The sequence below is a fragment of the Spinacia oleracea genome, chromosome 6 (assembly GCF_020520425.1).
Source record: "Spinacia oleracea cultivar Varoflay chromosome 6, BTI_SOV_V1, whole genome shotgun sequence".
Classification (NCBI taxonomy): domain Eukaryota; kingdom Viridiplantae; phylum Streptophyta; class Magnoliopsida; order Caryophyllales; family Amaranthaceae; genus Spinacia; species Spinacia oleracea.
Window position 1 is genome coordinate 68,848,555 of NC_079492.1, and position 72,089 is coordinate 68,920,643.

At 34.9% G+C, this 72,089-nt stretch overlaps 2 protein-coding genes across 3 annotated transcripts; both read right to left on the reverse strand.

The window, feature by feature from the left end:
• Positions 1-3,820: 3,820 nt before the first annotated feature.
• LOC130464227 (uncharacterized) lies at positions 3,821-6,450 on the reverse strand. 2 transcript variants are annotated; one of them, XM_056833695.1, is made up of 4 exons: positions 5,889-6,450; positions 5,558-5,641; positions 4,785-5,480; positions 3,821-4,695 (listed from the first exon to the last, which is right to left on the reverse strand). In XM_056833695.1, the coding sequence occupies exons 3-4, from the start codon at positions 5,460-5,462 to the stop codon at positions 3,895-3,897; spliced, it is 1,479 nt and encodes a 492-aa protein (XP_056689673.1). In that variant the 5' UTR covers positions 5,463-5,480; positions 5,558-5,641; positions 5,889-6,450; the 3' UTR covers positions 3,821-3,894. The 2 variants fall into 2 exon arrangements, with proteins under 2 accessions (XP_056689673.1, XP_056689672.1); XM_056833694.1 differs by lacking the exon at positions 5,889-6,450 and having other exon boundaries at positions 5,558-5,782.
• Positions 6,451-21,497: 15,047 nt separating this feature from the next.
• LOC130463244 (protein FAR1-RELATED SEQUENCE 5-like) lies at positions 21,498-25,477 on the reverse strand. The gene is made up of 3 exons (XM_056832317.1): positions 24,345-25,477; positions 22,167-23,604; positions 21,498-21,797 (listed from the first exon to the last, which is right to left on the reverse strand). The coding sequence occupies exons 1-3, from the start codon at positions 25,475-25,477 to the stop codon at positions 21,498-21,500; spliced, it is 2,871 nt and encodes a 956-aa protein (XP_056688295.1).
• Between the last annotated feature and the right edge of the window lie 46,612 nt (positions 25,478-72,089).

Below are 72,089 nucleotides of genomic sequence, written 5' to 3' on the forward strand. Positions count from 1 at the left end.
ACCAGCGGCCATGCACTGCTCAGCTTCATGGATGCCTTTTCAGGCTACCACCAAGTATTCATGCACCCCGATGACAGGGCAAAGACAGCGTTCATCACAAGCGCAGGAGTGTTCAACTACAAAATGATGCCTTTCGGCTTGAAAAATGCCGGAGCCACCTACCAGAGACTAGTTGATCACGTCTTCGCCGACCAGAAAGGGAGGAATGTGGAGGTCTATGTGGATGACTCCATCGTAAAAAGCATCAAGGAGGAAGACCACGTCAAAGACTTGGCAGAGACCTTCGGAAACCTGAGGAAGCACAGCATGAAGCTGAACCCAAAAAAATGCGTCTTCGGGGTGAAGTCAGGTAAATTCCTCGGATTCATGGTGAGCGAAAGAGGAATTGATGCGAACCCGGACAAAGTCCAAGCGGCATTGGATTTACCCGAGCCGAAGACCAAGAGAGATGTGCAGAGGCTAACCGGCAGGTTAGCCGCACTAACAAGGTTCATATCAAAGGCCTCGGATAAGGGAGCCCCCTTCTTCAAAGCACTGAAACCAAAGAACCTCCCCGGAGGAGAAGCAGAACCAGTCAAGAAAAAAGGGGTCCCGAGGAAAGTGGATCCCGAACTGATATGGGAACAGGAGCAAAAAGAAGCTTTTCAGCAACTCAGAGCCCACCTAGCTCAACTGCCGACACTGGCCAGACCAAAGGAGGGGGAAACCCTGTACCTATATGTCGCAGTTAGCCCTGGAACCGTCAGCGCAGTGCTTCTTCGGGAAGAGGAAAAGAAGCAACAGCCAATCTACTTCACCAGCCGAACACTCACAGGGGCCGAAACCCGGTACCCACTCATCGAGAAAGTCGCATATGCAGTAGTGGTAGCTGCACGAAAACTGAGGCCATACTTCGACTCCCACCAGATCACAGTGCTAACTGACCAACCGCTCGAAAAAGTACTCGACAAAATAGAGAGGTCAGGAAGATTGGCTGCCTGGGCCTTCGAACTATCAGAGTTCGGCATCAAATATCAGCCGAGGACAGCAATCAAAGCACAAGCATTGGCAGACTTCTTGGCCGAGTGCTCATACCAGGAAATGTTGGATGATACGAAAAGCACTTGGGAGGTCTTCACTGACGGATCTTCCACAATAAACGGCTCAGGGGCAGGAGTTGTACTGATCCCCCCGACGGGGAAAAGCATAGAGTATGCATTGAAGTTCGGCTTCAAAGCAACCAACAACGAGGCCGAATACGAGGCCGCAATCGCAGGGATAGAGCTTTGTTTATCCCTGGAGGCCGAACATGTTCGCCTCAAAACTGATTCCCAGCTTGTAGCCAACCAGATCCGAGGGGAGTATGAGGCCAAATGGCCCAGCATGACAGCCTATTTAGCAAAAATTAAATCCTTAACGTCAAAGTTAAGATCCTTTGAAGTCATCCTCATTCCCCGAGGACAGAACACGCAAGCAGACGCACTGTCAAAACTCGCAAGCTCAACACTCATCGACCTAAACAGGTCGGTCCACGTGGAAGTTCACCAAGAGAGAAGCATCGACTTGCTACCCACCACAGTATGCAGCTTACGTACCGAACCTAGCTGGATGGACGCAGTAGTTGCATACAAAGAAAGGGGAGAACTTCCCGAAGATAAGCTGCAAGCGAGAAAACTGAAAAGATTCAACAGATGGTTCATCATCAGCGCCGAAGGAGAGCTCATGAGGAAATCATTCTCTGCTCCGCTGCTAAAATGTGTGGGTCCAACAGACGCTGACTACATCCTAAGGGAAATCCACCTCGGGATATGCGGAAACCACATTGGAGGTAGGACATTAGCACATAAAGCCCTTCGGGCTGGGTACTGGTGGCCCACTATGGTTTCCGAGGCAAAGCAGATGGCAAGGAAATGCGAGAAATGCCAAAAGTTCGCACCAGCCATCCATCAACCAGCTCAAACCCTACAATCAACACTGTATCCCTTACCATTCGCACAGTGGGGGTTAGACATCATTGGTCCCTTCCCCTCAGCGACGAACCAGAAGAAGTGGTTGATTGTAGGAGTCGACTATTTTAGCAAATGGATCGAAGCCGAAGCTGTCTCCTCCATCACCGAACCTCAGGTCCGCAAGTTCATATGGCAGAACATCATCACAAGGTTCGGCATACCAAGACTGATGGTCTTCGACCACGGGAAACAGTTCGACAACACCCCGTTGCAAAAGTGGTGCAAACAGTTCGGCATACACCTAGCGTACTCGGCAGTCTGTCACCCACAAAGCAACGGGCAAGCCGAAGCTGCTAACAAACTCATCCTCAACGCACTCAAGAAAAGAGTCGAGGATGACAAAAACAAATGGTTAGAAGAGCTACCCGGAACGCTATGGTCCCTTCGGACCACTGAAAAAGAAGCTACCGGACAAACACCGTTCCACCTTGTATACGGATCCGAAGCTGTAATTCCTGTGGAAATCGGAACAGAAAGCCTGAGGATCCAGGCATACAACAGGTATGATGGGCTCCAAGGAGAAAGCAACAATCAACTTCTATCCGAAGCTCTCGATCTACTGGACGAAGCTCGGAACGATGCAAGGACACTCAACGCAGCCTATTTGCAGAGGGTCAACAAGCATTACAACCGAAGAGTCAACGCCAGACCCCTAAAAGTCGGTGATCTAGTACTCAGAAACGCCGCCTCGGTTCAGAAAGGACGGATCCATGGCAAACTCTCAGCCACTTGGGAAGGACCATACATCATCCATTCCGAAAAAAGGCCAGGCACGTATATGCTGAAACAGTTAGATGGAACAATTCTGAAGAACCATTGGAATACCGATGTTCTCAAGAAATATTTTGTATGATCTCTGTCTGTAAACCAAGTAAGTTGTTTAATGAGAAGAGGAAAGCCATTGGCACCATGTGTTTCATTAAACTTATCTCTATAATTATTGTCCCTTTATATATATATGCAGCCTCGGATCTGATCAATCCGAGACTAAAAACAGGTTGACTTTGCCCATTCCTTGATAAAATGCAAGAAATGACCAAATCATACACTTCAGGGAATCGTCCAGAATCCTCGGATTCGCGGTACCCTAATAAAATTTGTTCGCAACAAACAGTCGCTCGAATCAAGTTATAAAACTCCGGCTCAGATCCACGGATCGCCGAAGGCATAACTAAAGAGGCAGACTAGCGATCTCTTGCCCAGGTTTCCGAACCACAAGAGATCGGAAGAACAATCCAAACCTCTGAGCAGATCGACGGATTTGAAGAGTCTGGAAACTAAAGAGTCTCTTAGCAGATCTACGGATTTGAAGAACTCGCAAAACTAAAGAGTCTCTTAGCAGATCTACGGATTTGAAGAACTCGCAAAACTAAAGAGTCTCTTAGCAGATCTACGGATTTGAAGAACTCGCAAAACTAAAGAGTCTCTTAGCAGATCTACGGATTTGAAGAACTCACAAAGTCAAAGAGTCTCTTAGCAGATCTACGGATTTGAAGAACTCGCAAAAGTTAAAAAGTCTCTTAACCGATCTACGGATTTAAAGAGCTCGCAAGATCAAAAGGTTTTTAGCAAGTCTACAGAAAGAGGAGCTCGAGAAATGTACGGATTTAAAGACCTAAAATTGCGAAAGAACAAGTTGAAAAGAAGCAGCCAAGTAACAAACATTCATTTTTTATTCAATTTTTGGGGGAAGTACAAATACATTGAAAACCTCAAAAATTGAAAACAAAATGAAACAGTTAAAATCGGCAGCCATCAACAGACAATACCGGCCCACCGAAGTACTAAGAAAGCAAAAAGAAATGAGTACAACGCAGCGCCGAGGAAAAAGGGGGAAAGGCAAGCACATGTTCGGAAGTCCTCAACTGGAACCGACCGACTCTGAAGAAGACGACTGCCCGAATCCCTAACTCTTGGGAGTCTCAGGAGCATCCCCCAGGGGAGCATCCTTCGAAGAACCCCCAGCAGTAGTATCACCTTCGGAAGTCGCCTTCTGGGCCCGAGCCTCTGCAAGAGCAGCTTGGCGCTCAGCTTCAGCTTCGTCTCGATCGGCCTGGCACTCCACCAAGTGATCCTGGGCCCTCATCCAGAGCGGAACCTTCTCATTCCAAGGGAAATGAGGCATATGCTTCGCGAACATCCGCCGAGCGCCCAGGATGCCATTCCAGTATTGCTCCCTACACTGATCAGCAGTGTAGAGGTCAACTCTCTCTTGCTCCAGTTTCCGAATGGCAGCATCCTTCTCTCGGATCTTCAGCTGGAGAACGGGCACCTTGTCAGCTTGGTTCTGAACAATCTCCCGATGCTTGACAAACTGCTGAAGCCTCGCCTCCGCTTCCTGGCTCTGCTTAATGGCCGCCTCAAATTTAGAAGTCATCTCCTTGAGAAGACTGTCTTTTTCTTCAAGTTCGCTCGCAAACTTGGCAGCCATTTCTTTCCTCTCCTTGTCGAAGGAAGCTATCTTTTCAGCATCCTCCTCGACTCGGAAAGTAAGCTTCCCAACTTCGGCCCCGATCTGCTCAGCCGATTCCCTAGCCTCACGACTGTACTGAAGGTACAGTAGCTTGAGGTCCACCATCTCGGCCATGAGCTGCCCGGCCTTCTGGTCCAAGACAGGGATATCACGAGCATAAGCCTCCTGATACCTCCTCAATTGCCTCTCCTCAACCGAGCTACACTCGGAAGCGAACGAGGACCAGAAAACAGCCTGGGAAAGAAGAAAAGACAAGAAAAGATGAGGAAAGAAGAAAACAACAAACCAAAAACGGAACTCAAAACAAAATTTCCAACACTTACCTCATTCAGATAATACTGAGCCATCATAGCTGGGTTCCTCTCCTCAGCTCCAGGAACCCTCCACTGCGGGTTGGCCCGAAGAAGATTCTCCCGTGCAGCTTCGGGACCCACCAAAGATCCCACGTGAGCCATGGGGTTCTCCCCCAAAACCGGAGCCCTAGCATAGCGAGCCATCGCCTCCCTTACCTCCTCGGGGATCCGTTTCAGCGGAACATCCGAGCAAGGGTCAGCGTGGATCAGTCTATCCAGGGCCGAGGTCGAAGTAGAGCCCAAGGTCGAGTGGCGCCTCTTCCTCGTCAGACCCTGCTCGGGTTGCTCCTCCTCAGCAGAAGGGACCTCCTTCTCAGCTTCGGGAACCTCCATGTGAGCCTCGGTGAGATCCACCATCTCCTTATCTGGACTTCTCTCCCTTTCGAGAGAAACGTCAGCAGATTCTTCCTTCCGCTCGGCCACAGTAGGGACATCCGAGCCAGGAACAAGGTCGGCTTCAATTGCCTCCATCACCTTGGTTATATCCTGGATCTCGATCCCCAAAGCAGCAGACGGCTTCAGCGGAGAGGGGATGGTATCTTCCTCGGCCAACGGTTGGTCCACGGGCGGCGGTTCCGCAACCACCACACTCTTCAACTTCTGCCCTGGCAAGGGCATGAAGTGAAGGAGATTTTTGGGAGGAGGCATGACTTCCGAAACTTCTTCCTACAGGGCAAACGCTCAAAGGTCAGTTTCAGAAAAAGAGAGAACGGACCACAAAGGCTCCAAGTCAGAACAAATACCTTCTCCGAAGACTGAGAAGCTTTCGCTTTCTTCGGATGCGCAGAAGGCCTCAAAAGAGTGCTGCCCTTCCTTTTGCGCTGATCCTAAACAGAGGAGACCAAGGGTCAATAAATGTAAAAGAAGACAAAGGAAGGAATAAAGAAAAAACGCGAAGTACCCGGTTCCTAGATAAAGAGATATCTATCCGAGCCGGAGATGAAACCGAAGGAACGGCACGCGGCACAGCGTCAGTTCCAGGACCCTAAAAAGATGGTCCAGGACCAAGACGTTAGCCGACGGCCAACCAAAAAGAAAGACAAACAAAAGACTTCGAGAAATAGAAACACTCACCGGATCCGAGGTCGTCCTCAAATCAGGGAGCACGACTTTCACTGGAACAGCTTCGGGAGAAGAGGCAGAATCCCACGGATCAGCTCGAACTTCAGATATCCGAGCGACACCCGACGGAGACAGCACGTAATCCTTCAAGCGAGGATTACGAGGATTCTCCTTCCCGAACTTGTAATCAGGGGCCGAGTCGTGAATGGTCTTCAGATCCAAAGAAATGCCCAAGACCACAGGATCAACGCAGCTAAAGCCGTACTCTGCAGAAACAAAGCACAAAGCAAAGTCAATAAAACGAGACAAAAAGGAGGAGGACAAACTTACTAAAGCACGGTCCCAGCCGAAAGACACCTACCCCTGTCAAAAATCCTACTGAGACCGGCAACAGCAAGAATGTCCTCCCGCAAGATATAGTTGAGGTTCGGGAGCCAGTTGGACGGCAGTTTGTAGTTGTCCTCCCGAGCCAAAAACCACTGGAGGAGATCCACGTAGTGGTGATGGTTCCGATCCGGAGCAGCCACGCTTCGCATATCAGGATCAGGAGTCACAAACCACTTCGGAGGGCGGTAAAAATGTGGATGCCTCGGATCTGTCGGCACACGAACAAACAACCACTCCGTCTTCCAATTATGATCAGAGCTGAGGTAAGGGTAGGCCGTAATATAGTTCGGCTCCCCCTTCCTTCGGGATCTTTTGTTGATGATGGTCCACCAACCATACCCATCTCCCTTGGAAGCATGGTTGAAAGACAGATCGTGCAGATCCCGAAACACGGCAACAGAGCATGGAAAGTTAATAAAATCGCACACCCATCTAAATCCGATGATGTGCCTCATAGATTTGGGGGTAAGCTGGGCCAAACTGATGTTGTACGATGCCAGGAGCTCGGAAACGAAGGGATCCAAAGGAAAGCGGAGACCGTTCTCCAAATGATGAGTATACACAGAGATGAACCCCCTCGGCGGATGAGTCACCCGAGGACGCTCCTGGTCGGGAAGCTCACACCAGTACCCCAAGGCGTGCTGGATTCCGTATAACTCTTCGGCTCTCCGATGGTAGTTCCCCAGCTTCGCCTCAACCAACCAGTCACCACTGACCGATTTTTCCAAGGGACCATCGATCTTAGTGGTCTCATGCAGAATCGGGGCATACTTGCCCTGCGGATCAGCTTCAGTCCAATGAACTGGAAACTCAGGGTAAGAGCGGCGCACACCCGAAGAACCAGCTTTCTTACCAGAAGTTGCGCGTTCAGACACGCTAGACCCGCCAACAACATCATCTTTTGAAGCATCCCAACCAGTCGAACGCCTCTCCACCGGCCTCTCCGAAGGCCGACCCCTCGAAGTTTTCGGTAACCTTCCCGAAGGCACGTTCTCCCTCTCACTAGAGGAACCAACGACGAACTTGCTCTTGCCCCTATTCTTTGCCATAGCCGCGAATTCTCGGTCTAGGGTTGAGATTGAGGGGTAGAAGGGAAAACGAAGAAAAAAAGGAGAATTCAGAAACAAATTACCTTTTTCCGAAGCGGAATTCGCCGATAAAACGAACAACACAAGTTCCCGAAGTCTAAAGTTGGCCGAATTTCGTAGATCTGAAGAAGCAAATTGCACTGCGATCGCCGGAATTTAGAGAGATAATGGGTTTGAAAGAAGGAATAAAAAGTTCAAAAAGAGCAAAGCACCCAGTATTTATAGAAAAGAAAAGGGCGCATCAACTTCCTCAACCCACGATCTCCACGACACGGTACAACTCCCAACACTTGTCATCAATGCAAATCATCTCTTTTCAAAAAAGAGAGGGAACTTTCGGACTTCTGACAGCTGGAAACCCACCCATTTAATTCTAAATGGACCGGGTCTGGGGGGCATGTTGTTTGGGCTCCCAATTGATTCTCAATTGGGCCACTAAGTCCAAAGCCCAATGGCTCTAAACAAACAGCATCAAACCCACCAATGGCTAGTCAGCCATCCATCAAGGCCCAAGGCCCAAGAGCAATAAATGACCTATGGGCATTTATTATGCAAACACTATAAATAGGCCGCCAAGGCTCACACCTCAAGGTACGTCCAATTTACCGCCTTAAGACTACTCTTCTAGAGAACTTCTCTCTAGAATCCGAGCATCATTCTTACTTAGGCATCGGAGGGGCTTTCCTCGGAAACACCCCCGAGGCTAGTAACTTTGCTCTTGTGCAGGTGAATTCGGACTCCACTCATTCAAACAAGCAAGATCTTCAACACATACAAAAGGGCCTTCATTCGAAGCCCATTGTTTCCATCTTTACAACACCGGAACAACTATGATTATGGTAAACTTGTTAGTGTGACATTTCAGGTACCAAGTATGTGTTCCATTATTTGTTTAGATAAATGTAATATCTCGTAATTATTAGTTTATCTTGCCAAGACACGAATACGTTTACATATTCTTAGTATATTATTATTTTTTGATAATGTTAGGTGTTCGAGGACCCGAATAGGAGACCAAGGAGGTTGGCTGCACCATCATCATTAACGATTGATGATGAACCGAACAACTACTTAGATTTCTACCGCCGACCTGGAGTGCAAGATGATGACATACATCACTACAACATGCATCACTACAACATGAGACGTCGCCATGAAGAGTATGAATACTTTGACAATTCAGGATTCGACAGTGACTCGACAATTGAGTAACGTATTAATGCCGCGGGGGGGGGGGGGGGGGGGGGGGGAGTGTTCAGTGTTTTTAAGCTGCTTTTGTTTGGTAATGGGGTGGCTTATCGGCTTAGCTATTAGTAGTTACATGTCAACCCCTAGCTAAAGGCCAACGTGTCTTAGTCGGTGTATTTGAACTGATTGGATTATAATATTTGTAATCGGACGGCTTTGCTTGCTTGTTAATTACTTAGTATTAGTTTTTATATGAAGTATATATTGTCTACGCAAACTAAAGCACATTTTCTATATGAAGTGGGCTATTAGTACTACGTATGTATATATATATATATATTACATATCGATAGCTTATATATTGCTTACAAAACTGCACAAAAAAATTTGTTAATCTGTTGTGTCTAGTTTTAACATTTTATTTACATATCTTTTAATAGATATGTCATGAAGCTAAGTTGAGCGTGAGATTCCTTATCAATAATTTTGGTAAAGCTAAGCTACACCAGTCAGTTCTATATACAAAGAGTAAGTTAGAAAACCACATAACTGCTTAGAAGATTCTCTTACATGGTTCTATATGGGAAAACTGATATTTCATACACAAATCGGAATTGAGGGAATATATTGTGAAAAGTTAAGGTCTAATGAATTGTTAAGTGTAATAAATTGTTGTAATTTGATAAATAGTATTATTAGGAATATTTAAATTCGATAAATAATTAATATTTAACAGTAATTGGCATTTAGAACTATTTTCACATTGAATGATAGAAATATTTATGTTTAAGTTAACGAGAAAATTATTTGTGTGGAAAACGTCGCGTTACATGAAACCATATTTGTTATGCTTTAGTTCTTTTTCCAAGGAATTTGGTGTCACGAATGCACACTTACTTATTCTTATTTTTCTTACTAATAATATTGTATATTTAATTTCATATATATCATAGAATATTAAACATGTTTAATGGAATATAAGTTTATTCAAAACGTTGGGGTCAAAGGAGTGAAGTTACTCTTCTGAAGAGTTTATGATATGACATTTGATTTTCTTCAAAAATTTTGTCGAACAAAATTATAACTTGCTGGTAAGACAAAGAAACTATTACAATTTGTTCTCAAGGGTTGGTTGTATTATTATTAAATCACTATAACATTTTATAAAATGTTTCGGTTTTAAGGAGGATAAACGGTAATATTATAACCTGGTGGGTTGTTGGTGACATGTATTTATGGATAGGTGTGCCTTCTAATTATGTTTCTATTTTTTATTTTATTTTGACATAGGATATGTTTCGAAATTGATGGATAGAGAGTGTCACTTCGGTCATTTAATACAACAACTCATTACAAAAGTAAATTGAAATAGGTATACTATAATAGGTCTATCACAATTACCCATAAATAATAAGCCATCACAAACATTCATTTAAGGAGGATGAGCTTTAATTATTGTAATTTTATGTAAATATAAAACATGTGTTGCAGAGTCAAAAGGTACAAATCAATGCCCTTAGGTATACAACAACCTACTTGTATTAATAATATGTTGGTATTTTGTAAAACTAAAGATTTTACGTTATTATAGTTGGCCAAATTAATATTGTAAGAGGCACTAATTTCTCATAGAGTGATGTCTGCCATTAAATAATTTATTCCTTCCAAAATCCGCAACAAAACTACCAAATAAAGAGGTCTTCATGTGTAAAATACCTAATATCGGAAAATACAATTGGGTGGGAAGAGTATTATATCTTGTTAAATAATGAATATTTTCTTGTAAACAATGCACTCCAATTCAGAGTAAGAAAAGTTTTCCATTAGTACTAAAAAGTACTTATGTATTAAATGGGTTGACAACCAATTAATGTGTTAAAAGGATTATTGTTGAACATAAAGGACGACAGCTAGATTTAATGTTTAAAATATTGACTAACCAGAAAATACTCTTATAAGATTCTTTATGGGAAAACTAGTACTTCATACACAAATCAGAAGTGTGGGAATAACTTGTGAAAAGTTAAGGTCGAATGAATTGTTAAGTGTAGTACCTTATTGTAATTTGACCAATAGTATTATTAGGAATATTTAATTTTCTAAACTTATTTGTGTAGGAAATTTCACATTACACGAAACCATATTTGTTCTCCTTTAATTCTTTATCCTATAAAGAATTTGCTGTCAGGAATGCACACTTACTTATTCTTATTATGCTTACTAAAAATCTTGTATATTTGGTATCTTACACTACAAAAAAGTGTACCATTAACGACGGGAAATCCCATCGTTAAAGGCCAATAATCTTTGATTAATGACGGGATTTTTCGTCGCGACCCCGTCATAAAAAAGGTCGTCGTTAATAAAAAATCTCGTCGTTAATCCGTCGTAAAAGACATTTTCGACGGTTGTTCCCGTCTTTGTTTGGTTGTTAGCCCGTCGCAAAAGGGCTTCTACGACGGGATTTTTGACCCTTCGTAATTAGGTTGTCGTCAAAGATAAACATTCTTGTAGTGTTAGAATATTTTAACATGTTTAATAGATTATAAGCTTATTCAAAACGTTGGGGGAAAACAAAGGAGTGAAGGTATTATTCTGAAGAGTTTATGATATGACATTTGATTCTCTTAAAACACTTTGTCGGAAGAAATTCTTGCTGGTTGTATAAAGTAACTATTACTGTTTGTTCTCAAGGGTTGGTTATATATATATTATTACATCACTATAACATTTTATAAAATGTTTCGGTTTCTAAGGAGGATAAACGGTAATAATATAACCAGGTGGGTTGTCGGGGACATGTATTTATGGATAGGTGTGGCTTCTAATTAAGTTTCTAATTTTGTTTTTTTGACATAGGATATGGTTCTAAATTGATGAGAGTGTCACTTCGGTCATTTAATACAACAACTAATTATATATTTTTTTTAAAGATTGTCATTATTAAGAGGTTTACTAATATAGGTTGATCACAATTACCCATAAATCATAACCTATGACAAACATTTACTTAAGGAGGATGGAGTTTAATTATTGTACTTTTATGTACTCCGTAAATTACAAACATGCATTATAGAGTTAATAGATACAAATCAATGGTCTTAAGTGTACAATTTATAATTTCAATAATTGTTTGTAATTCTGTAACTAGTTAGTTTGAGAAGTTAATTTGATTGTGAGATTTATTTTAGTATAGCTAAGCTACACACGGTAAGAATCTTGGTAAGTGTAGGTTCCTGCAATAAGTTATTTCACCAAGTAGTGATTTATATTCTCGACCAAACTGAATATATTGGGATAAAGCTGTAAGTCAAACGAATAAGAATATCTTTTGAAAAGTAAAGGGAAACATAAGGAAAAACATAATAATAATTATGATGAAATTGTTACAAGGCGTTAATGGATTGCTTAAGATAATTAATATCAGATAAAACGGTTTAAGGCGTTCATGGATTGTTTCTCTAATTTTTTTTGTTAAATTGTTACAAATCTTACATAATTATAGATTGGTCACATATTGATTAGTAAAATAAAATAAGTATGTATGGTTCAACACAGTGATTATAAAAAGGTGACGTGTTTTACTATGTTGATATGCAAAGTTCTGCTCATTCAACCGGGAGAGATAACATAAAATAATTGTTATCATATGGGGAGAGATAATAAGTACGTATGGTTTAGAACAGTGATGATAAAATATAATATCCTTAATAAAATTGAATTATTTTTTTTGGTGGGGATAAAATTAGATCCCAGGATCACCTGGAACCGGGATGAAAGCTCTAACAACCGGAGATATCCATCACTCTCATAAAATCGAATTATTTAACTTGAAACGTCCAAATCTCTCTCTCCCATATTAAAAAGCCGAAGGATTGAAAATTATTTGTGTAATTTTTATTCCCATTTTACCCCAATTTACGCAAAAAAAACTTTACATAATAACATTTGACTTTATACATTAGCAAAATATCCAATTCATTATCAAATCTATACTAATATATTAAAAGGCGTTGTGGAAAATGTATATGTGTCACGTAGTACTCTCCTCATGCCACATCATCCACTCACCATGTAGTATGTAATGGCAACCAAAAATCAATACAATGAGGTTCAAACACTAGACCTCCCAGTTTGGATGATAATTCTCATTACCATCTTAACCAACCACCAATTATGGTTTATCTCTTCACATTAATTTATAAATAAATGTTCACATGAAATCCGAAACAAATAAATTTTTATGTGACTTTTTAATTTCTATATATGAACTATTTTGAAAAGGAAAAAAAATTAAACATTATGACAACCATGAAGAAACCTGATGTCATAAGTCTCATAAGAATCAACTATAGGATTGTCTTACATAGCTGCATATATATCTAATTTAGTGTTTATTAATTTGACGTACTTAGTTCCACGAGAAAATAAATCATACAAATTATAAGATGATATGATTGAAAACTTACTTGCCATGATAAATGACTTAGCGTGCATGTGTAGTTGACAAACTTAACGGATATTTTCCATTCTATATAATACAAGTATTTTGGTCAAATATTGAGCTCAAGAAAAATCTAAAACATTAGTTATTCAATGTAGCAATCGGGGCATCGCCCGGGTCACACACTAGTTTGTACATAAATACTGTGAAAGGTATAGTGATACATTTAAAAAGAAACGGAAAGAATCTCTATACAATAATTACTTTGTAAATGTAAACATCTTCATGCGGCTTTTTGTATAGATAGAGATATACACTTCTTTTGACGGGATATATACACTTCTGAACTTGCAATTAAGAATAATAATTTTTTTTGATGTAAACAAGTAAGAAACTGTCCTTTATTATAGAAAATATCTTAATTAATTAATACGAGTAATAAAAGAAAGTTATGAGTCGTTATTATCTGTCTAACCTTAATGTTGACAATCTTTACTTGGTAACTGTAGGTGCCTGCAATAAGATATTTCACCAAAGAGTATGTTATATTCTCGTCTACAATGAATATATTTTGATGAAACCGGTTAAGTGTTGGTTATTCAACCACTGTAATTTATATAGAACCTTATATTTTGTAAGAAAATAAGTTAATGTTCTGTAATTCTGTTAAAGCTGTGGAAATCAGACTTATAAGAATATCTTCTGAAAAGTTCTAATATTCTGAATTGAATGAACTTTGACTACATTTAGTTTTAGAAATAACTACATAGTATAACTATAACAAATGAACAATAGGGTTTGGAAATGTTTCTCTAATTTATTTTCTTAAGCGTTCATGGATCGTTAGTGTACAGGTTGGGTTTCAGGTTACCTATTTAACCAAAATTTCGGGTCATTGTCGGTTACGGTTCGGTCGGTTCATGTCGAGTTTTCGGGTCGGTTCAGTTTTTTACAGCTCTAACCTTAAGTTTACAACACCTGCTTTTAATAATTTATTTTGGTATAGCTAAGCTACACACGGTAAGAATCTTGGTAACTATAGGTTACTAGAAATAAGGTATTTTACCTGGCAGTAGTGTAGATTCCTTTAATTTGATATATTCTTATACAACCCTAAACCCTAACACCTATTAATTCTTGGCATACCTGTGTACTTGTATTTCTGTAATTATATAAGTTGGAAAGTTAAGTTGAGTGTGACATTTATTTTGGTATGGCTATGCTACACACGGTAAAAATCTCAGTAACTCTGGCAGTGGTTAAGATTCCCATAATTGTTTCTAATTATTTATTTGCAGCTAGGTAAATTTTAAGCGTAAGAATATCTTTTGACTAGTAAGGGAAACATAATAATTTTTCGAATAATAATTATGATGAAATTGTTACAAGGCGTTCATACATTGTTTAAGCTAATTAATATCAGGTTAAACGGTTTAAGGTGTTCATTGATTGTTTTTCTAATTTATTTTGTTAAATTCACTATAAGAATGTATATCTTTAACGACAACCTAATTACGACGCAAAAGACTTTTACGACGGGGCTAACAACCAAACAAAGACGGGAACAACCGTCGCAAATTTCTTTTACGACGGATTAACGACGGTATTTTCTATTAACGACGACCCTCTTTTATGACGGATTCGCGATAAGAAACCCCGTCATTAATCAACTATTATTGACCTTTCGCGACGGGATTTTCCATCGTTAATGGTGCAATTTCTTGTAGTGTATATTGTTACGAATCTTACATAATTATAGATTGGTCTCATACTCACATATTGGTTAGCTTAAAATAAAATACATAAAATAATTGTAATCATATGTGGAGAGATAGTACGAATCTTACCCAACTGTAACGACTCAATCTCGAGAAGCTTATGAGATCGGCTAAACTTGACGCAATTGGAATCAACTAATATTCCTAATTCTTTTCATTGATTTGTCTTAACATTAATATATTATTGCTAATGAAAATTAAAATTTATTATCTAAATTGTTGTTTGATTAGTCGCAATGCCTATTTTCACCATAACCTTTTTTATAATTTTTAGAAATAGAAAATTAAAGATAATTAAAAGAAAGAGAAAGAGTATTATATATGCAGGGCATTAAAATCTATACATAGTTGTGAGTGCATGTTTCAATGACATATGTGCGTATTATAAGTATGACGTTTATGGATTTTTCACTCAATGCATAGTAGAATATTTCTAAATACTGGTTGATTGCACGTGCGTTGCACGTGATTGTTTTCAAACAAAACAATAAATATTTTTTGAGTAACTAGTTACCAGGTACGTGCGTTGCACGTGTAAAACATAAGTATAATTTAATAACGATTATATATACTTATAACACTACAGTATAATCGTATGACAAATTTTTATGTTCACATTAATAAAGGACGCAATCCCGAAAGTATAACAAAATGCACATTTACATAGTCATACGTAGCCAATTATATTGGAGTTTCTATGAAAATAATAAGGGCGGGACAAAAATACACATTTACATAGTCATACATAGTCATATTAAAATTTTCCTTTGTTTTTTAAAACATTTAAAATATAATATATAAGTTAAATATTTTAGTTTCCAATTGAAATCATGACATATAAACATGACAATATGACATGTTATCTTTGTGACATGGCTTAAAGGTCGCAATTAAAGGTCGCATATTACGACCTTTATCATTTTCGAAACGGCCTATAAAACATCCCAACAACGAATCTCAATAAAATAGACACGTGGAAGGGAATTGGCAGTTGTCAAGGATCATGGAAAACTAGATATGTCTTTTATTTTGTGATGAGAGATATGTCTTGATTGTAATAACAAGCCAACATTGGGGGTATAAATGGAATAAAAAGTTACGCAAAATGATGGGTAAAATTACGCAAAATGATGGGTAAAATTACGCAAAATGATGGGTTGAAGGGGCTTTTTATATAAGAGAAGGGATATTGATTTTATTTTCACAAAAATGATGTACTTAAATATTTTAGGGAAAAAGAAAATGAATATCCCTCATATGAATTATTTAAGAGATTAATCAAAACTTGACGATTACGTACTCGATCCATGTAAATATGATCTTTACGTATAATAAAACTGTGAACCTTCTCGTAAGCTTGAACTACATTCTACATTGTGTTGCTCAATGCTAAAGCACCAAGTGAACCCGAAATAGGCCTTTTCAAACTTAATCGGATTCATTTTAATTTTATTAACCGGCGACTCCATCAGTTTTGACAATTTGTACACGATGAATCCACTCCTTATCTAAATACCCCTTAACTATACAGAGTGTTCAAAAATTATATTCATTTAAATATTTAAAATTATGCATATATATCTGTATATGATGTAATTCTATGCCAAGCAAGCAAAAACAATGCAAAAGAATTATTAATCTGAAAATGCTTTTGACGTATGGGAATAAGATAAATCGATCATACACTCTTGAATCGTGAAGTCTTGATAATCAATCATACCCTTACATCATAACTAATTTTTTTAAATATGGTTAAAAGTAATATAATATGGTTAAAAGTAATATGGATAAATTATTATTTTTTGAATGTAAAATCAATTCATTAATTAAAAGTCATACGACATCTACAACATAAATTGAATTTAACAAATACATAAGAGATAAAATCAAAAAGAGGTATTTCTTCATCAAAACTACCATCGCTGGGAAGATCTTGCATTGTGGGACATCTCTCGCACATATCGCTGGAACATACAGCCTTTTCGAAGAGACGGTCAAACGATTTGTTGTAGCCGCGAGTACGGTTTCCATCCGATTCATCTGAATCAATTTTGGTAACTGGGTCAATCTCGTATAATTCTTTATCAACGAACTGAATTCACGACGATACTCCACCAAAACTATACTAATACTAAAACCCTAATACTCAACTAATCCCACCATAGGGGAACTTACTACACTCACTAATCCCACCATAGGGGAACTTACTACACTCAAAGGATGCAGTTTTATTGAATCTGAACACAAACACATAAATAATTTAAACCAAAAGGGCCGGAAATAGTCAAATTTCCGAAGAAAATTGACTATTTTCGGCCTAAAAACCTTTTGAAATTTGTAAACCCTAGAGAGAAAAAAAGGGAGGAGGACAGCTAGGGTTTTTTTTTTATTCCACCCAAAAAAAAGGCAAATTTCGTAAGGAGGGTGACCTTTAATCACAAACATTTACTTAAGGAGGGTGACCTTTAATCATTGTAATGTTATGTAAATATCAAACATGTATTATAGAGTCAATACAAATTAATGGCTGTAAGTATACAATAAATATCATTCAATAATAATATGTTATTATTTTATAAAACTAAAGATTTTACATTGTTAGTGCCTCTTACAATATAAATTTTCTTATAGAATTTACAAATGCTTTCCAATTTAGAGTAAGAAAACTTTTCCATTAGTACTAAAAAGTAAGTATGTGTTAAAAGGAATATTGTTGAACACTTGTACGTGGTACAACCCATTTCTACCTCTCGTGGTGATTAAATTTTTCTTTATATACCTGGAAAATGTCTATTCTTTAGACCTATCCAAATATGAAAACCTACTATTTCAAATGAAGACCTGATTTCAACGTGAATTTATTATTTAGAAGTTCACTAGTAAAACTTCTTTCCATTATCTCAATATGGGAGACGGTGTAGTTCCTAACCCCATTGAAATCCCAGCTACTATTCTACGACCACACAAAATAAAGCCCATAAACATTCCACCCAATCACTCATTAGTCACAACCGATATCGTCGATGTTATAGTATCTGAAGATGGTTAAGGAGCTTCTGAAAAAAAGTGATGTGTTTTACTATGTTGATATGCAAAGTTCTGCTCATTCAACTGGGATGCTTACAATGCATTTCATACCGTTCGCAGAATTATTTCAGTTCATCCTTCGTCCAAATGAAGTGTCGGATGAAAAGAGGAACATAGTAGTTCTCCGACGTGGAAGATTCAAACCAGGGCATCTGCCGGACTTAACCGACATCAATAGGTTAACCCGGTAGGCTTGGCTGGAGGGATAGCCATTATGTCAATGTCAAACAATGCCTACTTTGTAACCCACAATGTCATAAACGGGTATGTTGACAGAGTTGTGCACTTGGAATAGTATAATCAATGATGTAGTACTGCATAGTATGTATGTAGTACTATAGTATGTATGAACATCAAACAGAATCTTAAGCGTTAAGCAGTATGCATGTAGTACTACATAGTCAACGATGTATGTTGAAGGCTATGCTTAATTTCTTTGTATCGCGAAATTAATTTTTCGTATCTTAATATCTTGGAATTCCTAATTCACTAAGTTTAGGGTGAAAAAGTATCTCTCCAAATGGAATTATTAGTCAAGAGCTCTTATTATTTACTTGGTGCCCTAGATCATCCCGACATTCCGTTGTTATTGAAAAATACTCCTTGATACAAGAAAAATGAGTTTTCGTGGCGATTATTTGGTAGGAATTGCACATTCGCTGCAATAACTGTATTTTTTTAGTAAAATCTATTGATAACCGTATCGGTTGGAAAAGGCTAGGGATACACATGGTGTGCAAAGGTATCTTGCACACCACCTATTAAATTTTGCCACCTCACAAATCCCACTAAAAAAAGAGAGGGAAAAGCTTTGTGAAAATAGTATTTTGGGCGGCAATTTTTTTCACCGATTTGCGCCATTCTGTTCTCTTGAGCGGGATGTAATTGCGCCAACATACACATTTTCGTTTTTGCGCCAAAATAATTTTCCACCTCAACTTTCATCTTTCACCTCAACTTTCATTTTTCACCTCTGGTTTTCCATTGAAGAGGAATTTTCATCTTTCATTTGAAGAGGAACTTTCATCTTTCATTTGAAGAGGAACTGCAAAGCAAAAATAATATTTCTGGTTTTTATTTCTAAAGTGAATGCAAATTATGTGATTATTTTTCCCACTATGAATTTCTATTTATCTTTATATTTTTCGCCATTTTCGAAGCTTGTAACTATCTCAATGAGGTGAAACTTCCATGTGTTTAATAATGCATATAACATGTTTGATGAAATTACCAAGAGAGTTTCATTTTGTTTTATTAAGATTTAATTAGTTTCAATTGTGATATACTGGGTGTAAGAAGGTGTAGAAGAGAACTAGATATGTAATGTGTTATTATTCGACTTTTCGAAACTGGAAATGATGAATTGTTAGTGACAATGGCTGCTTTGTTTAGTTAAGTGACAATGGGATGTTGAAGCTACATGAAATCGTATGAGTTATGTTTATGATTCTATAAATTGAATAAAAGATCGATACTCACAAATGTATTTTGATTTTAGAGTTTGAATAAAATATACTCTCTCACATAAAACCAGAAGTAAAAAAACCAGATAGAAAAAAAGAGGAATTTTTTTTTTAACCATTCAGTAGGATCGAACACGGGTTTACCGTAGTGAAGAGATGATTAAGTAACCAATTTAGCAGGGGGTATCAGCACAACATAGTAAGCTATGAAAATTTTTATATGACGGATTAACAAATGAAGTTAATAAGAAGTTTGTGTATAAACTTGTAATGCTCCCACAAATTCAAACATGAACTCCTCAAATATAAATTTTATTATTAACAAAATAAATCAAAATAAAAATAAAACTATTTTCTCCCAGTTCCCCTTTTTGTGCATTACGAATCGAACTTGGGTTCATAATTCAACATATCTATAACATGTGGTAAATACTCAAGTGGCGAAGTTAATTCATTTGCCAAGCCTTCATGACTTATTTTATTATTGTATTGTATTATAGGAAAAGGTGTGGTCATAATAATCCTATTGTATAAAAACGCTTATAAAATTTGCTAAAGTACTAATGCCATCGTAACAGATGATTTTGCAATGATACTTCCATAAAATACGATAACAACTTAAACCATCTACTTTAACATGAATTATGATGTCGTGGAATCACCTCCAATTTTAAGTACATCAAAAAACAAATAAAATCATAATTTTAAATAGATGAAAAGAATTTATGTTTAAACTATAGACGTGTTGATACCCATGCATGCAACATGAGCAATTTTTTATTTTTAAAATCAGTACACTAGTTTATGGGATCATCCTTTTTAAAAGAATCCGTATTTGAATGGTCAAATTAATTTGTATTGCAAACTAGACGTGCTGATACCCCTTTGTCATATTGGTTACTTGAACACTTCCTAAACTTCATAGAACACCAAGGTTCGAATCCTAACAAGACCTTAGGATTTTGTTTTTTTTAATATCACATGTTTTATGGGATCAATATTTACATAAAGAAATCAAATACATTTTTTACGTTTTTTCCCTATCTAAATATTGTTTGATCCTTTTAAAACAAAATAGATTTTACGTAGAATATACCCCTCCAAAAAATTAGTGCAACTTTGATCAAAATTAAAATAGTTTCAAACGTGCATATAATTTATTCTCACTGCCCCCCACTTATAAATAAAATTCATAATAAAATTTCAAATTAGGAATTTTTTTCATATAATTTTTTTTTTATATCACATATTTATGGGATCAATATTTACATGACGAAATCAAAATCGATAAAACCACAATCATTATGGCTTTTATTTATCCTATGTACTACAAACCCTTTCAAAGAAACTAAAATCATGTTGTATTTTGTTAACCGATTTTTTAAAAAAGTTATAAGATAAAAACTTTTAAACATCTTTGTTAAATAAAATATTTTGACTAATTCGCACTTAACCCTTTTTTTAAAAAAAAAAGTTCATGAAGATTGAACGCTTGGAATGATACCACCTTCACGAACTATATTCTCCAACTTAATGAAATACATCGAACATGAAACCCTTCGTGTTTAATATGATATTCAATAAACTTAAAGCTACTATTCGCGTCAAGAATAAAAAAAAACGCAGGTTTAATATGATATTCAATAAACTTAAAGCTACTATTCGCCTCAAGAATAAATAAAAAAACGTATAGCTTTACTGTTCTTGTGCTTGTTATGTGGAACATATATATTTTTACACTATTCTGTGTGATTGGTAGTTTATTGTATGATACCATATTAACAAATATGATCTTATAACATCATATAATACCTTCAACAAAAAAAAGCTACCTTAGGGAAGCTTGGAACACATGGAAATAAACTGAAAAATTAGGTAGCATTGTGGTGCCCATTGTGACAAGACTACAAGACGTATTAGTTGCAACATTTGATCACTTCTTAATAAAAGTGATCCTATTAAAACAACAATCATGATAATATAGCTAGATGATGGTGATTCCAAAACACAGTAGTCAACAAAAATATTCAGTACATCAAAACATGATAATGTAAATTATAAAAACTAACACAACAACACTTGTAAAATCAAAAGAAGGAAAATGGTATAGCTAGATAATGGTGATTCCAAAACGCAGTTGTCAACTAAAATATCCAGTACATCAAAACATGATAATGTAAATATTGTCAAAAGCCTGGACGCATAGCTGAATATTGGTTTGATCCTTGCGACATGTATGACTGTGAAAGCTGTTGCGGATTCCTCACGCTGAAGTTGGGATAACTTCTTCCAAGTGGTTGCTGGTTCAGATATATATTCGGACGATAATTACTGCTGCTGGGTGCGAAAAAGTTAGGATTGTATCCCGGATTGATAAAATTTCCGCCGTAATATTGATATCCACCGTAGTAAGAATCAGTTACACCAGCACTTCTACCAGCATCAACATGACCTTGTTCTCCATTTGGCAATGCCTCATCATTCTCCTTTGCAAAATCGAACACAAAAGAGAAAATTCAATCAAAAAAACAGAATAATATGTTATGCAATATTATGATTTCTATACTTTGTATTAGTATTTGTACCACAATATTCTCGTCGTACTTGTATAAAATATAAAATAAACCCTATATATACATATAATAACAGAAAAAGATTCTATATATACAATAATTAATCTTTAAAAACAAGAATGAAGAACATAAACCCTTTTCTATGAAAAAATTAGCTAGCATAAATAGATTATGTATATAATATTGTAACATCGCAAAAACTAGAATGATTTATTTTGATGGACTACAATTTATTTTCTTTATTTGAGGTGTAGTCTAACGAATGGAATTAAAAGATCATACCTCGTCCATATCCTCGTCTGTGTCGTGCACAACATTTTTTCGCCTTTTCCTTGTTTTTTTCTCAGCTGGGTGCTTTTTCCTTTTCTCTTGAGCCCTACCTTTGCGTCCTTGGTCTATCGGATCTTTACTGGCCCCTTCAACTGGCACTGCGGAGCGTTCGAGGTGTTGTTTATTGTTTTCCTTTGGCCTTATCCTACGGCGGCCAAACACCCTCTTACTCGAAGGGTCCCACCAGTCCATAAAATCATCACCATCAGTCCTCTTAATACCAATTGTATCTTCGAGACTCTCACGCATTTTTTCAGTGGCTTCCATAAAAATCGAGAGTGTCTCACTGTTGTGCAGTGCCAACGTAGAAATGTAGTTGTTCCGTTTTGCTACCTCCCTACTGTTTTTCACTTGGGTTGAGTCATTTGGGTCATAATACTCAACCTTGATACTCTCGTAATCCCTAACTACGTTTTTCCTCCATCTAGTCAAAATGTACTTATCAGGTATAGAGTTGACATCCTCACAATGAATCGCACGAATGATGTGCCTGCACAAAATTCCCCGAAACTCAAAAAGCATACATGAGCAAGTAAACTCACCCATTTCTTTGTCAATGGTAACCTGAAAAGTCTTCTGCTTTGCTTTATGTACGGGGATTGGGATCTTCTCCACCGCATCATATAAGATTTTTGTGCCGTCACGGCCAGTACTCACAATATTTGTGTGCGTCAGACCCATCACCTCACCCCTCACCTCTTTAAAATTTGTATTGGTGTATGCCTTGCAGAACACTACCTCCGCAATTAGGGTGTTGTTATAAGTATATGGTTTATTTTGTGAGTCGAGATGTAACTTCTTTTCCTCTTCCACTTTTCCTCTAAGAGCTGCCTCAAATTGCTTCATGAATTGTATCAAACACGTGTTTAAGCCTACATATGTTTTGAAAAAGCGGTTCATTCCTTCACTCCTTTGTGATGATGACATTCCAGCCCAAAATGAGCTCCGCCAATAACCAGGGGCCCAACTGGCCCGAATACGATAAGTTTCATTTATCCATTTGTCGTTCTGTAACCCAAATTTCGTAACCATGGATTTCCATGCATCATCAAATTCTTCGATGGTCAGTATGTCGTGCACGACTACTTGAAAATCTTTATCTATTTCTTTCCAGCTCGAATATTTGCCCAAGTTTCTGCTTGCATTCTGCATAATATGCCAAACACATAACCTATGCGGCACACCAGGAAATGCAGTCTGGACTGCCTTTCCAATAGCCTTACACTGATCGGTGATGATGCCCATTGGGGGTTTTCCCATACACTGCAGCCATTGTTCGAATACCCAAACAAATGATTCTGCATCCTCGTAGGTTATTAGGGCAACACCAAGGACGATTGATGAGCCGTGATGATTGCAACCAATAAAAGGAGCAAAAGGCATTTTGTACCTGATAAATAAAGTTAAAAGATATATTATTCGCATCATTGTTGTTACTTATCCAATCAACAACGTCAATGTTTAGTAAATATAAAATGATCCTTTAAATTAACATATGATGTGTTTTAAATGACAAATAAGTTTATGAAACATAAATGATACTAACACGATTCTATAAATTGTAACTTAATCCATTTTCATTAATAAACATATCCTATAAATGATAATCTAATGTATTTTAAATACAGATGCTACGTTCAATATTTATTAAATACAAATGATCCTCTAACATAAAATATGATGTGTTTTAAATGAAAAAGAAGTTTATGAAACATAAATGATACTAATACGATCCTATAAATTATAACTTAATCCATTTTCAATAATAAACATAAATCATCCTATAAATGATAATCATTCGTATTTTAAATACAGAAGCTATGTTCAATATTTAATAAATACAAATGATCCTCTACAATAAAATATGATGTGTTTTAAATGAAAAAGAAGTTTATGAAACATAAATGATACTAATACGATCCTATAAATTGAAACTTAATCCATTTTAATTAAAAAACATAAATCATCCTATAAATGATAATCTAATGTATTTTTAAATACAGATGCTATGTTCAACTTTTTTTCAAAAAAATAAAAATTATAACTGTTTATAAAACATTAATGATCCCGTAAATGTTAAAATGGTGTTTTTTCAAAAAATATATATCCTGTAGGATACATGTATCATACCTGTTGCATAGGAAAGTTGTATCAAACGTGATAATATCTCCAAAATCTTTGTATTGTGCCCTGCACCTTGCATCAGCCCAGAAAACGTTCAAGAGCTTCCCTTCTTCATCCGTTTGGATTGCACTGTAGAAGTCTTTATTGAATTCATGCATTTTCTTAAAGTGTGCTTCAACAGCAGCTGCATCACCTCCAAAAATGGTACGCCTACGTTCCAAGTTCACTGCATTTCTCAGGTCGCGGTGATTGTATGATACATTTTCATGTCCTCCACTCCCAATCACAAGCGAGTTAAAGCTCTTATTCAAAGATATCCCAGCTGCATCATTCAGAACCATCTTTTGAAAAGATTGTTCATTAATACATCGATAGTTCGCCATTAGCCGGGTGTGATCCGGATAAAGATCATGATTGTGAGACAAATCACAATGCTTGATTACCATCATGTCATTCTCTAGCCGCGCATCTACAAACACCTTACACCCCGTAACTTTAGTTCTTTCCCCCCTTTTCGGGGCTCCTTTGTTACAAATAAATCGAATCCTTCTCATCATATGATACATGGGCTCTTTATCCCCTACCCCCTTTTTGTTAACTCCTTCTTCACGGTACTCATGTATTAATGAACTTGATCTCACAGAGAACTCAAAACCTTTATTATACGCATACTTATGGCAGTAATCAGCAAATTCATTGCCCGAAGTAAAGGACATCCCCACAGTTGGGATTTTATCAACATGGTTTACGGATGGCTCCTCATCCTCCTGAGCCTCCTCATCCTCATGAGCCACCTCATCCTCCTGAGCCTCCTCGCCCTGTTCCACCACATCATTTGAAGACAACTCAATGGCCTCCTCGTCCACCTCAGCCTCCTCCACAACATCATATGTACGAAGCTCCTCGCCCTTTTCCACCACATCACTTGAAGACAACTCAATGGTCTCCTCCACACATTCATTTAGGTCTATATTGAAATTTGTAGTTACATTGTCATCATTAAACTGATTCTCCAGTGCGTTATCATGCACGGCTTGGTTTGATGTCTCTCCACGCAAACGAAGCTCTGCCATATCATCTAACACTTCATTTAGGTCTATATTCACATCTTTCCGTGAAATGTGGGAATCAGTCTTCATTTCACGGTGGTGATTGTAAGATAAGGTGTAAGATAGACATGAATTGACAATATAATCTTATGGCTTACAAAAAAGTACATAAAATAATAGGCACCATAATATTACTTTTACGAAAATATCGATTCATCACCTTAATGAACAATTTTCACATCATTCAAATTACGTCTATTAAATCAAAATCGCAATATAAAAAATGATAATAATATCTAATTAACATTAATAAGTTATTAAAATATTACAGTTCTCACCCGGCAATGGAAGCCGGAAGTATACGCCAGAAAAAGTTGTCGTCGGTTCTATCGTTGTGGGCCTTGTGGCAGCTAGTACTTCACGGCAAGGAGAGAAAATTTTACAGTACTCTAAAACCCCAAGATGAAGTTTGAAATTTTATCATGAATTATATTTATATAGGGACAATGTGACGTTTAAACTACTTCTTGGGAAATAGTGTTAATAAATTATATATACGTTTGAACTATTTGAATTTTGATCGTTCATGTACGAATTTTTTGGAGGGGTATATTTTAACTAAAATCTATTATGTTTTAAAGGGATCAAAAAATATTTAGTTATGAAAATATATTGATCCCATAACATGTGATAACATGACAAAAAAATTTCTAAGGTCAAATTTTAACATTTTGATCCCATAATTATGAATTTTATTTATAAGTGGGGGGCAGTGTTTAATGTGACGTTTAAACTTCATATGGGAAATAGTGGTAATAAATAAATTATATGCACGTTTGAAACTATTTTAATTTTGATCAAAGTTGCACGAATTTTACGTAAAATTTGTAAAATCTTTTTTGTTTTAAAAGGATCAAACAATAATTAGATAGGAAAAAAACATTAAAAAAACAAAATCCTAAGGTCTTATAGGGTGGATTAGGGTCATTAGGAACGAAATTGGGTAGTTGTATCAATCTAGAATATGTGGTACTGGAATCCCTTGAACAAACCCAAAGGGGTTGCATTGTGTTTGGAATATTTACTTGTTTATATTTACGATTGCAGAATTCGAATGATGTCGATGTAAATGTACCCAACTCGGAATCATTGGTCAATACGCATGACATGGGGACGAAAACCGATCAAGCATCGACAGTTCTTATGTCGAGTCAATTATCTCCCAAGGATGCTAGTGTTCATTCCGAAGAGAATATGGTAAACACTTAAACTATATTTTCAAAATTCAAGTTTGCACTTTGAATTTAAAACTGAGCTTAATTAGGAATGTTTAGATAATGGTGTGTGATTTATGGAAAGTTAATAGGTGGATTAGGGTCATTAGGAACGAACTTGGGTGGTTGTATCAATCTAGAATATGTCGTACTGGAATCCCTTAAAGGGGTTACTTAAAAAAAAGAAGTAATATCGTTAATGGTACTTTTAGGGTTGCATTGTATTTGGAATATTTACTTGTTTATATTTACGATTGTAGATTTCGAATGATGTCAACGTAATTGTACCCAACTCGGAATCATTGGTCAGTACTCATGACACGGGGACGAAAACCGATCAAGCATCGACAGTTCTTATGTCGAGTCAATTATCTCCCAAGGATGCTAGTGTTCATTCCGAAGAGAATAAGGTAAACACTTAAACTATACCATTCAAAATTCAAGTTTGCACTTTGAATTTAAAACCGAGCTTAAGTATGAATTTGTAGATAATGGTGTGTGAATGTTTGCCCAAACAGGAAGTGAATCCTAATGAAACAGAGCCTTGTAAAAAGAACAAGACAGTTAGTAGTGATGCAGGAAGGTCGGCTGATGAAATGGAAGTGACTAATGACACAGAGGTGAGGCGGGCTGATGTGGAGATTTCAAATAAGGATGCTAATGTTAACACAACAAGTGTAGATAATGTGGCAGATGGGTCGGTTGATCAACCAGTAACAATTCAGCTAGATAAAAATCAGTCTCGTGATGAGACTGCAGCAGAGGATATTAATAATCCGGTGAGTAAATACGATACAAATCCATACTTTATAAAAAGAATTACTACACCATGCATTTAACATATTGTGCTTTTATATTTTCATAATTGTGTACAATCTTATAAAGATGTTAGGGTAATGTTGATGTTGTTTTGGAATCCCTTGACAGGAAGACGGTGCTGCCACACAGGGATGTGGGTCTGAGGAGCCACAGGGTAGCCATGGGAAAAAGAAGAGAAAAAGGAACCCCAATGTGAAGCTTGGAAGGCCAACACTCGAAGAGTGGAAGAAAAAACTAACTGTAAGCATATATCAACTTCTGCCCTCTTATTTTCCTTACGTGCATTACATAGGCTTTATGATGATGAGAATTGGGGTGTGTTAGTATAGTAGTCATCAATCCCAATTTTCGTATATGCTATTATGGGGATTTGGTCATATTCTAAACGGAATTCTGGCAAAATTTCTGCAGACATGCTTTGCATCGAGATATTTATATTTTAAAACGTCATGCATACAAAATTTGTTCAAACTTTTCACATGACTCTTTATTTTTCTTCAATGATGCAGTACCCAACCATGAGGATTTATCCAGATAGGGTGGTAGAAGTTATCAATAACTTAGATAAACAGAAACAATGGGTGAGGGAAGCGGGGTTCAAAGCACTATTGGATTTGAAGTTTGTTAGAGTGGATAGGTTTTTCCTATCATGGTTGTGTGGCAGGTGGGATCCTGATACACAATTACTTCGCATCCGAGATGACTATGAGATCAAGATTGACGAAGAAATGGTTGGGTGGATATTAGGTTTGGGATTCCACAGGGATTTATTCACGATTGAAGATCCTGTTGCACAGGACAGTGAGTTTAAGAAGTTAAAGTCCAAGTACAAGAACCAAGGGGGGATAGGACATGCAATTGCTTTGCAGAAACTAGAGAAGCACATGTCTAATAGAGAGAAGTTTATGAGGTCTTTCATACTATACGTGTTTGGGAACTTGTTTTGCGCAATATTGAACAACTATATCAGCGCATCATTGTGTTGGGTTTTGAAGAATCGATATCTGCAGGGGAATAATCCATTGACATATAAATGGGCAAAGTATGTACTTGAGTGGATGATAGGTGATTTTAAGAGAGCAGGCAATAAGGAACACGTTAGTGGTGTTAGAGGTGGTGCTTTGATACTCATGGTAAGTTGGTTCTCACTTGAATATGGTTTACCTTATTAATTATATAAGATCTATATTTATTAACTAGTATCATAATATGTTAAAATATGGTTCTCACTTGAATATGGTTTACCTTATTAATTATATAGGATCTATATTTATTAACTAGTATCATAATATGTTAAAATACGATAAATATGATTTACTGTAATACGAATTCTTATTTGGGTCATTGTTATATTTATAGTATCATTATGATTTATGTTAATAGTATCATTATTATATTAATAGTCATTATGGTTTACCTTATTAATTACATTATTACAGATATCATATCTAGATAGAATACACCTAGGTGACCATGGCCCAAGATGGAACGTATGTGCTCCAAGGTTGGGAATGTGGCAGCAGAATGAACTAGACAACGCAATCTCTCTGGATACTGGAGCAAATGGGTATGGCGTAGCAGAGGTAAGAATAATGCTAAACCTTTACCAGTTATATTGGTGCTACAAGGATTTCATACTGATTTTGTTTATTCATTTCTTACTTTTAGGTTGTTCGAGGTGTGGTATACGGCCAGCCATACCCAAATTCCGTCGAAAGTGTTCCATCATGGGTGAGGCTGCCTTCTCAAGAACAAGATGCGGAAATTGATGTTAATACCGGCTTGAAGCAAAAATACACGAGGAAGAAAATAGGAACCAAAGTGAGGAAGCTTAAAAATTTCATCGGGAGAGATGTTGTCCCATGTAGCAGCAGCGATGAAGACTGTGAACAGGTTTTTTAGATATTTGGTTTAAAAAGGATATTAGTTATTAGTGTCCTCCTTTTAACAGAAGTGAATTGTTTTAGGAAATCACGGAGTAGAAAATTCAAAATTCCTTGCTGATTATTGCAAATTGATCGAACTATTTTCTTTCCATATTGTTAGGTTAACCTTGAAGGCAGGGGGGGAACCTCAAATTCAGTATCCAGAAGGATTACGAGGTCGAAAGCTGTGGATGCTGGAATAGAGAAGGCTGGTGGTGACAAAGGCGTGGATGCTGGAACAGAGAAGGCTGGTGGTGACAAAGGCGTGGATGATGGACCGGAGAAGGCTGGTGGTGACAAAGGTGTGGATGATGGAATTGAGGCACAGGAGGATCAAGAGACTGATAATCTAAGTGATTATAATGATGATTCATTTGACAATACTTGGGAATTATCTGATACTGAAGAAGAAAATATAGTACTCCCCAAGATACCTGACAATATCAACAAAAGGCTGGATTCCCTTCTTCATAGGAGATCGTTGACCATGTAAGTTAATTTGTTACGTGTCCTCCGTTCTTGTGTCAATTGAAAACCCTATTGATATGTATTTGTGTAATGGTGCAGGTTGAAGGAACAAGTATTGTACAAGTATAGTGATTTCACTATCAACCGACAAGTGTTTTCTTGGGCAATAAAGAAAAGGGGTCTAATCCATATGAAGGTATTTTGTTACACAATGTCATTTCATACCCTTCTCTAAATGATATGAGTTGTAAAAAATCTAAAATATCACGGTGGTGGGTAACAGGTCATGTCTGCTATGGCTATTTACATCAACGATGTGGAAGAAAGTTTAACGAAAGGTCCGGGTGGAGTATTCGTGTTTCGACCAGAGTTTGTAGTAAGTCCTAACAAAAGTTACTTTACAACCTGTAGTAAGTCTGCAAGATTTTGACAAATATATTAATTAAAATGGACAGTGGGAAGTAATTAAAGCAGGCTCAAAAGAGGATTGCATTTCTGATATAGTGAGCAGTGAAGTGGATTACATTGACAGGTTCTGCGTTCATTATGGTGTGAAACTACGAGAGAAACGCAAGGTTTTTTTCTTATCATTATTTTATATAATATATGAGGTTTTATAGTGTCTTTGTGAACTAATGGCTAATTCTAAACTATATCTTCTGCCTATTCCATTAGTTAATATTGCCGGTCTTCTACGACAAAAGATGGTTCATTTACATTCTCCATATTCGAGAAGATAGAGTGCTCATTTTGGATTTTGAAAAGAAGCAGGAGAACAAATACGAGATGCATGAAAAATTTACCAAAACTTTGGTATATTTTATGCTTTCTTTATCTCTAAATTGATCCTATTAATGAGAATTGTACATTTTATAAAAATGGTTAAATGTAAATGATTGTACATTTTTTTTTGAAGGTTAAATGTGTTAAGGATATTCTCAGTGATGTTGTTGATGGCGATTCTAGTACGACTCCAAAATGGAACAATGTCATTCGGGTGGTGGGTCTACCGATAGCAACATCATTGCCCGATACAGGCATGCTTTGTATGCTTTACCTGAATAGCCAGATTCGTGGCGAGAAAGATCATTCATTTGGTTGGATGAAGGTATGAAACATTTTATTGACTATAATATGGTAATAAGTTGAAATGGATAGCTAACAATGACTTAACATGTAATATGCAGGAGTTTATAGAGAATGATGAATTGCTGAGAAGGCATCTTATCTACAAAATATTGTCCGATTCGACCAACGAAGAAATGGGGAAATTTAGCAAGAACCTGCGAATCATATCTGAGTAGTCTGATTCGAATTTTGTAAGCTATAAAGATACTATAAGCATGGCTATAAGCTACTATATAGCCTTTTGGATATTTTGTGGGACATCAAACAGTAGTTAAACTTGCGTGAATGTTTATTTTTATCAGTGTGTATTTTGTGGGACATCAAACAGTAGTTAAAATCGCCTTATGGATATTTTGTGAGAAGCTCAACTTGCGTGAATGTTTATTCCCTTATCGGTTTTTTATTCCTGTAAAACTAAATTCATTTTCCGTATCTATTTCCTTAAACTAAAAAAAATCGCCTAATTATTTTCTTAAATTGAAATAAATGAAAAACAATTGACCTTATTCTATTTGTTTTTAATAAGTTACTGAAGTTAGGCAATTTTTTATCTGGAATCATTTATATTTTTATAGGATCTCTTATGTTTGTGTTTTTATAGACATAAATAAACATATATGTTTAGGGTCTAGGGTCTAGGGTTTTTTTTTATATGTTTAAGATTCTCTAGATGGTTCATTTTTTCTTTATATAATTATAAATGATTCCCTGAAATGAACCATCTAGAGATATAAACATAAATGAACATATATGTTTAAGATTCTGTTGGTTCGTAAAAATGATTATGTTTATGTTTGGGGTTTAGGTTTTTCTTTGATTATCTAATTAGAAAATGATAATGGACATGCATGTAGGAAGGAAAATATACTTGTTTTAATCTATTCAGTGTAGAAGTGAAAATTGATAAGCATCTCGGGTCGGCCGGGTCTTCTCCGTGTCGAATACTTACCAAATGTGTGTGTGGCTTACGGAATCTAAATGGGTACTTGGCCTTACAGTGATTTTAACAAGTTACTTCAGTTCCCCTTTTGATTTTCTCGTAGATCTATATCTATTTCCTTAAACTAAAAAAAACCGCCTTATGATTTTCTTAAAATTTAAATGATCCCGTAAAATTAAAGTCATAATATTGAAAAAAAAAATTGGACTTACTGGGATTCGAACGCAGGTACTCATAATCGAAACTAGGGAACTTTATTCATTGTAGTGACCATTATAGCAAGGGGTATCAGCACATCAATAACACATCATATTAGGACTTAATGTCTTTTTTAACAAGTTACTTCAGTTACCCTTTTCATTTTCTCGTATATACTATGATCCCATATAAATGTTTTTTGATCCCATGTAAATGTTTTTTGATCCCATAAACACTGAATTTCATACTCCGTATCTAATTCCTTAAACTAAAAATAAATAAAAAAGATGATTCTCTTAAAATTTAAATGATCCCGTAAAATTAAAGTCATAATATTGAAAAAAAACTGGACTTACTGGGATTCGAACGCAGGTACTCATAATCGAAACTAGGGAACTCTAAGCGTTCAAGTAACCATTATAGCAAGGGGTATCAGCACATCAACAATTACATCATATTTGTACTTAATCTATGTCTTTTTAATTAGTAATTTCAGTTACCCTTTTGATTATATCGTAGATACAATGATCCCATATAAAGGTTTTTTATATCTGTAAAACTGAATTTCATACTCCGTATCTATTTCCTTAAACATAAAAAAATCGCCTTAAAATTGCCTAGATCCTACATATATTAAAATCATAGAAATAATACATATATTAAAATCATAGAAATCATACATATATTAAAATCATAGAAATAATACATATTAAGCATATTGCGATCACAAACCTTAAATTACCTACTACCAATTGTAACCCCGCGTGATGAACTAAAAAGGGGTGATTAATTTTACCGGGAAAACACCCAAAATAGACACAACGCAATAAATAAAAAGCAACATAAAATCAGCTTCATAGTTGATTCTTCGTTCTTGGACAGCTTGTGTAGTAATATGTCATTACTTGTCTTCATCTCGACAACCTTTTCATTTAGCAACCTATTTTTAACCTTTAGTTTCTCAGCCTCGAAGTTCAAAACCAAGCATTGTTCCCTTAGTTGTGCGACTTCATCCTTTAACATATGAGCTTCGAGTTGGTTAACATCATCTGCCCAACAGAAAAATCCACAATTTTCGTCCTAATCCAAGAATATTTTAGTATATGACTATAGTTAAGTAAGTTAAATAAAACTCTATAACTTATTTTGTTTAGGAGTTACCTTCCAATTTGAACAACAATAGAATTTGCGTCCGGCATTGTTTGTTTTTTTGCACACTTGAAGCTTGGCTAGCAGGTTGTGATCGCATAGGATGAACCCAGCAATTCGTTTGGCACTGAGGTTAGAGGTATTTGTTGAAGATGAATCTTCCATTTGTGACAACTCTTTGATTACATTCATGTGGACAGTGGATCTGAAAAAAGGGAAGTGATACTTTTGAAGTCGAAAGTGTCCTGTGAAAGATTTGTATTTAAAGGATTACAAAGTTTACCGTTGGAGTGAGCTTTCAAATGGGAATTAATAAAGGATTAGTTTACCGTTGGAGATTTTATGAATGTTAAAGAAATGATCCTGTGAAATCTTACATGACATTTTTAATTACTAAACAACTGTTTTCTTTTTATAAAAATGATTTTGTTAAATTCCACAGGACCTTTTATAGGACCAAACAAATGTTTTCATTTGATAAAATGATACTTTGAAATCGTAAATAATTCTTTCACTTATATAATGAGTCTATTATTAAACAAAATTCAGATTTAATCTTATAACAACATTCAATCAAAGAAACAAAAATATTTTATAATAACATAAGTTATAGTAATTTATAAACGTACTACAACATCATTTTTATAGCTACAACTACAATTTAACACATCCAATACACGTAGCACACTTTGAAACTATTAACTCTACTACATATCCAATACACATAACACACTTGAAATTTTTTACAATTTATTCTACTACATATTACATAAACAAGTGTATTCACTACTACTATCTTCTCATGGAGCTGGGTAAGGGCTCCCATAAACTACACCTTCAACAGCCTGTACAAGGAAATGAGTAAGATGAAGGTTAACACATGGGAAATATTTCATGTTTTTATACAAATTCTGAGTATATAAGAATATACCTTTGCTTTTCCATAATGACCCTTAGATTGAAGGTCTGACTTTATTGCCATATCAACATCATCCTGTTTCCAGCAGCAAATTCTGCATCCATTCGGGTTCCATTCTACTTTCCTAGCATGTGTGATCCTGTCTAAGTATATGAGCTGTAAACATAAAGATGTACATTATCTACTGTTCTAACATGTAACATACAATAATGAGTTGTATAGATACTCACCGCCAATAACAATGTGCAAAACATCCGCCCCTCTATCTTTTTGTGAATTTTAGATAAGTCTTTGATAAACCACTCTATTACGTACTTACCCCAATTGTAGTCGTAAGCTTTTCTAGCTTTGTCCAGTACGTAAATATGCACTGAACTTATTAGACCGCTCTTCCGTATTGGACATAACAACACACCCAGTGTGTAGAGTAGAGCTGGCAAAAGCTGACCCAACCCACCAACCCGACCCGAACCCAACCCGTTAATAAAGGGTTGGGTCAAGATTTTTCAACCCGTTTAGTTAAACAGGTTGACCCAACCCAACCCGTTTATTAAATGGGTTGGGTCAGGTTGAAAATTGCAACCCGAAAGCAACCTGCCTAACCCGTTTAATTATTGGGTCATAGGTCAACCCGTTCAACCTAACCCATTAACCCGTTTAAAAGTTAAAAAACAAATTAATGAAAATCTGAAATCAGTATTGGGCTTTATTTGTTTGGGCTTAAGGTCCTTTTTCTTTAATCATTTATATATGAAAGATTGAAAACCCTAGCATTCATTATTCACCCTCATTCTCTGATTTCTCTCGGTCTATCTCCTCTCTCACATTAGAACTGAAACCCTAGTCTGAGACTCTCACGCCGCGCAGCCGCTCCGCTTGTCGCCTCGCCGGTCTACTACTCTCCTCTCACAGTCTCACCGGTTCACCGTGTTACTCGGTGGTCTCCTCTCACAGCGCCGCTCACTCACTCTAATTCAAGTATGTTTTTTTGAAATTTTAAGTTGAAATTTAGAGTAATATTTTGAAACTTCAATTCGAAATCTGGAGTAATTTTTTGGGTTATTGAGTTTGTGATATGATTCCTGACTTCCTGGTTTAATTTTGAAATTAATGATGGTGTATTTGTGCTAATCAAATCCTAACAGTTTCTTTTTATTTGGCTCATATCTATTGAAATTAATGATGGTGCATTTGTGCCTTTCTAGAATATGCTCATGTATTTTAATTATTTGTGCACTTTTTCCTTTTAATTTGTAAGTTTTTTGTTTATTTGTTAACGAGATCCAATGACTAGTAATGTGTTTGGGTTGTTCGAAGGTTCATTTCAGGATTTCAGTCATTTGTACAGATAGTTCTATAGTTCTATGTTCTAAATTATTTGTTAATTTGCAAAGAAAAAGCTAGAGAACCTAATCTAAATGAGTGAAAGTAATTGCCAATATGAATTACTGATCTGATGCAATTTTGAATTAAACTACATTTAATAAGAGTTTCTTTTATTGGTTTATTTTACAGTAATGGAAGGCTTTCAAAAGTAAGAATGCTCGTGAATGTGGATGATACGACACCCTCACCCATAGCTGATTCACCAAGAACTCAAAATTCCAACAAAGTTTGATGTTTAAATAGGGATAGCCCCTATTAAAACGAGCTTTGAACAACTATTAACGCATTGTAACATATTTAAATTTTACCTTTATGTCAGAATTTGGTTATGTATTCTTAAACTTTAATTTCAGATTTGGTGGTGTATTAAGCTTTATGACTTGTGATAGCGCATTGATTAATGGAAAAAATTGTAAGTTTGAGACTTTTTAATTAGCAGATTGGAAAGAACAGGTTATTAGCAGGTTGTCTACAAAAAAATTTTAAGTAAATGGGTCAGCAGGTTGAAATCAGGTTGACCCGTTTAATTTCAGGTTGGGTTGGGTCGAAAATTGCAACCCGTTTAACTAAACAGGTTGGGTTCGGGTTGGGGAAATCTCAACCCGTTTATAAACAGGTTGACCTGATTTCGACCCAACCCGACCCATTGCCAGCTCTAGTGTAGAGTAGAAAGTGTTGCTTAAACATGGTCTTGTTAGATTTCTCCGAACATACTTTATCGAAAAGTCTTGATTCGTCGATGGAACCATTTACTGTTTCCTCCATATAGTGCAATTTCCAATCCTTGTAGTCTTGACGGGAGGCCTTCGACACGTCAAAGAAATAATTGCCACCCGGAACGCCTAATACCCATCCAACCATTTCACCATCTATACAAACTGACAGGTTCTCCCTTATTTTAAGCATAGAGGTCACAGGATCAAACCTCGATGCAATCCAATTTGCAAAGCTCGGATCAATATTAGTAATAGACAAGTTGAGCAAATTGTTAAACCCCATTTCTTCAACCCATGTTCGCTGTGTTGGAATCAAATTTCCAATGAGTTCAACAAACCGACGTATACCATTTTCTTTAATAGCACACTGTTGCAATTATCAATTCAATTTTACAAAAAAGTCAAAACATGTATTCCATATTAAATGTAAGGGACACATATGCTAATCATAAATATCAGTACTTTATTTTGTACCTTAGGTTATTAATAAAAACCAATATTTATTGTATCATATGATATTAATAAATATCAAAATCTTATTTTGAAGAATCAATATTAAGATATAGAGCGATAAACCGTACCTGGTTTGAGACCTGCACACCAGGTGGTCGTTGTGGTTTCGTCTCTTGTTCATCACACACTAAGGGTTGCGTTACAGCCGCGTTCATAACATTCTTGACCACGATTATGTTAATATAACCTATTGAGAATGCCACTTCCTTCAATTTCTTGAAATCGTCCATATCCACTACATCAACTAATTCGGTGGGCAAACAACCCATTGAAGGGACATATCTGATTTTGAAATCATCATAACCCATCCCACGAATCATGGCTACCACACTGTCAACTGCGAACTGAGTTTCATACATTTTCACATTTATGGATTCCCCATCTTTGTATTGTAATTTTGGCCAAAATATAACCTTACCACCATGCCAAAATGTAAAATTTGCTACATTCACCTTAGCCATTTTGCAATTGCGAATCTGCGATGCATTTGGGGTTACATGAATCAACGAACACTAACCCCATAAAATTGAAAAAACTATCAAAAATAATTTAAATTACTTAGATTTACCTGATTGAGAATAGTAGTATCCGGTTGATGCTTGATTGAATTTGCAATTCTTGGGTAATATCGCCTCACTATTGTTCTGTTTGTGGAAGTGGATGTCTTGCTTTAAAAAGATTATGTTGATTTATGGAAATTACTATTATAACCTTCGAAAATATTATTAGTTTAATTTTATACCTGGAATCATTTATATTTTTATAGGATCTCTTATGTTTGTGTTTTTATAGACATAAATAAACATATATGTTTAGGGTCTAGGGTTTTTCTTTATATGTTTAAGATTCTCTAGATGGTTCATTTTTTCTTTATATAGATATAAATGATTCCCTGAAATGAACCATCTAGAGATATAAACATAAATGAACATATATGTTTAAGATTCTGTTGGTTCGTAAAAATGATTATTTTTATGTTTGGGGTTTAGGTTTTTCTTTGATTATCTAATTAGAAAATGATAATGGACATGCATGTAGGAAGGAAAATATACTTGTTTTAATCTATTCAGTGTAGAAGTGAAAATTGATAAGCATCTCGGGTCGGCCGGGTCTTCTTCGTGTCGAATACTTACCAAATGTGTGCGTGGCTTGACAGATTTTTATTAAAAAAACGATGAAATTGTTATTTGCTCTTTCAAGATTTTGAACACGGGAGACAACACATCTTGTTGTAACCTAATACAGCAAGGGGTATCAGCACATCTAAATGGGTACTTGGCCTTACAGTGATTTTAACAAGTTACTTCAGTTCCCCTTTTGATTTTCTCGTAGATCCGTATCTATTTCCTTAAACTAAAAAAAATTGCCTTATGATTTTCTTAAAATTTAAATGATCTTGTAAAATTAAAGTCATAATATTGAAAAAAAATTGGACTTACTGGGATTCGAACGCAGGTTCTCATAATTGCGAAGAAATGTAACTATTGCATTAACCATTATAGCAAGGGGGTATCAGCACATCAACTTTTTCATCATAAATATACTTAAAATTAATTTAACATTTTCCCATATGTAAAATAAATTTCTTCGGTCCCATCTACATTTTCTCATATGTAAAATGATCCCATATAAAGGTTTTTGATTTTGTGAATACTGAATTTCATACTCCGTATCTATTTCCTTAAACTAAAAATAAATCGCCTTATGATTCTCTTAAAATTGAAATGATCTCGTAAAATTAGAGTCATAATATTGAAAAAAAATTGGACTTACTGGGATTCGAACGCAGGTACTCATAATCGAAACTAGGGAACTTTATTCATTGTAGTGACCATTATAGCAAGGGGTATCAGCACATCAATAAGTACATCATATTAGTACTTAACCTATGTCTTTTTGAACAATTGTCTTTTTGAACAAGTTTTTGAACAATTGATCCCATATAAAGGTATTTTAATCCCATAAACACTGAATTCATACTCCGTATTTAATTCCTTAAACTAAAAATAAATAAAAAAGATGATTCACTTAAAATTTAAATAATCCCGTAAAATTATAGTCATAATAATGAAAAAAATTGGCTTTACAGGGATTCGAACACAGGTACGCGTAATCAGACTAGGGAACTTTATTCTTTGTAGTGACCATTTTAGCAAGGGGTATCAGCACATCAACAATTACATCATATTTGTACTTAATCTATGTGTTTTTAATAAGTAATATCAGTTACCCTTTTGATTATATCTTAGATACAATGATCCCATATAAAGGTTTTTTATTGTGTAAAAATGAATTCGTAAAATTAAAGTCAATATATTGAAAAAAAAGTTGGCCTTACTGGGAATCGAACCCAGCTACACTCATAATTACTAAGAAACTTATTCATTGCAATGACCAATATAGCAAGGGGTATCAGCACATCAACAATTACATCATAAATATTTTTAACAAGTAACTTCAGTTCCTCTTTTCCTTTTCTCATAGAGAAAATGATCCTATATAAAGGTTTTTGATTTCCATAACCCTGAATTCATACTTCGTATCTATTTCTTTATGATTTTCTGAAAATTTGAAATGATCCCGTAAAAATTATAGTCATCCCCTTGAATTTTTTTTGGCTTTACAGGTATTCGATAACCCTAGAAGTCGCCATCGCTAAAAGCCATCGTTTCCGCCGCCGACAGAGGCCACCATTCATCCGGCCAAATTAATGAACAAGAACAGCAAGAGGAACAACAAGAACAGCCTAAAGTCGGAAAAACTCCTAAATCCCAATTTAACTAGAATCCCACAGTAAGTGAAATCCCAAAATAACTAAAATCAGAATAACATATTAAATTATTTCAATGAATCAAATTGAAAAGACAGAAAACCCTAAAATCCCAAATTAACTACGAAGAACACGAACAACCACAAGGAAAAGCAAGATAAACCACCACCGCCGCCGCTTTTCCGCCGCCGGTAAAAGTCATCCGCCAATTAATTGAAACCAAGAACATGCATAACAACAAGAACAATTAATCTACGGTGGTGCTGCCCCTCTTCACGAGCCCGGGAAAAAACCCATTGTAAAAAATACCGTATAACATCCATAAGAACAAGACCAAATGTAAAAAATAATAAACCAGAAAAAATCTTGAATCCATTGAAAAAAAAAACGAAGAACAAAAAGAAGGAAGAACAAGAGATATTCCAGAGAAACGTGAAAGGGAGATTGAAAAAATGTTTTCTCTCTCCTCTTTTTTTTTTTTTGGGAATTAATTATTGTTTGTTGGAAATGTAAAAGATATTTGAATTTCAAAATTAGAATTTTAAAACTGAGTTTGAAATTCAAATTGAAAATTTTATTTGAAGGGAATCTTAGAAAAATGAGTTGGCATGATTTTATTGGTGGTGTGTAAGATGCTAGTGTACACCATGTGTATCCCTAGCATCATCCGTATCGGTTTGCAATTGCCACACTATCCCCTTAATTAATCGGATGATGATAGAAGTACACAAGGTGTGCAAGAGCATCTTGCACACCACCACTCATAATATGTCATCTCAACTTTAAAAGATTCTATCTCTTTTGAAAATTTCAAACTGAAATTTGAAATGTGTTTTGAAATTTAATTTTGAATTTCAAATTTGTTTTAAGTTCCCAACACAATCAGCAATTAATTATCTTTAATTCCCCATAAAAGTAATGAGTGCATTCCCCATAAAGGAAACGAGTAACCAAAAAATTAAATTATCTAATATTTTGATCTTTTCATGACTAAAATGATCCCGTAAAATGGTTTTGATCCGCAATTAAAAATTTGGTTACTTATCCTCTTGAGAAGAATCGAACACAGGTTTGCGCAGTTAGAGTAGATGTTGTAACAACTTAGTAGTGACCATTGTAGCAAGGGGTATCAGCACGTAAGTCATTGCAAACATAAATCTTTTAATCTAATTTTACCGAGTTTGAGAATTCTAAATATGATTTATGTAAAGGTGAAATGATCCTTTATAATCGTAGATAATATTATAACACATTCATGTGTTCTAGCTATTTTTTCTAATCTTGGTGGTGGGTCATAATTTTGTATTATAACAAGAACTAAACAACTTACTCAGTAGATGTTTATGAAAATGTTAGGAGTTACACATCTATTTTACTTGAGTTTATTTTTATTTAAATTTAATTTCTTCAAAAGTTATATAATCTTGTGTAATCTTAGCCAAACTTAGTAATTAAAGGCTAACTTTTCGAAGTTTGATCTAAACAGTTCATTTACAACGTACGGAGTTATATTTTTGGATAACGTTACTATTTTACAGGTTTAGACATACGGTAATAAAAATTTCATTTGGAGATTGGTAAACATTTTCTGGTATCATTAAGTTTTAGTGTAAGCCTTTGTGTAATCAAAAAAATATGTAGTATATAATTTTTAAAAAATAAATTATATTTTTAACAACCAACTCTTTTTTGATAGTGAGGTAAAAAAATATGTAGTATATAATTTTTAAAAAATAAATTATATTTTTAACATTAAGGGACCTAGCATGATAATCCGATTTCCCAAAAATATTATATTTGTTAGGCGTGATAGAACATTCAAATTAGGTTAGTTTAACAGTTCATAAAAAGGGCGAGGAAAGCGGTTAAATCATCGAAAAGGGACACATTACGACGCACCCTTGAGAGGTGTGTCACGGTTCTCAGAAAACTAACCACTTTGACTTTGCTATTTCTCCTTTTTATTTAACGAATCTCGATTATGGGACAGGATACGTTCTGTTCGATTTATGGATCGATTGCGACAGAACGCGTGAACAGTTTCGCAGCGAGAGGCTTAGGCTAAGGGGTTTAGAGTCAATACTCAGAATATATTATATGTTGTTGTGTGTTCCTTCACATCGAAACTAGGGGCCTATTTATAGGGAAGAGTTCGTGGAAAGATAGAATTGCAGAGTTCTAATCCGCAAAGAATTAGGAAAAGAAACATACCCAGGTATTTTCAGCGCCCAGGCCTGGGCGCCGAAGATTTCGGCGTCCAGAGCCAGGCGTTGAAAATAGGGTCTGGGCAGTTTTTGTTTAGTCAGATTCGGATTCTAAAATCCGTAGAGTTTGAGATTAATTTGAGTCTTTTAGCGCGTATCAATTTGTGAGTCTGGGCCCGTTACGAACTCTAGGCTCGTTAGGATTTTAATTAATACGTAACTCTTATTTCCGAATCCTATTAGGAATAGGATTCTCGCAGTTTTTCTATCTCATTTAGGATTTATGTTGGAATGCAACACCTAATTCTGACAGGTTTCTATCTTTTATGATTTGCCACTTTTAGAAGCTACCTTTTACGACAGTTACTATTTTTAGCAGGTTTCCATAAATAGCAGGTTTCGGGTGAAATGAAATGGGGAATCGAGATTCGTTTATTTTATAGGAGATGCGTTGTCAAGTGGAGTTTTTATGCTTTCATCATCGAACCTTTTCCTTGCGGGAATGGGGACAAAAGTAGGTGTCTACAACATTCGCTGCTTATAAAACCTTATCTATATTCTCAAAATCTCAAATATATTATATATTTTCTAGCACAAATGGATGTGCTGATACCCCTTGCCAAACTGGTTACAACGAAGTTTATATGATCATCTTTACACTGCTCCTAGACCTACGTTCGATCCTTTATATGTGGATCTGTTGTTTTATGTTGATATTGTTTTTATGGTTTCTTTTTAGTATTTACGGAATCATAATAAACAATACTTCCTTTCTTTATGTATTGAATCTTTTTATGGGATCATTTGTGAGTTTATTCATAAATTTTATCCAATTTTGTTTATCTTTTCATCCAGTTATATGGCCGTAACGATATGCTATTTCGACAATATATGATGTGGACTGTAATGACAGATGCGTGAAATGAACAATCTTTTGCATATCAGAAACTCTTAGATGTAGTTTAAGCTTCAGATATTATGAATAATATAATGATTTTTCAAAAAATATATTTGTTGTAAACAATGAAGTTTAGACTTTGAGTTTAATTATCACGTGTAGCTTCATCAGAAAACTTTTTGTTATATCTTGAAAAAAAAATGCATGTACTCATATGATTCGTCTATGGATAATGAAAGAAAATGCATGTACTGATACTCATATCTTTAAACTTAAAAAATCATAGTTAAAGGTGAAGAAAAACATCAACAATTTGATCTTTTCATGACCAAAATGATCCCATAAAAATGGTTTGTCACAATTAAAAATTTGTTTTATTTGCTCTTGACAAGAATCGAACACTGGCACACACAGTTAGAGTATATGTTATATCAGAGTAGTGACCATTGTAGCAAGGGGTATCAGCACGTAAGTCATTGCAAACAAACATATTTTTGTCTAATTTTACCGAGGTTGAGAATTCTGAATGTGATTTTTTTAAAGGTGAAATGATCCTTTTCATCATAGATAAAGTTATAACACATTGTGTTTTTCAATTTTGGTGGTGGGTCGTCATTTTGCGTTTTAACAAGAAACAAACAACTTAGATGTTTATGAAAATGTTAGAAATTACGTATCTGTTTTACTTGAGTTTGGTTTTATTTAAATTTAATTTCTTCAAAAGTTAAATGATCTCGTGTAAATATATTCAAACTTAGTTAGTTATTTAAATCTAGCTGACTAGTACGGAAAATGCTTCTAGTGACGCTTTATAAATGTCTATTACGACGCATAAAATCGCCATAAGTGCTTTTACCGACGCTTTCAAAAACGCTCTCTTTGCCTGTGCCGCTAGCCCCTATTACGACGCTATTCTTTTGCGTAGGTAAAACTTATGATTAGCGTCGCTACAGATTTACTACGCTTTTAAGCGCCGCCAGAGATCTAATTCACGTTTTCCACTACCGTACCTTTTGGAGTACACTAAAAGCGTCGCAAGAGTTCACTAATAGTGTCGTAGAAACTTAATTTTCATGGTAAATAATTTTAGCCAAACTTAGTAATTAAAGGCTAATTGTTCGAAGTTTGATCTAAATAGTTCATTTACAACGTACGGAGTTATTATTTTTGGATACCGTACTATTTTACATGTTTAGATATACGATAATAAAATTTTCATTTGGAGATTGGTAAACATTTGTTGGGATCGTTAAGTTTTATTGAAAGCCTTTGTGTAATCATAAAAATATGTAGTATATATATAATTAAGGAAAAATAAATTATATTTTTAACAACAAACTCTTTTTTGATAATGAGGTAAATTAATTATCAAATAGTCCCCATAAAGATAACCATTTACCAAAAAATCATAGTTAAAGGTGAAAAAAACATTCAATATTAAGTTTGATGTTTTATTGACTAAAATGATCCCATATATTGGTTTTTGACAATTAAAAATTTGGTTATTTTTTGCTCTAGTCAAGAATCAAGCACGGGTTCTCGCAGTTAGATTGAGTAGATGTAATAGCAGTGTAGTAGTGAACCTTTTACCAAGAGGGTATCAACAAATATGTCTTTCCAAAGGAAACTTTTTAATATAATTTTACGGAGTTTGAGAATTCCGAATAAGATTTCTTTAAAGGTTAAATCATCATTTTTAATCGTAGATAATAATACAGTATTCGGTCTGTAGACACCTAATTTGTGTCTCCCCTTTGAGATGATGACGATACCATTATCCTTGTTAGGCGATTGGAGTAACTCCAGGCAGAAATCCCAATTGCTAAGAACACCTCCAAAATCCAAAGCCCAAAATCCAATCCCCGAGGCCGTTCCCCTCCCGGAACTCGGTACAAAATACAACTTCCAAAATCCAATTTCAAAATCCAAGTTCAATCTCAACTAGTGGACTATCCCATTGGTCTTACTAGGCCTTTTCCACTCAAAATCATATAAAGCAAGTCAAATTCGGGCGCCGACCCACAAAACCGAGCATGCCGGGCCCCGCCTCGTAAAACCGGAATTCAAAAACCCGAGAAAGGTTTGTTTTTAGACTAAAATTCAAGCCTTAACCTCCAAGAAAACACTACGTGTCAAACATCGTACTATTCGTACGAAGGTACACCCATACAACAAATCAAGGACGGCATCTTTCCGTCCTTTTTGGCGGCATTCAGCCCACGTCAGCAGCGCCCAGCGCTGGCGGCAGGCGCTGGCGTGTGCTGGAGTTTTGCACCATTTCCCTCCTATAAATACCCCTCATTTCCATCGAAAAAAGGGGGAGGCACAACACATACAACGTCGTAATTTCGACATTACTCCTCACAATACAAACCTCAAAACTCTATAAATACATATACAAAAATTCCAAAATTCAAGAGCAATTGGGAGCTCGTGCCTAAGCCTAACTAGGTAAATCCGAATCTCATTTCAATCAATTATGCTATTTTGATTTCAAATGATTCTCAAGTTGGTGTTTTTTGCCATAAAAAACACCACTTGCAACAATCATACATGCTTTTTCAAAAATACAAACTTTTTCAAATACAAAATACAAACTTTCAAGATTCAAGGATGTTCAAAGTTGTTTACATTCATCTCTTTGAACTAGAATCACCTTCAAATGTGGAGTAATCAAAGGTGACACCTTTTAGCATTTAAAGGTTTAGTCTTTTGAGATTCAAGACTCCATTTTTCAATATACAAGTTCAAGTTTTCAAATTTCAAAGATCCCACCATGTTTAGGGTTGTTCATGACCACCTCTCTAAACTAGGATCATTTCAAGTTCAAATTTCAATCATTTCAAGTTCAAATTTCAATCTTTTCAAGTTCAAACCTTTCAATATTCAAGCTTTCAATTTCAAGTTCAATTTGCAAAATCTATGACATTTGGGTTGAGCAACCTCTCCCAAGTTGAGATTTTTGGCTTTGAATTCGTGTCGGGTGCGCTTATTTTTAAGGAGCCGCTTGGCGTTCGAATCTCATGTGCCCAAGTACAAATTTCAATTATGCACCTTTCAATATCGCAACTTCAATATCGCACCTTTCAATATCGCACTTTCAATATTGCACTTTCAACACCGCAATTTCAATACCGCAATTTCAATTTCGCACTTTCAATTCCGCACTTTCAATTCCGCATCTTTACTTGCCTAGTCCATTTCTAGGCAATGTGGACCTACTCCCTAGTCCTTTTCTAGGGGGGTCTTGTATTTACTAATTCCGCACTTTATTTAGTATTGTGATGTTGCTTTATGTGCTTTATCGCTTTCATCACCAACATGCTAAATGCAACAAAATACAAAGGTTACATCACGCTTAACGAAGATATTTTTGGACAAACCGGCCTTAGGTTCCTTAAATCAGTATTTAAAGCAAAGTGACCACCGTATAATTAGGAATTCTATTTTGCTCTAAATTTCAAACCCACATAGTCTAATCTTAGGGTTTATTTTCGAAACAATGTTGTGCCAACGTACTCGAATATTTCTAAAGCTCGCCGAATAAGCATTTTCGTTCCCGAGCCCGGATCTCACCCATCTGTTTCAAGGATTCAAGGCCTTATCCAAAAATAGAGTCATTTTGCGGTCTTCCCAAACGGGACCTAAAATAAGTTTGGTGGCGACTCCTTCGAGGTGCAAAAACAATTCAACGGTCCTCTAAACGAACCGCCACGTGCCAACCCCCCATTGTAGGAAACGGGAAGATCAAAAAAACCCCCTACACGGTCCTAATTCAATAAAGGGTTATTGGCAGAAAAAGCTTTTTTTATTATATTTTTACTAGGAAGTACTCAGTATGTTTTTTTTAATGAAAAATAAATTTTATAAGTATGTATTTTAATATTGTGGGATCATTTCATTATTATGAAATTTAAACATTCGCTGCATATAAAACCTTATCTATATTCTCAAAATCTCAAAAATATTATATATTTTCTAGCACAAATGGATGTGCTGATACCCCTTGCCAAACTGGTTACAACGAAGTTTATATAATCATCTTTACACTGCCTCTAGACCTGCGTTCGATCCTTTATACGTGGATATTTTTTTTTCTTTGGGCAACTGTTGTTTTATGTTATTATTGTTTATGGTTTCTTTTTAGTATTTACGGAATCATAATAAACAATACATAATCAGATTGCATATTGCAATAAACGACCATTGTCAGTTCTGAAAAGCCATTGTCATCTTCATCAACCTTCGCTAAAGGGTCCAACTTTGGCTTCCGTTCAAGCACAAAACATCAATATAGCTAGTTTTCTTCTACACCTTCTTCCAACCATCAATATAACTAACTTTTGCAACTGAAACTAATTTAGAAAAGGTAGATTAAATTTATTAATTCAATTACGCATTTTATCAAACACCTTATATGCATCACAAAGGGAGGTTTATGTAAATAAAATATGAATGCTCAATAGTTGAAATGATCCCGAACTGAACAACATGTAACCAATATCACGAACTAATAAATATGAATGCTCAACCAGAAAGGAAAGAACAAAAAAATGTCAAGTACAACATGTAACCAGTATCACGAACTGAAAAATATGAATGCTCAATTACTTTAGAAATGGAAACCAGAAAAAAGAAAGAATGAAAATAAGAGGTGAAGAAATGAAATTTTTTGGCGGTGAAGAATGAATGAAAATAAGAGGTGAAGAATGGAAAAAAGATCAGTAAATGTTTGGCGGGAAAATAAAAGTGGATAGTATGGCGCAATTTCATCCCGCCTAACAGATGCGAATGGCGCAAATGGCTGAAATATTTTGCCGCCCATTATCTTCCTTTCTGAAATTTTTTCCCTCTCTTTTTTTAGTGAAATTTGTGACTTGACATCATTTAATTGGTGGTGTGCAAGATACCTTTGGACTTACTGGGATTCGAACGCAGGTACTCATAATCGAAACTAGGGAACTTTATTCATTGTAGTGACCATTATAGCAAGGGGTATCAGCACATCAATAACACATCATATTAGTACTTAATGTCTTTTTTAACAAGTTACTTCAGTTACCCTTTTCATTTTCTCGTATATACTATGATCCCATATAAATGTTTTTTGATCCCATGTAAATGTTTTTTGATCCCATAAACACTGAATTTCATACTCCGTATCTAATTCCTTAAACTAAAAATAAATAAAAAAGATGATTCTCTTAAAATTTAAATGATCCCGTAAAATTAAAGTCATAATATTGAAAAAAAACTGGACTTACTGGGATTCGAACGCAGGTACTCATAATCGAAACTAGGGAACTCTAAGCGTTCAAGTAACCATTATAGCAAGGGGTATCAGCACATCAACAATTACATCATATTTGTACTTAATCTATGTCTTTTTAATTAGTAATTTCAGTTACCCTTTTGATTATATCGTAGATACAATGATCCCATATAAAGGTTTTTTATATCTGTAAAACTGAATTTCATACTCCGTATCTATTTCCTTAAACATAAAAAAATCGCCTTAAAATTGCCTAGATCCTACATATATTAAAATCATAGAAATAATACATATATTAAAATCATAGAAATCATACATATATTAAAATCATAGAAATAATACATATTAAGCATATTGCGATCACAAACCTTAAATTACCTACTACCAATTGTAACCCCGCGTGATGAACTAAAAAGGGGTGATTAATTTTACCGGGAAAACACCCAAAATAGACACAACGCAATAAATAAAAAGCAACATAAAATCAGCTTCATAGTTGATTCTTCGTTCTTGGACAGCTTGTGTAGTAATATGTCATTACTTGTCTTCATCTCGACAACCTTTTCATTTAGCAACCTATTTTTAACCTTTAGTTTCTCAGCCTCGAAGTTCAAAACCAAGCATTGTTCCCTTAGTTGTGCGACTTCATCCTTTAACATATGAGCTTCGAGTTGGTTAACATCATCTGCCCAACAGAAAAATCCACAATTTTCGTCCTAATCCAAGAATATTTTAGTATATGACTATAGTTAAGTAAGTTAAATAAAACTCTATAACTTATTTTGTTTAGGAGTTACCTTCCAATTTGAACAACAATAGAATTTGCGTCCGGCATTGTTTGTTTTTTTGCACACTTGAAGCTTGGCTAGCAGGTTGTGATCGCATAGGATGAACCCAGCAATTCGTTTGGCACTGAGGTTAGAGGTATTTGTTGAAGATGAATCTTCCATTTGTGACAACTCTTTGATTACATTCATGTGGACAGTGGATCTGAAAAAAGGGAAGTGATACTTTTGAAGTCGAAAGTGTCCTGTGAAAGATTTGTATTTAAAGGATTACAAAGTTTACCGTTGGAGTGAGCTTTCAAATGGGAATTAATAAAGGATTAGTTTACCGTTGGAGATTTTATGAATGTTAAAGAAATGATCCTGTGAAATCTTACATGACATTTTTAATTACTAAACAACTGTTTTCTTTTTATAAAAATGATTTTGTTAAATTCCACAGGACCTTTTATAGGACCAAACAAATGTTTTCATTTGATAAAATGATACTTTGAAATCGTAAATAATTCTTTCACTTATATAATGAGTCTATTATTAAACAAAATTCAGATTTAATCTTATAACAACATTCAATCAAAGAAACAAAAATATTTTATAATAACATAAGTTATAGTAATTTATAAACGTACTACAACATCATTTTTATAGCTACAACTACAATTTAACACATCCAATACACGTAGCACACTTTGAAACTATTAACTCTACTACATATCCAATACACATAACACACTTGAAATTTTTTACAATTTATTCTACTACATATTACATAAACAAGTGTATTCACTACTACTATCTTCTCATGGAGCTGGGTAAGGGCTCCCATAAACTACACCTTCAACAGCCTGTACAAGGAAATGAGTAAGATGAAGGTTAACACATGGGAAATATTTCATGTTTTTATACAAATTCTGAGTATATAAGAATATACCTTTGCTTTTCCATAATGACCCTTAGATTGAAGGTCTGACTTTATTGCCATATCAACATCATCCTGTTTCCAGCAGCAAATTCTGCATCCATTCGGGTTCCATTCTACTTTCCTAGCATGTGTGATCCTGTCTAAGTATATGAGCTGTAAACATAAAGATGTACATTATCTACTGTTCTAACATGTAACATACAATAATGAGTTGTATAGATACTCACCGCCAATAACAATGTGCAAAACATCCGCCCCTCTATCTTTTTGTGAATTTTAGATAAGTCTTTGATAAACCACTCTATTACGTACTTACCCCAATTGTAGTCGTAAGCTTTTCTAGCTTTGTCCAGTACGTAAATATGCACTGAACTTATTAGACCGCTCTTCCGTATTGGACATAACAACACACCCAGTGTGTAGAGTAGAGCTGGCAAAAGCTGACCCAACCCACCAACCCGACCCGAACCCAACCCGTTAATAAAGGGTTGGGTCAAGATTTTTCAACCCGTTTAGTTAAACAGGTTGACCCAACCCAACCCGTTTATTAAATGGGTTGGGTCAGGTTGAAAATTGCAACCCGAAAGCAACCTGCCTAACCCGTTTAATTATTGGGTCATAGGTCAACCCGTTCAACCTAACCCATTAACCCGTTTAAAAGTTAAAAAACAAATTAATGAAAATCTGAAATCAGTATTGGGCTTTATTTGTTTGGGCTTAAGGTCCTTTTTCTTTAATCATTTATATATGAAAGATTGAAAACCCTAGCATTCATTATTCACCCTCATTCTCTGATTTCTCTCGGTCTATCTCCTCTCTCACATTAGAACTGAAACCCTAGTCTGAGACTCTCACGCCGCGCAGCCGCTCCGCTTGTCGCCTCGCCGGTCTACTACTCTCCTCTCACAGTCTCACCGGTTCACCGTGTTACTCGGTGGTCTCCTCTCACAGCGCCGCTCACTCACTCTAATTCAAGTATGTTTTTTTGAAATTTTAAGTTGAAATTTAGAGTAATATTTTGAAACTTCAATTCGAAATCTGGAGTAATTTTTTGGGTTATTGAGTTTGTGATATGATTCCTGACTTCCTGGTTTAATTTTGAAATTAATGATGGTGTATTTGTGCTAATCAAATCCTAACAGTTTCTTTTTATTTGGCTCATATCTATTGAAATTAATGATGGTGCATTTGTGCCTTTCTAGAATATGCTCATGTATTTTAATTATTTGTGCACTTTTTCCTTTTAATTTGTAAGTTTTTTGTTTATTTGTTAACGAGATCCAATGACTAGTAATGTGTTTGGGTTGTTCGAAGGTTCATTTCAGGATTTCAGTCATTTGTACAGATAGTTCTATAGTTCTATGTTCTAAATTATTTGTTAATTTGCAAAGAAAAAGCTAGAGAACCTAATCTAAATGAGTGAAAGTAATTGCCAATATGAATTACTGATCTGATGCAATTTTGAATTAAACTACATTTAATAAGAGTTTCTTTTATTGGTTTATTTTACAGTAATGGAAGGCTTTCAAAAGTAAGAATGCTCGTGAATGTGGATGATACGACACCCTCACCCATAGCTGATTCACCAAGAACTCAAAATTCCAACAAAGTTTGATGTTTAAATAGGGATAGCCCCTATTAAAACGAGCTTTGAACAACTATTAACGCATTGTAACATATTTAAATTTTACCTTTATGTCAGAATTTGGTTATGTATTCTTAAACTTTAATTTCAGATTTGGTGGTGTATTAAGCTTTATGACTTGTGATAGCGCATTGATTAATGGAAAAAATTGTAAGTTTGAGACTTTTTAATTAGCAGATTGGAAAGAACAGGTTATTAGCAGGTTGTCTACAAAAAAATTTTAAGTAAATGGGTCAGCAGGTTGAAATCAGGTTGACCCGTTTAATTTCAGGTTGGGTTGGGTCGAAAATTGCAACCCGTTTAACTAAACAGGTTGGGTTCGGGTTGGGGAAATCTCAACCCGTTTATAAACAGGTTGACCTGATTTCGACCCAACCCGACCCATTGCCAGCTCTAGTGTAGAGTAGAAAGTGTTGCTTAAACATGGTCTTGTTAGATTTCTCCGAACATACTTTATCGAAAAGTCTTGATTCGTCGATGGAACCATTTACTGTTTCCTCCATATAGTGCAATTTCCAATCCTTGTAGTCTTGACGGGAGGCCTTCGACACGTCAAAGAAATAATTGCCACCCGGAACGCCTAATACCCATCCAACCATTTCACCATCTATACAAACTGACAGGTTCTCCCTTATTTTAAGCATAGAGGTCACAGGATCAAACCTCGATGCAATCCAATTTGCAAAGCTCGGATCAATATTAGTAATAGACAAGTTGAGCAAATTGTTAAACCCCATTTCTTCAACCCATGTTCGCTGTGTTGGAATCAAATTTCCAATGAGTTCAACAAACCGACGTATACCATTTTCTTTAATAGCACACTGTTGCAATTATCAATTCAATTTTACAAAAAAGTCAAAACATGTATTCCATATTAAATGTAAGGGACACATATGCTAATCATAAATATCAGTACTTTATTTTGTACCTTAGGTTATTAATAAAAACCAATATTTATTGTATCATATGATATTAATAAATATCAAAATCTTATTTTGAAGAATCAATATTAAGATATAGAGCGATAAACCGTACCTGGTTTGAGACCTGCACACCAGGTGGTCGTTGTGGTTTCGTCTCTTGTTCATCACACACTAAGGGTTGCGTTACAGCCGCGTTCATAACATTCTTGACCACGATTATGTTAATATAACCTATTGAGAATGCCACTTCCTTCAATTTCTTGAAATCGTCCATATCCACTACATCAACTAATTCGGTGGGCAAACAACCCATTGAAGGGACATATCTGATTTTGAAATCATCATAACCCATCCCACGAATCATGGCTACCACACTGTCAACTGCGAACTGAGTTTCATACATTTTCACATTTATGGATTCCCCATCTTTGTATTGTAATTTTGGCCAAAATATAACCTTACCACCATGCCAAAATGTAAAATTTGCTACATTCACCTTAGCCATTTTGCAATTGCGAATCTGCGATGCATTTGGGGTTACATGAATCAACGAACACTAACCCCATAAAATTGAAAAAACTATCAAAAATAATTTAAATTACTTAGATTTACCTGATTGAGAATAGTAGTATCCGGTTGATGCTTGATTGAATTTGCAATTCTTGGGTAATATCGCCTCACTATTGTTCTGTTTGTGGAAGTGGATGTCTTGCTTTAAAAAGATTATGTTGATTTATGGAAATTACTATTATAACCTTCGAAAATATTATTAGTTTAATTTTATACCTGGAATCATTTATATTTTTATAGGATCTCTTATGTTTGTGTTTTTATAGACATAAATAAACATATATGTTTAGGGTCTAGGGTTTTTCTTTATATGTTTAAGATTCTCTAGATGGTTCATTTTTTCTTTATATAGATATAAATGATTCCCTGAAATGAACCATCTAGAGATATAAACATAAATGAACATATATGTTTAAGATTCTGTTGGTTCGTAAAAATGATTATTTTTATGTTTGGGGTTTAGGTTTTTCTTTGATTATCTAATTAGAAAATGATAATGGACATGCATGTAGGAAGGAAAATATACTTGTTTTAATCTATTCAGTGTAGAAGTGAAAATTGATAAGCATCTCGGGTCGGCCGGGTCTTCTTCGTGTCGAATACTTACCAAATGTGTGCGTGGCTTGACAGATTTTTATTAAAAAAACGATGAAATTGTTATTTGCTCTTTCAAGATTTTGAACACGGGAGACAACACATCTTGTTGTAACCTAATACAGCAAGGGGTATCAGCACATCTAAATGGGTACTTGGCCTTACAGTGATTTTAACAAGTTACTTCAGTTCCCCTTTTGATTTTCTCGTAGATCCGTATCTATTTCCTTAAACTAAAAAAAATTGCCTTATGATTTTCTTAAAATTTAAATGATCTTGTAAAATTAAAGTCATAATATTGAAAAAAAATTGGACTTACTGGGATTCGAACGCAGGTTCTCATAATTGCGAAGAAATGTAACTATTGCATTAACCATTATAGCAAGGGGGTATCAGCACATCAACTTTTTCATCATAAATATACTTAAAATTAATTTAACATTTTCCCATATGTAAAATAAATTTCTTCGGTCCCATCTACATTTTCTCATATGTAAAATGATCCCATATAAAGGTTTTTGATTTTGTGAATACTGAATTTCATACTCCGTATCTATTTCCTTAAACTAAAAATAAATCGCCTTATGATTCTCTTAAAATTGAAATGATCTCGTAAAATTAGAGTCATAATATTGAAAAAAAATTGGACTTACTGGGATTCGAACGCAGGTACTCATAATCGAAACTAGGGAACTTTATTCATTGTAGTGACCATTATAGCAAGGGGTATCAGCACATCAATAAGTACATCATATTAGTACTTAACCTATGTCTTTTTGAACAATTGTCTTTTTGAACAAGTTTTTGAACAATTGATCCCATATAAAGGTATTTTAATCCCATAAACACTGAATTCATACTCCGTATTTAATTCCTTAAACTAAAAATAAATAAAAAAGATGATTCACTTAAAATTTAAATAATCCCGTAAAATTATAGTCATAATAATGAAAAAAATTGGCTTTACAGGGATTCGAACACAGGTACGCGTAATCAGACTAGGGAACTTTATTCTTTGTAGTGACCATTTTAGCAAGGGGTATCAGCACATCAACAATTACATCATATTTGTACTTAATCTATGTGTTTTTAATAAGTAATATCAGTTACCCTTTTGATTATATCTTAGATACAATGATCCCATATAAAGGTTTTTTATTGTGTAAAAATGAATTCGTAAAATTAAAGTCAATATATTGAAAAAAAAGTTGGCCTTACTGGGAATCGAACCCAGCTACACTCATAATTACTAAGAAACTTATTCATTGCAATGACCAATATAGCAAGGGGTATCAGCACATCAACAATTACATCATAAATATTTTTAACAAGTAACTTCAGTTCCTCTTTTCCTTTTCTCATAGAGAAAATGATCCTATATAAAGGTTTTTGATTTCCATAACCCTGAATTCATACTTCGTATCTATTTCTTTATGATTTTCTGAAAATTTGAAATGATCCCGTAAAAATTATAGTCATCCCCTTGAATTTTTTTTGGCTTTACAGGTATTCGATAACCCTAGAAGTCGCCATCGCTAAAAGCCATCGTTTCCGCCGCCGACAGAGGCCACCATTCATCCGGCCAAATTAATGAACAAGAACAGCAAGAGGAACAACAAGAACAGCCTAAAGTCGGAAAAACTCCTAAATCCCAATTTAACTAGAATCCCACAGTAAGTGAAATCCCAAAATAACTAAAATCAGAATAACATATTAAATTATTTCAATGAATCAAATTGAAAAGACAGAAAACCCTAAAATCCCAAATTAACTACGAAGAACACGAACAACCACAAGGAAAAGCAAGATAAACCACCGCCGCCGCCGCTTTTCCGCCGCCGGTAAAAGTCATCCGCCAATTAATTGAAACCAAGAACATGCATAACAACAAGAACAATTAATCTACGGTGGTGCTGCCCCTCTTCACGAGCCCGGGAAAAAACCCATTGTAAAAAATACCGTATAACATCCATAAGAACAAGACCAAATGTAAAAAATAATAAACCAGAAAAAATCTTGAATCCATTGAAAAAAAAAACGAAGAACAACAAGAAGGAAGAACAAGAGATATTCCAGAGAAACGTGAAAGGGAGATTGAAAAAATGTTTTCTCTCTCCTCTTTTTTTTTTTTTGGGAATTAATTATTGTTTGTTGGAAATGTAAAAGATATTTGAATTTCAAAATTAGAATTTTAAAACTGAGTTTGAAATTCAAATTGAAAATTTTATTTGAAGGGAATCTTAGAAAAATGAGTTGGCATGATTTTATTGGTGGTGTGTAAGATGCTAGTGTACACCATGTGTATCCCTAGCATCATCCGTATCGGTTTGCAATTGCCACACTATCCCCTTAATTAATCGGATGATGATAGAAGTACACAAGGTGTGCAAGAGCATCTTGCACACCACCACTCATAATATGTCATCTCAACTTTAAAAGATTCTATCTCTTTTGAAAATTTCAAACTGAAATTTGAAATGTGTTTTGAAATTTAATTTTGAATTTCAAATTTGTTTTAAGTTCCCAACACAATCAGCAATTAATTATCTTTAATTCCCCATAAAAGTAATGAGTGCATTCCCCATAAAGGAAACGAGTAACCAAAAAATTAAATTATCTAATATTTTGATCTTTTCATGACTAAAATGATCCCGTAAAATGGTTTTGATCCGCAATTAAAAATTTGGTTACTTATCCTCTTGAGAAGAATCGAACACAGGTTTGCGCAGTTAGAGTAGATGTTGTAACAACTTAGTAGTGACCATTGTAGCAAGGGGTATCAGCACGTAAGTCATTGCAAACATAAATCTTTTAATCTAATTTTACCGAGTTTGAGAATTCTAAATATGATTTATGTAAAGGTGAAATGATCCTTTATAATCGTAGATAATATTATAACACATTCATGTGTTCTAGCTATTTTTTCTAATCTTGGTGGTGGGTCATAATTTTGTATTATAACAAGAACTAAACAACTTACTCAGTAGATGTTTATGAAAATGTTAGGAGTTACACATCTATTTTACTTGAGTTTATTTTTATTTAAATTTAATTTCTTCAAAAGTTATATAATCTTGTGTAATCTTAGCCAAACTTAGTAATTAAAGGCTAACTTTTCGAAGTTTGATCTAAACAGTTCATTTACAACGTACGGAGTTATATTTTTGGATAACGTTACTATTTTACAGGTTTAGACATACGGTAATAAAAATTTCATTTGGAGATTGGTAAACATTTTCTGGTATCATTAAGTTTTAGTGTAAGCCTTTGTGTAATCAAAAAAATATGTAGTATATAATTTTTAAAAAATAAATTATATTTTTAACAACCAACTCTTTTTTGATAGTGAGGTAAAAAAATATGTAGTATATAATTTTTAAAAAATAAATTATATTTTTAACATTAAGGGACCTAGCATGATAATCCGATTTCCCAAAAATATTATATTTGTTAGGCGTGATAGAACATTCAAATTAGGTTAGTTTAACAGTTCATAAAAAGGGCGAGGAAAGCGGTTAAATCATCGAAAAGGGACACATTACGACGCACCCTTGAGAGGTGTGTCACGGTTCTCAGAAAACTAACCACTTTGACTTTGCTATTTCTCCTTTTTATTTAACGAATCTCGATTATGGGACAGGATACGTTCTGTTCGATTTATGGATCGATTGCGACAGAACGCGTGAACAGTTTCGCAGCGAGAGGCTTAGGCTAAGGGGTTTAGAGTCAATACTCAGAATATATTATATGTTGTTGTGTGTTCCTTCACATCGAAACTAGGGGCCTATTTATAGGGAAGAGTTCGTGGAAAGATAGAATTGCAGAGTTCTAATCCGCAAAGAATTAGGAAAAGAAACATACCCAGGTATTTTCAGCGCCCAGGCCTGGGCGCCGAAGATTTCGGCGTCCAGAGCCAGGCGTTGAAAATAGGGTCTGGGCAGTTTTTGTTTAGTCAGATTCGGATTCTAAAATCCGTAGAGTTTGAGATTAATTTGAGTCTTTTAGCGCGTATCAATTTGTGAGTCTGGGCCCGTTACGAACTCTAGGCTCGTTAGGATTTTAATTAATACGTAACTCTTATTTCCGAATCCTATTAGGAATAGGATTCTCGCAGTTTTTCTATCTCATTTAGGATTTATGTTGGAATGCAACACCTAATTCTGACAGGTTTCTATCTTTTATGATTTGCCACTTTTAGAAGCTACCTTTTACGACAGTTACTATTTTTAGCAGGTTTCCATAAATAGCAGGTTTCGGGTGAAATGAAATGGGGAATCGAGATTCGTTTATTTTATAGGAGATGCGTTGTCAAGTGGAGTTTTTATGCTTTCATCATCGAACCTTTTCCTTGCGGGAATGGGGACAAAAGTAGGTGTCTACAACATTCGCTGCTTATAAAACCTTATCTATATTCTCAAAATCTCAAATATATTATATATTTTCTAGCACAAATGGATGTGCTGATACCCCTTGCCAAACTGGTTACAACGAAGTTTATATGATCATCTTTACACTGCTCCTAGACCTACGTTCGATCCTTTATATGTGGATCTGTTGTTTTATGTTGATATTGTTTTTATGGTTTCTTTTTAGTATTTACGGAATCATAATAAACAATACTTCCTTTCTTTATGTATTGAATCTTTTTATGGGATCATTTGTGAGTTTATTCATAAATTTTATCCAATTTTGTTTATCTTTTCATCCAGTTATATGGCCGTAACGATATGCTATTTCGACAATATATGATGTGGACTGTAATGACAGATGCGTGAAATGAACAATCTTTTGCATATCAGAAACTCTTAGATGTAGTTTAAGCTTCAGATATTATGAATAATATAATGATTTTTCAAAAAATATATTTGTTGTAAACAATGAAGTTTAGACTTTGAGTTTAATTATCACGTGTAGCTTCATCAGAAAACTTTTTGTTATATCTTGAAAAAAAAATGCATGTACTCATATGATTCGTCTATGGATAATGAAAGAAAATGCATGTACTGATACTCATATCTTTAAACTTAAAAAATCATAGTTAAAGGTGAAGAAAAACATCAACAATTTGATCTTTTCATGACCAAAATGATCCCATAAAAATGGTTTGTCACAATTAAAAATTTGTTTTATTTGCTCTTGACAAGAATCGAACACTGGCACACACAGTTAGAGTATATGTTATATCAGAGTAGTGACCATTGTAGCAAGGGGTATCAGCACGTAAGTCATTGCAAACAAACATATTTTTGTCTAATTTTACCGAGGTTGAGAATTCTGAATGTGATTTTTTTAAAGGTGAAATGATCCTTTTCATCATAGATAAAGTTATAACACATTGTGTTTTTCAATTTTGGTGGTGGGTCGTCATTTTGCGTTTTAACAAGAAACAAACAACTTAGATGTTTATGAAAATGTTAGAAATTACGTATCTGTTTTACTTGAGTTTGGTTTTATTTAAATTTAATTTCTTCAAAAGTTAAATGATCTCGTGTAAATATATTCAAACTTAGTTAGTTATTTAAATCTAGCTGACTAGTACGGAAAATGCTTCTAGTGACGCTTTATAAATGTCTATTACGACGCATAAAATCGCCATAAGTGCTTTTACCGACGCTTTCAAAAACGCTCTCTTTGCCTGTGCCGCTAGCCCCTATTACGACGCTATTCTTTTGCGTAGGTAAAACTTATGATTAGCGTCGCTACAGATTTACTACGCTTTTAAGCGCCGCCAGAGATCTAATTCACGTTTTCCACTACCGTACCTTTTGGAGTACACTAAAAGCGTCGCAAGAGTTCACTAATAGTGTCGTAGAAACTTAATTTTCATGGTAAATAATTTTAGCCAAACTTAGTAATTAAAGGCTAATTGTTCGAAGTTTGATCTAAATAGTTCATTTACAACGTACGGAGTTATTATTTTTGGATACCGTACTATTTTACATGTTTAGATATACGATAATAAAATTTTCATTTGGAGATTGGTAAACATTTGTTGGGATCGTTAAGTTTTATTGAAAGCCTTTGTGTAATCATAAAAATATGTAGTATATATATAATTAAGGAAAAATAAATTATATTTTTAACAACAAACTCTTTTTTGATAATGAGGTAAATTAATTATCAAATAGTCCCCATAAAGATAACCATTTACCAAAAAATCATAGTTAAAGGTGAAAAAAACATTCAATATTAAGTTTGATGTTTTATTGACTAAAATGATCCCATATATTGGTTTTTGACAATTAAAAATTTGGTTATTTTTTGCTCTAGTCAAGAATCAAGCACGGGTTCTCGCAGTTAGATTGAGTAGATGTAATAGCAGTGTAGTAGTGAACCTTTTACCAAGAGGGTATCAACAAATATGTCTTTCCAAAGGAAACTTTTTAATATAATTTTACGGAGTTTGAGAATTCCGAATAAGATTTCTTTAAAGGTTAAATCATCATTTTTAATCGTAGATAATAATACAGTATTCGGTCTGTAGACACCTAATTTGTGTCTCCCCTTTGAGATGATGACGATACCATTATCCTTGTTAGGCGATTGGAGTAACTCCAGGCAGAAATCCCAATTGCTAAGAACACCTCCAAAATCCAAAGCCCAAAATCCAATCCCCGAGGCCGTTCCCCTCCCGGAACTCGGTACAAAATACAACTTCCAAAATCCAATTTCAAAATCCAAGTTCAATCTCAACTAGTGGACTATCCCATTGGTCTTACTAGGCCTTTTCCACTCAAAATCATATAAAGCAAGTCAAATTCGGGCGCCGACCCACAAAACCGAGCATGCCGGGCCCCGCCTCGTAAAACCGGAATTCAAAAACCCGAGAAAGGTTTGTTTTTAGACTAAAATTCAAGCCTTAACCTCCAAGAAAACACTACGTGTCAAACATCGTACTATTCGTACGAAGGTACACCCATACAACAAATCAAGGACGGCATCTTTCCGTCCTTTTTGGCGGCATTCAGCCCACGTCAGCAGCGCCCAGCGCTGGCGGCAGGCGCTGGCGTGTGCTGGAGTTTTGCACCATTTCCCTCCTATAAATACCCCTCATTTCCATCGAAAAAAGGGGGAGGCACAACACATACAACGTCGTAATTTCGACATTACTCCTCACAATACAAACCTCAAAACTCTATAAATACATATACAAAAATTCCAAAATTCAAGAGCAATTGGGAGCTCGTGCCTAAGCCTAACTAGGTAAATCCGAATCTCATTTCAATCAATTATGCTATTTTGATTTCAAATGATTCTCAAGTTGGTGTTTTTTGCCATAAAAAACACCACTTGCAACAATCATACATGCTTTTTCAAAAATACAAACTTTTTCAAATACAAAATACAAACTTTCAAGATTCAAGGATGTTCAAAGTTGTTTACATTCATCTCTTTGAACTAGAATCACCTTCAAATGTGGAGTAATCAAAGGTGACACCTTTTAGCATTTAAAGGTTTAGTCTTTTGAGATTCAAGACTCCATTTTTCAATATACAAGTTCAAGTTTTCAAATTTCAAAGATCCCACCATGTTTAGGGTTGTTCATGACCACCTCTCTAAACTAGGATCATTTCAAGTTCAAATTTCAATCATTTCAAGTTCAAATTTCAATCTTTTCAAGTTCAAACCTTTCAATATTCAAGCTTTCAATTTCAAGTTCAATTTGCAAAATCTATGACATTTGGGTTGAGCAACCTCTCCCAAGTTGAGATTTTTGGCTTTGAATTCGTGTCGGGTGCGCTTATTTTTAAGGAGCCGCTTGGCGTTCGAATCTCATGTGCCCAAGTACAAATTTCAATTATGCACCTTTCAATATCGCAACTTCAATATCGCACCTTTCAATATCGCACTTTCAATATTGCACTTTCAACACCGCAATTTCAATACCGCAATTTCAATTTCGCACTTTCAATTCCGCACTTTCAATTCCGCATCTTTACTTGCCTAGTCCATTTCTAGGCAATGTGGACCTACTCCCTAGTCCTTTTCTAGGGGGGTCTTGTATTTACTAATTCCGCACTTTATTTAGTATTGTGATGTTGCTTTATGTGCTTTATCGCTTTCATCACCAACATGCTAAATGCAACAAAATACAAAGGTTACATCACGCTTAACGAAGATATTTTTGGACAAACCGGCCTTAGGTTCCTTAAATCAGTATTTAAAGCAAAGTGACCACCGTATAATTAGGAATTCTATTTTGCTCTAAATTTCAAACCCACATAGTCTAATCTTAGGGTTTATTTTCGAAACAATGTTGTGCCAACGTACTCGAATATTTCTAAAGCTCGCCGAATAAGCATTTTCGTTCCCGAGCCCGGATCTCACCCATCTGTTTCAAGGATTCAAGGCCTTATCCAAAAATAGAGTCATTTTGCGGTCTTCCCAAACGGGACCTAAAATAAGTTTGGTGGCGACTCCTTCGAGGTGCAAAAACAATTCAACGGTCCTCTAAACGAACCGCCACGTGCCAACCCCCCATTGTAGGAAACGGGAAGATCAAAAAAACCCCCTACACGGTCCTAATTCAATAAAGGGTTATTGGCAGAAAAAGCTTTTTTTATTATATTTTTACTAGGAAGTACTCAGTATGTTTTTTTTAATGAAAAATAAATTTTATAAGTATGTATTTTAATATTGTGGGATCATTTCATTATTATGAAATTTAAACATTCGCTGCATATAAAACCTTATCTATATTCTCAAAATCTCAAAAATATTATATATTTTCTAGCACAAATGGATGTGCTGATACCCCTTGCCAAACTGGTTACAACGAAGTTTATATAATCATCTTTACACTGCCTCTAGACCTGCGTTCGATCCTTTATACGTGGATATTTTTTTTTCTTTGGGCAACTGTTGTTTTATGTTATTATTGTTTATGGTTTCTTTTTAGTATTTACGGAATCATAATAAACAATACATAATCAGATTGCATATTGCAATAAACGACCATTGTCAGTTCTGAAAAGCCATTGTCATCTTCATCAACCTTCGCTAAAGGGTCCAACTTTGGCTTCCGTTCAAGCACAAAACATCAATATAGCTAGTTTTCTTCTACACCTTCTTCCAACCATCAATATAACTAACTTTTGCAACTGAAACTAATTTAGAAAAGGTAGATTAAATTTATTAATTCAATTACGCATTTTATCAAACACCTTATATGCATCACAAAGGGAGGTTTATGTAAATAAAATATGAATGCTCAATAGTTGAAATGATCCCGAACTGAACAACATGTAACCAATATCACGAACTAATAAATATGAATGCTCAACCAGAAAGGAAAGAACAAAAAAATGTCAAGTACAACATGTAACCAGTATCACGAACTGAAAAATATGAATGCTCAATTACTTTAGAAATGGAAACCAGAAAAAAGAAAGAATGAAAATAAGAGGTGAAGAAATGAAATTTTTTGGCGGTGAAGAATGAATGAAAATAAGAGGTGAAGAATGGAAAAAAGATCAGTAAATGTTTGGCGGGAAAATAAAAGTGGATAGTATGGCGCAATTTCATCCCGCCTAACAGATGCGAATGACGCAAATGGCTGAAATATTTTGCCGCCCATTATCTTCCTTTCTGAAATTTTTTCCCTCTCTTTTTTTAGTGAAATTTGTGACTTGACATCATTTAATTGGTGGTGTGCAAGATACCTTTGGACTTACTGGGATTCGAACGCAGGTACTCATAATCGAAACTAGGGAACTTTATTCATTGTAGTGACCATTATAGCAAGGGGTATCAGCACATCAATAACACATCATATTAGTACTTAATGTCTTTTTTAACAAGTTACTTCAGTTACCCTTTTCATTTTCTCGTATATACTATGATCCCATATAAATGTTTTTTGATCCCATGTAAATGTTTTTTGATCCCATAAACACTGAATTTCATACTCCGTATCTAATTCCTTAAACTAAAAATAAATAAAAAAGATGATTCTCTTAAAATTTAAATGATCCCGTAAAATTAAAGTCATAATATTGAAAAAAAACTGGACTTACTGGGATTCGAACGCAGGTACTCATAATCGAAACTAGGGAACTCTAAGCGTTCAAGTAACCATTATAGCAAGGGGTATCAGCACATCAACAATTACATCATATTTGTACTTAATCTATGTCTTTTTAATTAGTAATTTCAGTTACCCTTTTGATTATATCGTAGATACAATGATCCCATATAAAGGTTTTTTATATCTGTAAAACTGAATTTCATACTCCGTATCTATTTCCTTAAACATAAAAAAATCGCCTTAAAATTGCCTAGATCCTACATATATTAAAATCATAGAAATAATACATATATTAAAATCATAGAAATCATACATATATTAAAATCATAGAAATAATACATATTAAGCATATTGCGATCACAAACCTTAAATTACCTACTACCAATTGTAACCCCGCGTGATGAACTAAAAAGGGGTGATTAATTTTACCGGGAAAACACCCAAAATAGACACAACGCAATAAATAAAAAGCAACATAAAATCAGCTTCATAGTTGATTCTTCGTTCTTGGACAGCTTGTGTAGTAATATGTCATTACTTGTCTTCATCTCGACAACCTTTTCATTTAGCAACCTATTTTTAACCTTTAGTTTCTCAGCCTCGAAGTTCAAAACCAAGCATTGTTCCCTTAGTTGTGCGACTTCATCCTTTAACATATGAGCTTCGAGTTGGTTAACATCATCTGCCCAACAGAAAAATCCACAATTTTCGTCCTAATCCAAGAATATTTTAGTATATGACTATAGTTAAGTAAGTTAAATAAAACTCTATAACTTATTTTGTTTAGGAGTTACCTTCCAATTTGAACAACAATAGAATTTGCGTCCGGCATTGTTTGTTTTTTTGCACACTTGAAGCTTGGCTAGCAGGTTGTGATCGCATAGGATGAACCCAGCAATTCGTTTGGCACTGAGGTTAGAGGTATTTGTTGAAGATGAATCTTCCATTTGTGACAACTCTTTGATTACATTCATGTGGACAGTGGATCTGAAAAAAGGGAAGTGATACTTTTGAAGTCGAAAGTGTCCTGTGAAAGATTTGTATTTAAAGGATTACAAAGTTTACCGTTGGAGTGAGCTTTCAAATGGGAATTAATAAAGGATTAGTTTACCGTTGGAGATTTTATGAATGTTAAAGAAATGATCCTGTGAAATCTTACATGACATTTTTAATTACTAAACAACTGTTTTCTTTTTATAAAAATGATTTTGTTAAATTCCACAGGACCTTTTATAGGACCAAACAAATGTTTTCATTTGATAAAATGATACTTTGAAATCGTAAATAATTCTTTCACTTATATAATGAGTCTATTATTAAACAAAATTCAGATTTAATCTTATAACAACATTCAATCAAAGAAACAAAAATATTTTATAATAACATAAGTTATAGTAATTTATAAACGTACTACAACATCATTTTTATAGCTACAACTACAATTTAACACATCCAATACACGTAGCACACTTTGAAACTATTAACTCTACTACATATCCAATACACATAACACACTTGAAATTTTTTACAATTTATTCTACTACATATTACATAAACAAGTGTATTCACTACTACTATCTTCTCATGGAGCTGGGTAAGGGCTCCCATAAACTACACCTTCAACAGCCTGTACAAGGAAATGAGTAAGATGAAGGTTAACACATGGGAAATATTTCATGTTTTTATACAAATTCTGAGTATATAAGAATATACCTTTGCTTTTCCATAATGACCCTTAGATTGAAGGTCTGACTTTATTGCCATATCAACATCATCCTGTTTCCAGCAGCAAATTCTGCATCCATTCGGGTTCCATTCTACTTTCCTAGCATGTGTGATCCTGTCTAAGTATATGAGCTGTAAACATAAAGATGTACATTATCTACTGTTCTAACATGTAACATACAATAATGAGTTGTATAGATACTCACCGCCAATAACAATGTGCAAAACATCCGCCCCTCTATCTTTTTGTGAATTTTAGATAAGTCTTTGATAAACCACTCTATTACGTACTTACCCCAATTGTAGTCGTAAGCTTTTCTAGCTTTGTCCAGTACGTAAATATGCACTGAACTTATTAGACCGCTCTTCCGTATTGGACATAACAACACACCCAGTGTGTAGACTGTAGAGTAGAAAGTGTTGCTTAAACATGGTCTTGTTAGATTTCTCCGAACATACTTTATCGAAAAGTCTTGATTCGTCGATGGAACCATTTACTGTTTCCTCCATATAGTGCAATTTCCAATCCTTGTAGTCTTGACGGGAGGCCTTCGACACGTCAAAGAAATAATTGCCACCCGGAACGCCTAATACCCATCCAACCATTTCACCATCTATACAAACTGACAGGTTCTCCCTTATTTTAAGCATAGAGGTCACAGGATCAAACCTCGATGCAATCCAATTTGCAAAGCTCGGATCAATATTAGTAATAGACAAGTTGAGCAAATTGTTAAACCCCATTTCTTCAACCCATGTTCGCTGTGTTGGAATCAAATTTCCAATGAGTTCAACAAACCGACGTATACCATTTTCTTTAATAGCACACTGTTGCAATTATCAATTCAATTTTACAAAAAAGTCAAAACATGTATTCCATATTAAATGTAAGGGACACATATGCTAATCATAAATATCAGTACTTTATTTTGTACCTTAGGTTATTAATAAAAACCAATATTTATTGTATCATATGATATTAATAAATATCAAAATCTTATTTTGAAGAATCAATATTAAGATATAGAGCGATAAACCGTACCTGGTTTGAGACCTGCACACCAGGTGGTCGTTGTGGTTTCGTCTCTTGTTCATCACACACTAAGGGTTGCGTTACAGCCGCGTTCATAACATTCTTGACCACGATTATGTTAATATAACCTATTGAGAATGCCACTTCCTTCAATTTCTTGAAATCGTCCATATCCACTACATCAACTAATTCGGTGGGCAAACAACCCATTGAAGGGACATATCTGATTTTGAAATCATCATAACCCATCCCACGAATCATGGCTACCACACTGTCAACTGCGAACTGAGTTTCATACATTTTCACATTTATGGATTCCCCATCTTTGTATTGTAATTTTGGCCAAAATATAACCTTACCACCATGCCAAAATGTAAAATTTGCTACATTCACCTTAGCCATTTTGCAATTGCGAATCTGCGATGCATTTGGGGTTACATGAATCAACGAACACTAACCCCATAAAATTGAAAAAACTATCAAAAATAATTTAAATTACTTAGATTTACCTGATTGAGAATAGTAGTATCCGGTTGATGCTTGATTGAATTTGCAATTCTTGGGTAATATCGCCTCACTATTGTTCTGTTTGTGGAAGTGGATGTCTTGCTTTAAAAAGATTATGTTGATTTATGGAAATTACTATTATAACCTTCGAAAATATTATTAGTTTAATTTTATACCTGGAATCATTTATATTTTTATAGGATATCTTATGTTTGTGTTTTTATAGACATAAATAAACATATATGTTTAGGGTCTAGGGTTTTTCTTTATATGTTTAAGATTCTCTAGATGGTTCATTTTTTCTTTATATAGATATAAATGATTCCCTGAAATGAACCATCTAGAGATATAAACATAAATGAACATATATGTTTAAGATTCTGTTGGTTCGTAAAAATGATTATTTTTATGTTTGGGGTTTAGGTTTTTCTTTGATTATCTAATTAGAAAATGATAATGGACATGCATGTAGGAAGGAAAATATACTTGTTTTAATCTATTCAGTGTAGAAGTGAAAATTGATAAGCATCTCGGGTCGGCCGGGTCTTCTTCGTGTCGAATACTTACCAAATGTGTGCGTGGCTTGACAGATTTTTATTAAAAAAACGATGAAATTGTTATTTGCTCTTTCAAGATTTTGAACACGGGAGACAACACATCTTGTTGTAACCTAATACAGCAAGGGGTATCAGCACATCTAAATGGGTACTTGGCCTTACAGTGATTTTAACAAGTTACTTCAGTTCCCCTTTTGATTTTCTCGTAGATCCGTATCTATTTCCTTAAACTAAAAAAAATTGCCTTATGATTTTCTTAAAATTTAAATGATCTTGTAAAATTAAAGTCATAATATTGAAAAAAAATTGGACTTACTGGGATTCGAACGCAGGTTCTCATAATTGCGAAGAAATGTAACTATTGCATTAACCATTATAGCAAGGGGGTATCAGCACATCAACTTTTTCATCATAAATATACTTAAAATTAATTTAACATTTTCCCATATGTAAAATAAATTTCTTCGGTCCCATCTACATTTTCTCATATGTAAAATGATCCCATATAAAGGTTTTTGATTTTGTGAATACTGAATTTCATACTCCGTATCTATTTCCTTAAACTAAAAATAAATCGCCTTATGATTCTCTTAAAATTGAAATGATCTCGTAAAATTAGAGTCATAATATTGAAAAAAAATTGGACTTACTGGGATTCGAACGCAGGTACTCATAATCGAAACTAGGGAACTTTATTCATTGTAGTGACCATTATAGCAAGGGGTATCAGCACATCAAATAAGTACATCATATTAGTACTTAACCTATGTCTTTTTGAACAATTGTCTTTTTGAACAAGTTTTTGAACAATTGATCCCATATAAAGGTATTTTAATCCCATAAACACTGAATTCATACTCCGTATTTAATTCCTTAAACTAAAAATAAATAAAAAAGATGATTCACTTAAAATTTAAATAATCCCGTAAAATTATAGTCATAATAATGAAAAAAATTGGCTTTACAGGGATTCGAACACAGGTACGCGTAATCAGACTAGGGAACTTTATTCTTTGTAGTGACCATTTTAGCAAGGGGTATCAGCACATCAACAATTACATCATATTTGTACTTAATCTATGTGTTTTTAATAAGTAATATCAGTTACCCTTTTGATTATATCTTAGATACAATGATCCCATATAAAGGTTTTTTATTGTGTAAAAATGAATTCGTAAAATTAAAGTCAATATATTGAAAAAAAAGTTGGCCTTACTGGGAATCGAACCCAGCTACACTCATAATTACTAAGAAACTTATTCATTGCAATGACCAATATAGCAAGGGGTATCAGCACATCAACAATTACATCATAAATATTTTTAACAAGTAACTTCAGTTCCTCTTTTCCTTTTCTCATAGAGAAAATGATCCTATATAAAGGTTTTTGATTTCCATAACCCTGAATTCATACTTCGTATCTATTTCTTTATGATTTTCTGAAAATTTGAAATGATCCCGTAAAAATTATAGTCATCCCCTTGAATTTTTTTTGGCTTTACAGGTATTCGATAACCCTAGAAGTCGCCATCGCTAAAAGCCATCGTTTCCGCCGCCGACAGAGGCCACCATTCATCCGGCCAAATTAATGAACAAGAACAGCAAGAGGAACAACAAGAACAGCCTAAAGTCGGAAAAACTCCTAAATCCCAATTTAACTAGAATCCCACAGTAAGTGAAATCCCAAAATAACTAAAATCAGAATAACATATTAAATTATTTCAATGAATCAAATTGAAAAGACAGAAAACCCTAAAATCCCAAATTAACTATGAAGAACACGAACAACCACAAGGAAAAGCAAGATAAACCACCACCGCCGCCGCTTTTCCGCCGCCGGTAAAAGTCATCCGCCAATTAATTGAAACCAAGAACATGCATAACAACAAGAACAATTAATCTACGGTGGTGCTGCCCCTCTTCACGAGCCCGGGAAAAAACCCATTGTAAAAAATACCGTATAACATCCATAAGAACAAGACCAAATGTAAAAAATAATAAACCAGAAAAAATCTTGAATCCATTGAAAAAAAAAACGAAGAACAACAAGAAGGAAGAACAAGAGATATTCCAGAGAAACGTGAAAGGGAGATTGAAAAAATGTTTTCTCTCTCCTCTTTTTTTTTTTTGGGAATTAATTATTGTTTGTTGGAAATGTAAAAGATATTTGAATTTCAAAATTAGAATTTTAAAACTGAGTTTGAAATTCAAATTGAAAATTTTATTTGAAGGGAATCTTAGAAAAATGAGTTGGCATGATTTTATTGGTGGTGTGTAAGATGCTAGTGTACACCATGTGTATCCCTAGCATCATCCGTATCGGTTTGCAATTGCCACACTATCCCCTTAATTAATCGGATGATGATAGAAGTACACAAGGTGTGCAAGAGCATCTTGCACACCACCACTCATAATATGTCATCTCAACTTTAAAAGATTCTATCTCTTTTGAAAATTTCAAACTGAAATTTGAAATGTGTTTTGAAATTTAATTTTGAATTTCAAATTTGTTTTAAGTTCCCAACACAATCAGCAATTAATTATCTTTAATTCCCCATAAAAGTAATGAGTGCATTCCCCATAAAGGAAACGAGTAACCAAAAAATTAAATTATCTAATATTTTGATCTTTTCATGACTAAAATGATCCCGTAAAATGGTTTTGATCCGCAATTAAAAATTTGGTTACTTATCCTCTTGAGAAGAATCGAACACAGGTTTGCGCAGTTAGAGTAGATGTTGTAACAACTTAGTAGTGACCATTGTAGCAAGGGGTATCAGCACGTAAGTCATTGCAAACATAAATCTTTTAATCTAATTTTACCGAGTTTGAGAATTCTAAATATGATTTATGTAAAGGTGAAATGATCCTTTATAATCGTAGATAATATTATAACACATTCATGTGTTCTAGCTATTTTTTCTAATCTTGGTGGTGGGTCATAATTTTGTATTATAACAAGAACTAAACAACTTACTCAGTAGATGTTTATGAAAATGTTAGGAGTTACACATCTATTTTACTTGAGTTTATTTTTATTTAAATTTAATTTCTTCAAAAGTTATATAATCTTGTGTAATCTTAGCCAAACTTAGTAATTAAAGGCTAACTTTTCGAAGTTTGATCTAAACAGTTCATTTACAACGTACGGAGTTATATTTTTGGATAACGTTACTATTTTACAGGTTTAGACATACGGTAATAAAAATTTCATTTGGAGATTGGTAAACATTTTCTGGTATCATTAAGTTTTAGTGTAAGCCTTTGTGTAATCAAAAAAATATGTAGTATATAATTTTTAAAAAATAAATTATATTTTTAACAACCAACTCTTTTTTGATAGTGAGGTAAAAAAATATGTAGTATATAATTTTTAAAAAATAAATTATATTTTTAACATTAAGGGACCTAGCATGATAATCCGATTTCCCAAAAATATTATATTTGTTAGGCGTGATAGAACATTCAAATTAGGTTAGTTTAACAGTTCATAAAAAGGGCGAGGAAAGCGGTTAAATCATCGAAAAGGGACACATTACGACGCACCCTTGAGAGGTGTGTCACGGTTCTCAGAAAACTAACCACTTTGACTTTGCTATTTCTCCTTTTTATTTAACGAATCTCGATTATGGGACAGGATACGTTCTGTTCGATTTATGGATCGATTGCGACAGAACGCGTGAACAGTTTCGCAGCGAGAGGCTTAGGCTAAGGGGTTTAGAGTCAATACTCAGAATATATTATATGTTGTTGTGTGTTCCTTCACATCGAAACTAGGGGCCATTTATAGGGAAGAGTTCGTGGAAAGATAGAATTGCAGAGTTCTAATCCGCAAAGAATTAGGAAAAGAAACATACCCAGGTATTTTCAGCGCCCAGGCCTGGGCGCCGAAGATTTCGGCGTCCAGAGCCAGGCGTTGAAAATAGGGTCTGGGCAGTTTTTGTTTAGTCAGATTCGGATTCTAAAATCCGTAGAGTTTGAGATTAATTTGAGTCTTTTAGCGCGTATCAATTTGTGAGTCTGGGCCCGTTACGAACTCTAGGCTCGTTAGGATTTTAATTAATACGTAACTCTTATTTCCGAATCCTATTAGGAATAGGATTCTCGCAGTTTTTCTATCTCATTTAGGATTTATGTTGGAATGCAACACCTAATTCTGACAGGTTTCTATCTTTTATGATTTGCCACTTTTAGAAGCTACCTTTTACGACAGTTACTATTTTTAGCAGGTTTCCATAAATAGCAGGTTTCGGGTGAAATGAAATGGGGAATCGAGATTCGTTTATTTTATAGGAGATGCGTTGTCAAGTGGAGTTTTTATGCTTTCATCATCGAACCTTTTCCTTGCGGGAATGGGGACAAAAGTAGGTGTCTACAACATTCGCTGCTTATAAAACCTTATCTATATTCTCAAAATCTCAAATATATTATATATTTTCTAGCACAAATGGATGTGCTGATACCCCTTGCCAAACTGGTTACAACGAAGTTTATATGATCATCTTTACACTGCTCCTAGACCTACGTTCGATCCTTTATATGTGGATCTGTTGTTTTATGTTGATATTGTTTTTATGGTTTCTTTTTAGTATTTACGGAATCATAATAAACAATACTTCCTTTCTTTATGTATTGAATCTTTTTATGGGATCATTTGTGAGTTTATTCATAAATTTTATCCAATTTTGTTTATCTTTTCATCCAGTTATATGGCCGTAACGATATGCTATTTCGACAATATATGATGTGGACTGTAATGACAGATGCGTGAAATGAACAATCTTTTGCATATCAGAAACTCTTAGATGTAGTTTAAGCTTCAGATATTATGAATA

What these genes read in the sequence shown, in the direction of transcription:
- LOC130463244 (XM_056832317.1), bottom strand. Translation starts at nt 25,477, where the DNA reads ATGAAGACTGATTCCCACATTTCACGGAAAGATGTGAATATAGACCTA. An exon ending in ACAACTTTCCTATGCAACAG is followed by an intron (nt 23,605 to 24,344) that starts GTATGATACATG and finishes TTTATTTATCAG; the next exon opens with GTACAAAATGCCTTTTGCTC. An exon ending in CAGACGAGGATATGGACGAG is followed by an intron (nt 21,798 to 22,166) that starts GTATGATCTTTT and finishes GATTTTGCAAAG; the next exon opens with GAGAATGATGAGGCATTGCC.
- LOC130464227 (XM_056833695.1), bottom strand. Translation starts at nt 5,462, where the DNA reads ATGCCTCCTCCCAAAAATCTCCTTCACTTCATGCCCTTGCCAGGGCAG. An exon ending in CTCAGTATTATCTGAATGAG is followed by an intron (nt 4,696 to 4,784) that starts GTAAGTGTTGGA and finishes CTTCTTTCCCAG; the next exon opens with GCTGTTTTCTGGTCCTCGTT.